Source organism: Poeciliopsis prolifica, unplaced genomic scaffold (assembly GCF_027474105.1).
Source record: "Poeciliopsis prolifica strain line A6 unplaced genomic scaffold, Auburn_PproV2 SCAFFOLD027, whole genome shotgun sequence".
In the NCBI taxonomy this organism is placed as follows: Eukaryota; Metazoa; Chordata; class Actinopteri; order Cyprinodontiformes; family Poeciliidae; genus Poeciliopsis; species Poeciliopsis prolifica.
The window spans coordinates 3283801-3355889 of record NW_026562402.1 but is presented as its reverse complement, the minus strand read 5'-3'; the positions used below and the strand labels follow the sequence as shown (position 1 = coordinate 3355889).

At 39.2% G+C, this 72089-nt stretch overlaps 3 protein-coding genes across 4 annotated transcripts; 1 reads left to right on the top strand and 2 right to left on the bottom strand.

The window, feature by feature from the left end:
- Positions 1–26910: 26910 nt before the first annotated feature.
- Positions 26911–31729, bottom strand: LOC129371605 (nuclear factor 7, ovary-like). The gene is made up of 2 exons (XM_055048290.1): positions 31077–31729; positions 26911–28771 (listed from the first exon to the last, which is right to left on the bottom strand). The coding sequence occupies exons 1-2, from the start codon at positions 31332–31334 to the stop codon at positions 27551–27553; spliced, it is 1479 nt and encodes a 492-aa protein (XP_054904265.1). The 5' UTR covers positions 31335–31729; the 3' UTR covers positions 26911–27550.
- Positions 31730–36618: 4889 nt separating this feature from the next.
- On the bottom strand, positions 36619–38374 carry LOC129371768 (nuclear factor 7, brain-like). Its single transcript, XM_055048553.1, has 2 exons — positions 38093–38374; positions 36619–37981 (listed from the first exon to the last, which is right to left on the bottom strand). Exons 1-2 carry the CDS (start codon positions 38342–38344, stop codon positions 36926–36928), a joined length of 1308 nt encoding a protein of 435 aa, XP_054904528.1. The 5' UTR covers positions 38345–38374; the 3' UTR covers positions 36619–36925.
- A 3923-nt stretch (positions 38375–42297) lies between these two features.
- On the top strand, positions 42298–71801 carry slco4a1 (solute carrier organic anion transporter family, member 4A1). Of its 2 annotated transcripts, none has more exons than XM_055048588.1 (12): positions 42298–42438; positions 54471–55631; positions 56535–56625; positions 57535–57656; positions 57801–57912; positions 60269–60423; positions 62609–62879; positions 64230–64392; positions 65224–65399; positions 66072–66136; positions 66215–66363; positions 67335–71801. In XM_055048588.1, exons 2-12 carry the CDS (start codon positions 54785–54787, stop codon positions 67503–67505), a joined length of 2322 nt encoding a protein of 773 aa, XP_054904563.1. In that variant the 5' UTR covers positions 42298–42438; positions 54471–54784; the 3' UTR covers positions 67506–71801. The 2 variants fall into 2 exon arrangements, with proteins under 2 accessions (XP_054904563.1, XP_054904562.1); XM_055048587.1 differs by lacking the exon at positions 42298–42438 and adding an exon at positions 51688–51799.
- Positions 71802–72089: the final 288 nt, after the last annotated feature.

Below are 72089 nucleotides of genomic sequence, written 5' to 3'. Positions count from 1 at the left end.
TCCTGCTGCTCTTCCTTTGGCACAAGGCTCCTCAGTAAAAATATATTGATTTTCGGCTCTCCCTTGTCCTTTCTTGGCCTTCTATCCACAAATGCTCACCTCTCTGAGCAGCTCTTCAGCAAAGATAAAAAAGCAAGCACCAACACTTCATCTGGAGTATTATAAATAAAGGGCCGCCATATATTCAATCAGCTGATAAACTGACATCCAGTGGGAGCCACAATACGAGTCAGTGGGAAAGCAGCTGGGAGATGTCCTGAGAATGCTACGTATACAGATACACACGTATACAGATACACACATGCATAAGTTGTCCTTGCATGTCTATGGGAGGAAATCTGTTGAGCGGTGAAAGTCCCCTCATTGTCTCCTGATCCTCTTCAGTTAGATCTTCAGAGAGAATCAGCAAGACTTTCACTTAAAAGTCAAAAAATGTGGCAGTTAAAATCTCTGCAGACCCTACACATCCTGGACACAAACTGTTTAGACTTTTACCTTCACATTAGCACAGAGCAATATTTGCAAAAACCAGATGCAGTTTCTTGCCCTTTCCACCTTACAGCACAAATATGTACGTATAAGTGCATATGGTGTACATATACATGTATATATGTATTGTAGCCCAGTATTTAAATATTGGGTACATATTAAAATGCATTTTTACATCTCAAAACTACATATTTACCTTTGATGTTTGTAAGCTCTTAGCGCTTTTTAAAAAATATTACATGTATTGTTTTCAACTGAAGATGATTCTGGTTTAGTGACACTTTATATAAATGGCTAGTGAAACAAAATCCAAAGCAGGATGGAAAAACTGAAAAACAACAGATTTTTCATTTATTTATTTTAATTTTTTTAGTTAAGCTGAACCAAAAGTGCTGCAATTGAAATAACTTAAATCAAAAGTTCAAACCACAACCACTAACCACAAACCACTAGTACTATATTAGTACTATTACTCTGTAGTAGATGTGAGACTTAATGTTGAGTTTTTTTCTTCAGAAGAAAAAACATGTAATGTTTCAAAAAGAAAGACATCATCTGTCAATAAAACCAATTTAAATCTGCTAGTTAAGCATTCTCCACTGCTACTGTCTTGATTTTGCTACTGTCAATCTCACCTGACCGGATTATTATCTCCTATAGTTCTGTCTTATCTGAATGGAGATAAGATATCTTCCTTTTTCACTCAATCGCCTGGGACTTGTGTATGTCTGATTTATGTCTGAGCAAAATCTGAATGCAATGTCTGAAAATAAGCTAACAGGATGAGATGAGATGAGATGAGATGAGATGAGATGAGATGAGATGAGATGGGATGAGATGAGATGAGATGAGATGAGATGAAGGAATCCACTAAACTAAGGTGGGTTTGATTTGTTTTCTCTCCTCTGGATGCTCAGTTTAGATCTGAAAACAAAACAAAAAAATCAACATATTAGGTTGTATTTCCAAGCTGGAAAGGTGACTTTGTACCGACCCAGATCTCTATTTTCTAGCTATATCTATAAAGTGTATGAACAGTAGTACGGCTGTTAAGGTGAAACCCTACCATAATGTCCAACCTGTACAAACAAACACATTGCAACATCTCGTTTATTTTGCTCTCTAACCAGATTTGTGTTTGGTTTTCTTCCACTTTCTGCCAGGAGCAAAACAAAATGAGCAATAAAATAAAAGCTGCTTCACTTTTATGGTCCGACATAAATCTGGAATCAAGGCTTTTTGGTTTGTGCCAGGGGAGGAGAAAATGAAGTTTGATTAGACGTGTAATTTCCTGTGGTGTCTCCAACGAACTTATTCTAACACCAATGGCACACTTAATTATTCTTGTTAATGTGTTTTTACTTACTATTTCCATTCATTAACCCCAATTAGCCTCCGGAACGTAGAATAGAACCACTGCTGGCACTTCCTTCCTGTGACGTGTCCCCCACGTTTGTGTGTGCGAGCGTGTGTGTCAGCGCCTCTAATTGGAATGATAATTTGAGTTGGGAATAATTAATCACTCATTACTGTGTACAATCAGAATAAATGTGTTGTTAACATAGATGTGACACTGGGAATGCCTAAGTACACAAAGACAGCATGTGATTGCTCATACACACATGAAGACAAAGGATGCTTACACACATGGCAAAGGAGAGGCTCTGTCAATGTCTCAGGTGGTTGGGAGGACCATTTAGATGAATCTATGTGTCTGCATGTTTGTGTGTTTAATTCCCCCCAAAGTCAGTGAAATAAACCACATTCAATTAATTGTGCATTTAGTAAACAGAGATAATCTTGGTAATCCTGACTGACCTAAAACATTAACATTTTTGCATGATCTAATGTCAGACTGCAAGAAAGTAGTTACTTTTTGTATGGAGTGTATGTAAATATTTGATTTCAATTGTATTTTGTCCATGACACCATGAAACAATTCAAAGACGTAAAACGTAAAACGTAAAATTGTGGAGTATTAGCACACTAAGAAAAAAATTACGAGAATAACGACAAAATATTACAAGAATTAAGGTAAAAGTAATATAAAGTTGTAATAACCTCATTCCTGCATTATTTTAACTTCATTCTCATAATTTTAGCTTTTCTGCATTTTCACAGCATTTTACTCTGTCGTAGACATGAGAAGTAATTTAGAATTTTTTTCTTCAATTATGTTCAACAGAATTTCAAGAGAAATTCAAACAGAAAGAAAACAAAGAGCAGTTCAATGAAATCACATCAATGCACCTGCAAGACAAGACGCTTTGCATTGAGTAGTTATGACTAGTAAGTATCTTGTCACTTAGAGTGATATTCACTGTGAGAGTAATTGAGAATTTCACATGGACTGGTCAAGCAGACATAGAGGGAAACTTTCGAGAGTGAATTCTGACCAGGACACTAAAAGCTCGAAACTGTTGCACACTATAGCAACTTTTACTGCTGAATTATTGAATAAGTAGCAACAACAAACATATTTATTGTTTTTCATCTGTTTTTTGGGTTCTTCAAACATCATATTGGTGCAAAGTGCTGTTCAACTTTCAAATGTTTCAGGAACGATTGTTAGAAACGGACCGTGACGTTAGCTTTAGGGACTAACAGACTGGCTCTTGTTGGTGAACTGAGATGAATTGTTTGTGTGCTGGAGCAGAACTTGAACTCACATCACTAACATAAAGAGATATGTTCTTTATATTCAAATCTTGTAAAAATAAATACTAAATTAAGAATAACAAAATAATTAGACTAAAAGATGCTAGTTTCCTGGATGGAATGATCTCTATTTATGAATGAAAGTCAGTAATGATAAAGACAGTGTTCTGTCCTGTTGAGGCAAAGTGCATCAAAAACCCTTTAGGTGTGTGTGAATCCCATTGCCATCTGTCTCAGTGTCTGCTTTCAGTGAAAGGAAACTATCAGACTGACTACTAACATAAAGAACTTCCTGAAGCATTACAACAGTACCAGGAACGGTTCATAAAATTCTCTGTTGATGGTGATTCCTGAAAGAGAGCCTCTGCATCTGGGGGGAGAATTTATGGTTTGGGATGCAAATGTCAACAAAATCCTAAAATGCCTTTAATGAGAGAACAGAGCTTTTATATCCTTGATAATATCACAGTTTAGAAAGCAATATAAGGAATACTACATCGCCAACACTTTTTTGGTTGTAATGAACTGACACAGCAGAGCAGGCTGCCACCATAAGTATACTACACAGCAAGATGTCAAAAAGTGTCAAAAAGTGGTATCATTATGTGCTTAACTAAGCATTTTAATGATATTTAAATATGTTTGTCAGGCTTTGAAGCACACATTGACTCCCTTTGGGCAGCCACTGGCTATGTTGAAATTGCACAAACGTGAAAGCCACCAGATGAATTTTATGGATTGTAGGACTGAATGCTGAAAGCTTTTGCTTTTTAAAGAGCTTAACGATACATCCACAAGTTTAAGCCCTTTGTTTAAGCCCTGTTCTACTGACACTGAACAAATTCTCTGCAAAAAAAAATGGAAAAGATCACGTGAAGCTCATTTCAGTCTAATGTGAGTCATGGCTTATTGGGTTTGTTTATGACTCTTTCACAGATGTAGAACTGAGCTTGTGCTTCTAAACAAGAATAGTGTGTTCTTAGATTAGCATTCTGGGGCCCAAAAGACAACTGAGTGAAATGTTCCTAGAAGATGTGTTCTGAGGAGGTCCAATTGCTTTGTGCCATGGAGTGGCGTCGCTGAGCTGCCTACTTTTGGGATGCAAAAACCGAGGTTGCATAATTTTCCTGAGATCCACCAAGTGTTGACACACTAGCATGTGCTTATGGGTTAAATCCATTTTTTCTCCCTCTTAATTCTCCTCCAATTTTTCTGTCTCTGTTGTTGCTCCCTCATGATACAACCTCCCCTCGGCTCATGATTTTTCAAAATGCTGCTTATCTGTTGAATCTCCGTCCACATCATATTTTTCTGCCTGTTTCCTTGGAGGCCAGATTCAGTTTTTATGCAACAAGTGAAATATTTCTGCTCAGTCGAACTCTGACCAAAAAGGCAAACTCTGGTCTGCCTAAAGCCCGAGTTTTGACTTGTTCTTTGATTGTTACGTCAGAAAAAGAAAGAAAGCTAACATGGCGGTCTTCCTGCAAACAGGCAACAGCTGTTGGGCAAAATAAAGTCACATGGCAATCGTTTTCAAGCAGCTAGGAAACAAGCCTCCTTGTAGTTAATCTATACAGCCGTTCATTCACAAGTTCATCAAAGATAAATTCCTGCATCATGTGACACGTTTCAGCATTATTTTAAAATGTCTTAAGCATAAACAAAGTCTGCTTTTTATATCGTCAAATTTTTTACATTTGGCATCCCATACCTGTTATCTAGCAGTTGCTGCAGCTTCACGCTAGATGACAAGCAAATACTTTCACGTTGCTATGTATCATGTGAAAACAAACACTTGGCAGCATAGGCGCTATCCCTTATAAGGGCATACAAGGGCATGAGACTGATATGCAATCTCTGCAGCATAAGTGGCTCATTTCAGCAGATGAAGTCGTGCGCAAAAAAAAGACCACACATGGATTTAAATCAAATGTGTATTTGCATGTTCTGCTGCAGGTTGTTTTGACAAACTGGCAGAAAGCTGTACAAGTAAAGGGCAGAAGTCCCACGTTTCATCAGAACATGACAACCGATTCATGGGTGATTACGCACAATGTTCGTTTAGTTAATTGGGTCAAAAACACTATTTCAATCTGATCTTTCTGGGTTGCAGTGAAGAAATTGTTGGATTTCAGTGTCTGCTGAAATCGTGGGTCTCTGCAGTTTCCTGCTCCGTCCTGCTGCATGCTTGGAAGAGGTGGAGGCTTGGAGCCACTGAAGGTCACACAGGGGATATATGGGTAGATGTCAGGGAGCAGACAGTCAGTGAGTTCAGCCCCGTATGTATGTGAATGTATGTGAGAAACTGAAAGCAAAGTCATACGGTGAAGGGGTAGAGTATCTGTCTATAAAGCAACATTGTGTGATAGTACTTCATACCCATTTCTTTCTCTCTCTCTTTGGCTTTCTACCCGTTTTTTCTCTTTAGCATCGCTCTCCAGGATAGATAGAGGGCATTCATTATCTGGAGGCCCGCTGGGACCTCCCTCCTCTTTAGGATGCATCCAGGAGTTTAAACCAGGCCAATCAGAGCAGTGGGGGAGGAGAGCGAAGAGGAGAGGATTCGTGTGGAGTTTGGTCTGCATGTTTGGTTTGGATTGCCCATTGAGAACATCTACTGTAACTAAGGCCATCTACTGAAAACGTGAGAGATCGGTAGACTGCATTCAGTTTCGTTTCTGTTTCTGTTTAACATTCATGTGTCGGTAGCTGCATTTCCGTTACAAACTTTGTCAATATTCTCACAATGTCAAAAAACCTTCCACAATTTTGCAATTGCTGTGTTTCCATTAAATAATCATTAAAATGCATGGCCTTTCTCCCACTTCCTGTTGTCTTCTTCATCTTTTCTGCCAGTAGTAACATCTAGATTTTGTTTATGTGCCTTGTGTGAAGTGAAATACACAAATTTAAATGCAATCAAAAAACCAACTAATCCTACTGCTGAATGGTAAATACTGAGTATTCCCTCAACCACAGGTCCATCTAACTACTATGTGTTAAACTGTAAAACCTAATATTTGCTCCTAGACTCATCAGCCACTTTATTAGGTATACCTGTTCAACTGCTCATTAGCACAAATGTCAAATCAGCCAATCACATTGCAGCAGCTCGATGTATTTAGGCATGTAGACATGGCCGACCTGCTGCAGTTCAAACCGAGCGTTTTGTCCCATCAGTTGCATTTTCACAATTTGAATCAATGCTGTTCAACACTCAGCTTAAAAGACATAGACAGACACATCTCGCCGTTTTTTTATTTAACAAAGTTTGTATCACTGCCATCAAAATACAGGCTTCCTAGAACTTAAAGCAGAACCTGAATGCTTCCATTTTGAACCCAACCAAAGTCCTGGAGCTGCTGCTGTTCTAGACCTGAACGTTTTTGTCTGTAGCGTCTGCGTGGCATCGACCTCCCTGCCTGCTGGGCTTATTTGCATACAATCTTTACCGTCTTGCACTGTGACCCTCCTCTACAGAACAAAACGACGACTTAATGGACAAAACTGCAACAACTGACAAATTTTCTCCTTTAGATGATCAATCAATGAAAAAGTGGACTATGACAGTAACGCCCTAATATGCAATAATGATGAATGAGCTCTTCGAGGAAAAGAGATATAAGTGGCTTGTCTTTTTTCTCTGCATGGAGGAGCAGGCAGGGTGGAGAGTAAATGCAATGGTGCACGTAAACTTTGCAGACTGACAGGTAATTAGGCAGAGTTGTGTAAAGAGCCGTGCAAAAATATTCACATTCCTTCCAGTTTGTCGGTTTCTTGCACATTATAACCACAAAATTGTATTTTATTAACACCGTATGGTATAAACATTATTTACGGTTTGTGTCAACTAATAAGTGCTCACATGGTATGCTTGACATTTTTAGCTCAAACATCAAATTCTTTCAGTGTTTATTTTTAATGCCTTTCAATTTTTTTGAGCAAATATTTTCTTTTGTTTACTTTTTTGAGTTCATTCCAGAAAATAAACAGTGAACGGGTTGTAGCAGTAAGCTCCTCCAATTTTTTCTTTAAGTTCCTCAAGATTAATGTTCATATGTTAACAGTGTCTCACAGTGTCGTTCACATTGTGTTTTCACCCTGACACACTTTCATATTGTCCTCTTTTGCAAGCGACATATAGTTCGTAAACAAACTTTGAAGGTCCTGCCTCCTGCATTTCTGCATTTTGAACATCAAGAGCAGCTCATTGAATACAGATTTCACAATTTGAAATCTGTATTCATTGCTAATTTTGGAACCCTTCGGCAAATTCATGCTGCGGGTTGTAAAGGTGCCAGCTGCATCGCTGAGCAGGAAACAGTGGCTCAGGTACAATTTCAGCAAAATGAGTACATGCAGGAGTAGAGCTAGAAACACTGAAGCGCTCATTTGCACCATTTCAAAATTGGCTAATTTTGCAAATTTGCAATGGAAGCACTTTTTTCACATACACAACTAACATGATCAGCAACCGGATGTCACCGTTGGCACAGGCCAAGAAGACAACAGAACCTGAATCATAGCGCAATATGTTTTCAAATAACGCACAATGTGAGCAAACTTGATCATGCGTGATTTGTATTGCACTTTCTATTGATTGGAGATATCTCCTTGGCAAAATTGCATTTCTTTTTGACATTTGCAGAACATTGACAAAGTTTTGTGCACATTTGCAATGGAAACACAGCTAGCGTTAGCGTGCACTTTTGAATGGCAGTGATTGTTCTGGGAAACAGAGAGGTGAGGAGGAGAAGTGAAATTTATCGCTTCATCATGCAGCTCGGTGTACACTTCACATGCAATCACTCAATCACACACTGTGTTCGCATATAGCTTAGGAGACACTCCAGCTGGGCTTGACCCTCCTTCACAGTCGAACTGCTCTGTTGTAGACGAAACAACATCCAGCACTCGATCAGACACACACAACATCCGCTGCTCTGCTTCTTCAAACGAGAAAAACCTCAGTTCGGATGCGCCTTTTTACACACCGGAGGTTTATCGGAATCTTTGTCCATCAACAGCTCTGACACCGACAAACACAAAGTCAAGAGCAGGGAGGAGAGATAGTGAGACGGGGAGATTAATAAAGAAGTGATATACTGTATCTGAACACTGAAAAGACAGACTGAAGGGACTGGAACGGATGTGAGGGACGATAGCGGGAAATAAACGACGACGTGCGGAGAGATGGAAAGTGGGGGAAATAAAGAAGTGGACGACGGAGGAGGAGAGAGAGTGAGGGGAGCAGGAAAAAAAAGCAGCCTGGCTGATGTTTGCTGACAAGGGCAGAAGCAAGGCCTCCTCAGAGAGCAGCCTGATGCAGAAACAAATGAGGGGACAGGAGGGAGCCGGCAGCTCTGTCACACACTCTGATGTGTGTGAGTGTGTGATTGTGTGGGTCTTTTCATAAATGTGAAAACCCCCAGAGTGGTTGTCACAGCATCTGACACGCAAACCAAAGGAAAACAGCAATCCCTTCCCGAGGATGCCACAATAACGTTAATGCTCATAGGTGCATTTAGCAAGGGCACATCAGAGGATGGAAGGGAAAGAGAGAGAAAAAGAGTACAAGCAGGATTTTTCTGCTGCTGGTGAAGAGGACGTCAGCGAGGCACACTTGCCTCTGAGCCAGAGTTGTGACAACCCTCCCTAAACGTAACGCACACGTTCACACACTCTCTGAGACTGGCAGGGCGGTATAAACTACCAGCGTTAGTCTGCTGCGCGGGGCTTCAGAGGAGGCTGTTAGCAGAGTAATGGGCAAGCGGCCGCTCATGCTGCTTGTTACGAGACAGGCTGAGATACGAGGAGACAACCAAACGAAGACGCCTTCAGAGAGGCTGGGCAAGAGACAGAACTACGTCTTTGTCAAAGATGCAGTCTATGCAGTGTGACCTAAGCTATAAGAATCAATCTTTACTGCAGGCTAATAATGATGCCTCAAATGTCAGTGTAAAAAGTAACACAGGATCTGAAAGGGATTGCTGCGTATATGTGTTATGTGTTTCTCAGTGTTAAAACTGAGATGCAAAGCAAGAACAAATATTAAGCTACTTAAATAGGAATCTCCATGTTTGGGTGATAGTCCAAAACCATCCCATAATCTTTTTCTTGGCTCTTCTTTCTCTTTTTTCCAAGTGTCAGGAGTGAAAGAGAATTTGGCAGAGGAAAACGAGGTCCACATGCTGGACCACTGAGTTCAGGGGACGTGTTGTAACTGCTGGATGTACCGTCTGCTGGACTGTGCAGTCCTGGTGGTATAAATTCTCTCATCTGCACCTCCCCTCAAGAGTTGTCTGATGGGTAGTCTGGCCATTATATTCCTAACCAATTCAACTTTCATCTTCCCTTGGTGCTCTGTCTGGGATCTGTCCCACTGATCTCAATTTCTCAGGATTCATTTTATCCTGGATAGTCAGCAGACAGAAAGAGTTGAGAATGATCTCAGGGAGTTTATGTGTTGTTTTAGGACAATACTTTGCATATGTTTGTAGCTTGGCAATGGCAGTGAAGGAAGCAAACAAACCCATTCAGGTTCATGTTGGTCATGCTTTCAAATACTGAGCAATTCAAATCTGAGCTCGAGGAATGTTTAAGACATTTAATTGTTGGTAGGCTGTTGTTCGGCTTGGCACTTCTCTCTCCGCAGTTAGCAATGGGGGTTGGCTTATTGCGACCCTCAGAATTACAGATGTTACAAACCAAATCTTAACGATTTCGTTGAATCGGATCCAGTTGTTTCTCTATAGTGTGCACAGTCTGTAAGGATCTGGTTTCTATCAAGCTGCTCCAGAGATTAAAAATTGTTATTGTCAAATCCACTGAAGTACACTATCCATCAGAACGCAATCCACGCAATCTGTTTTTAAAAACATGGAAACATGCTAATATAAGATAAGAGCCATGAAAGCTTTCTCCATAATTTCCCCTAAGTCCACCTTTAGATAAATATAGGAAGTGTTCTATCTCTTTAAGAGTGGGTCCTAAAAGCTGCTCCAACTTACACACTAATCTATAGAAGGAAGAAGACAAAGCACCTTGAAATTAGCAGTGGGACAAAAGACTGGAATCAAAGGTACTTAAAGTATATGAGGATACACTTGTGTGCGTGTATGTGTGTGTGTTTAAGCACTTGTGTGTGGTACTATAGAGACCTATAGGCCTGTTATGGGGCTGTTCAGGCAAATATGAATACTACTCCTGCTGGAGAAGATTAATATTGAAGTCATAAGTGGAAGCTGTCAGCTGCCTTTTTCCTCATTGTCAGCTGCTTCAGCTCTCGGTTCTTCCTTCTCGAGTGATTTCATGCCGCCCGACTTGCTCCTCTTCTTGCTCCCTTTCAAGTTCGAGTACATTATTTCTCTACCCCGGTAACCTTTTCTTTCTCCACAGAATAGCTAAATCACAATCATCATCTCCCTTTATTTCTGCCCTTCCTCATCGCAATAAACTCCTAATTAGTCTATAAAATCTTATGGATGTATTCTTCCCATTTCTGTTTGTTCATGTAATTTGCTGCTCTATATGCCTCTATGCAGTCGTGCCACTGTGGTTTCTTGTGCTTCCACTGAAGAAGTCATCCGTCTTCTCTGCTGCATAGCTCCAGTCAGGGCAGCCATCACTGTGACAATTAGGCCGGTAAATAAAGATAATGTGAGCCATGTGGGGTTCCTAACTGCTGCACTGCAATTAACAGAACTGATTGGTGGGCACAGCCTCAACAGGGATGAAGGGAAATTAGTGCGAAAAAAGAGAGAGTGCTGGTGTGGTGGGACCACCAACTTCAGCTTCGTAAGTATGGAATCTTCAAGATCTGTCATTTTGTTTGTCGCTCTGATTTTTAGCCAAACTGCATAAACAAGGAGAGGAATTGATTGTTCTGTAGGTTTGAACGATCCTGTTTAAATGCAGGTTCACACACAGACCATGCAACTTTCACAGTCTTTACAAGTTGGAGTGGACACTAACAGGTTCAGCAGGTTTTTGAATGACAACTGAGGCGAGATCAGGTCTGTTCACCTCACACACTTTCAGATTTGTTTTTTACAACATTAGTTCTGAGTAGCCATGCTGACTGACTCCTACAAATGGGAGAAATACCAGGCCGAGAACTAAAGGGGCATGAGAATTGGATGGAACTGTATGAGAAGGCAACAGCCACGCTACAGACCTCACAATCCAGGAGCTCTGTGCATTTCCTTGCTGCTGATTGACTCCCAAGAGTGGCTTTAGGAAAGACGTCTGTGGTAGTGCCAGGACGGTTCCCACTGTGCAAATTAATGCATACTAAGGTGTATTAGGTGTTTGAACTGTTAACAATAGGCAGTTAGAAGCTTACAATGGCTCTCTCCTGGATAAAACCACCCATGGATCTTTTGCTGCCATGTGTTTGTGTGATATTCACCACAGAAATTCTCCTGGATCTGCTACGTTGTCCTTTGTCTTCTCTCAGGTGCTTGTTGCTTAGAACAGATATGTGCACATATTAAGCCTGGTTGTGCTGGAGGGTCTTCCTCGTAAAAAAAAAAGAAAAAAGTATTCCATCTCCACTATCAGCACAGATTTGCATGGGACAAAGAATTGTTGGAAAAAGTAACAACCTGATGCACTTTCCTAGATAGATAACTTATTTCTGCATAACATTACATGATCAGCTTAATTTAATTGTGCTTTCCCAACACTTGTCCCACAGCAGTTGGACAATCAGCCTGACATCCCAACACACGGACACAGAGTTGACAAACTGAGAAAAAAAAAATCGTACTTACATTTTTGGTAAGAATTAACACTCTAAATATTCAGTTTTTGAAAAACCGTGTCAAGGATGTCTGATTGAGTGACTGAGTGTGAGGACAGAACTTGCTGCGTTGTGCAAATTAAAAGACAAATGAACATGTCTAGTAAGTTAACACAGTCCTCATCAGATCAATGGAAACAAACATGTTTGTTCAACTGCTCTTCCACATATACTGGACATCAGTTTCCTTGTATATTGAACTGTTTGGTCAAACAAGCTATTCTTCAATAATTCTTTCATGAATTAAATGACGTAAAATCCTGAAAAACTAGAGACAAACCGGAGTGGCCAGCATTGATTTGGTCCAGTTGGAAAGACTCTACAACCTTTTGTCTTCTCTGTCCAAGTCCGAGCTAAACAAGTAGCAGCAGCACAGACGTCCCCAACACTAATGTCACAGTCCACAGTCCACGATTCAAAAGTATTTTTTGAAAGAAGTTACACAAATGATCATTTGAGAGCACTTTGCACCAATCTGATGGTTGAATAGCCTAAATAACAAAACACTAACAGTAAATATCTTCACTGTTGAGCTTATATGACTATTTATTCAATCATTTAGCAGCAAAAATGGGTTTTAAATTGAAAATTTTTCATATTTTGTCGATGTACGGTTTTGATTAAAATGTGATTAACTTGATAAAAAAAAATTATCGAGTTTTACCCATAGTATTGGGAGAACAGCTTCAAAGTTCATTCAACCTTTCAAAACAACCAGAAGTCTAATTTCTGCTAATAAATCTGATAATTGTTATTTTATATGTTGAAATAAATAAAACAAAACCATCTAACATGTCGCGGTGTAAAAACCACAGACAAAGACAAATGTTTGGTCTCCATGCAAGACTTTCATCACCCTGAAAACAACCATAAAACACAACGGTTGCTGTGTTAGTTTATGAGGATGCTTTTCTGAAGCAAGGACAGAGAAACTCAGTGCGGTTGAAACAAAGTGGATAATGCTAAATTCAGTGAAATCCTGGAAGAAAATCTGCAAAAATCCAGAGATTGTGGGAAAAGTTCACCTTCCAGCAGCTGGATAAACCCAAACATAGAACCAGAGCTTTAAATGAATGATTTGAATCAGAGCTTATCCATGTGTTACAACCCCCCGACTAAAGCCAATTGAAATCCTGTGGCAAAACTTGAAAAATGCACACACTTCATCTAATTTATCAGAGCTTGAACTATTTCTCAGAGGGCTGCAGTTTTCGCATGAGAAATACCACAAAGACGTGCGGCCGATATTGTCAGAGGATTTATTTACTTTTCCACAAATTTGCTGTGGTACAACATTGTTCTAAGACAAGCTATAGAGAACAATTGCTGATAATAACTTTACAAAACCTCGCTTTCGAAAAATCCTAACTATTCATCTAGTGTTAGGGGCAACCACCAACGGCTTTGGAGTAACAAAAGGAAACGGGATTTGGCCTTAACGCTTGTCTTCCCCTTATATCATGGAATCACCTGGGGAAACCGTTAACATTTAGCATCCATAGGAGTCTGTGGGATTAAAGTTGGCTGTGGGAGATCGCGTTTTATCTTTTTAAAGGAAAATGAAGCAAAACATAATTAGAAATTTCCTCCTTTCAAAGCACAAAGAACAATATCTCTTAATTTTATTAGAAATGCATCCTCTTGCTGCTACTCATCTTCTTTGTTATAACATGGCAGGCAGCCAGCAGAAGGTTGAAAGGAGGCACACAGGCTGACACCAACTTTCCGCCTCTTACTCATCCCTTCCTCTCAGAGCTACAGCTGAGAGACACAGTTTCTCTCTGTCTGTCAGGTCTGTTGCAGCAGATGGACCGGGACACCGGCGAAGTGAAGACAAGAGAAATCGATAGAGAATTAAATTGAAGAATCTGTGCCCATTACTTTCCCTGTTTCCCTGCGTTCTCTCTGCATGTCAGCGACACTGGTGCAGCAGCAGCAGCAACCGCACATACATGTGCAATCCTCAGACGAGGGAGAACTGCAAACACTTTTTTTTCACTTTCCAATCTCGGAGCTAAATCAGTGAAATTCTCAAACATAAAGCTGCATGATCTCTTCTGGAAAAACAACAAAGCCAACTCTTTTTGAGTCAACCTTTCTTTGAAGCGTGAAAGGAACAAGAGGCCTATTCTAACATTGCAAGGGTCGATTTATTGTTGGAAACCTCCTTGACAATAACTCAATTTACCGCACTGTTATTGTCAAGGTAAAGTACATATTCACTGCAGCATTGTCTCTCCACTATGGCTCCTTGGCTTCATTACTCTGGCCTGTCCGTCGAGGCTGCTCCACCCCCAGTATGCGGGCTCATTATTCATTTCACACCAAGCAACAGAGCAGAACAATTCAGGATCTATTTCAATCTGAAATAATCACCATTGTGAAACCTAATAAATTACGCAGCTTTCAGTAGCTCAGCACCTACCTAATGATGACTGCACATTATGGTAAAGTCATTGCAGAACAGGTACACGCACGTCCTGTTCAGAGATGCTTGAAAAAGCACATACGTCAGGTGGATTTACAGGCGGAGGCGAGGCACAGCAGAATGTCTTTTATCCCCACCAGCCGCATCGCTCATGGAATGGTAATGTTTTATTGCCACTGGAGGGCTGAAAGAATTGAAACACCACTGTTAGACTGCTTGGAAGGCACTGATCACCAATTTATTTTTATCAGCACATGTACATATTTCCTCGGCTGTTGTTGCATGAAGATTTGCTGAGCTGGATTTTTTTTATTTTTTATTTTTTTCATTTCTTGGTTTGGTCTGGACTGATTCTGTTGTGGTTTCCAGCGTAACCAGGCACGGGCTGCTGTTTGTAAAAGTTACCCGGTCAAAAATGAACAAGTGATTTTCGGTGTCAGTTTCATTGACATGAGAGAGAGAGAAAAAAATGGGGGTTTTATTTTTCAAAGTCATGTCTTTACCATCTTATAAGGGGTTAAATTTTCAAAGTGAATATTTCATTAACACTCCTAATTTTTAGCTCTAGATTAAGATTTAGTGAGGAAACTAAATATTTGGTTTGAAGCTAAATCTTTAACTCCAACAAAAATATTTAGAGAACAAGCTACATATTTAGCTAAGAACCACTATTTAGTTAGCAATCCAAATATTTTATTAGCAAGCTAAATGTTTAGCAATATATGTAGGAAAAATAATAATTATTTTAGACTAAATGTACAACTGCAAACAAACTATATTTTTAGAAACTAAATACTTAGATAAATCTCGACTTAAAACTTTAAACACCTGTTTATAGTTGTATTTGTGATCTACTACAAATTTAAGGCTGATGCTTGACTTAATGTAATGTTTTGATTGTTGATTCTGTGTTTCATGACTTTGTCTTTTTGTGCTTTTTATGATGTAAAAGCACTTTGAAATGCCATGTTGTTGAAATGTTCTTTATGCATAAAATTTGGTTGATTAATTGATAAATATTTAGTTTGGAACTAAATATCAAGGTTTAAACCAAGTATTTAGTTTCTATTTACATTTTGCTCCTTAACCTGTTCAGTTTAGAACAATTTGTGAAAAGGAATATATATTACACAAGTTCTTTGTTCATTGGAGATAGAGACGTGTTAGAGACGGGTTACTGTTTAGGTGAAGCTGAAGGTCAAAAGTGCATACAAGCGCTAAAATCACAGTGCCATATAGTGGCCAAGCATGGCAACTACAGCGTACTCGAGGTGTCCTGGCGTTGTCATATAAACGTGGAACTTTTTCCTCAATCAACATCTGAAAATACCAGCAGTTTCCAGGAAGCGGTTGCATGTGAACAGTCCGAATATTTAGCTGGAAGTTAAATGATGAGGCCGGGTTCTGGCATCAGGATGAGTTGGTTAACAAGCCAGCATTTATGAGACTTCTGCACATAGAAATGCTACCCATGGAGCATGTGAAAGGTTTAGTGAGACTTTATCATCATTGACTAAACCAGTGACACATACAGCTGCGCTAAGCCACTGACTTGCTTAATTTCCATTCCTTATTCTACTCTGACATGGTCATCTAATAAAATAAAACTTTATAGTTTGATAATGTGCTTTATACCTAAATAAAATCCAGCCAAGTATCTTATTAAAATGGATTTTGAAGCTCGGCATCAGAAGAAGGACAGGTCCCAGGCCTGCAGCTGGAGGTTGGTCCCATGATGTCATGAGAGCTAATATATTTTAATGAACTCAGACCTCAGGATTAGACTATAATTTTCTTATTTGGGTCACAGGTTGGAAAGTCAAATAACCCCAGCTGTAAAATATTATGTCCTCAACCTGTAGACCCCTCCACCGTTATGACAGGGAGAGTGTGGGGTGAATTTTACAGACTTTGGGGTGGATAGTTGGGGGTAGCGGGAGGATTACACAATGTAAAGAAGGTGGCGGAGATAGAGACAGTGATGAGTGTGGTCTATTTAAAGGCCTTCTGGGGGCAACATTATCTGTAACTACCCAACTATCAGTACAGCAATTATCTGCATTTTACTCCATGGGAAGACGAGAGATACAAAACCAGAGTCAGGATGCTGAATAAGAACGCTGCAGGGGGCCACTGTTCTAACTTTTTCTTTCTTCTTGACATTGCTATTGGTTAAGCTCTTATGTCAACTGACTGTGCAATGCATAAAACTTGGAAAAATGGCTTACTTTTGTCTCCTGAATGAAGATACCAAAGGAGCTAATGCTGCTATTGTCTTTTTAACTTTTCTTTATCATAGAAAGTTGGCATGGATCAGTACTTCTGTTTCCTGTTCATGTGTATATGCTCTGTCTTCTCAAACCTTCCCTGCAGATAAACACTTGTGTCCATGTAGCTACATGCGTGCTCATTGTGATCGACTGCTGAAAAGTCAGCGACACAAATGCAACGTGGGAGCAACGACAGACTGATTCTGCAGCAGAACCCAAGTAGGTGTCCGTTTGAGGTCAACGACAGGCGGCCGGACTTTCTTCTCCAGGATGATTTGGTTGACAGTAGAATTCATGGGTCCATTTCTCATAGCATCACACTACCACCATCATGTTTTACTGCTGGTTTGATCTTTTTCAGAAAAGGGGTGTTAGTTTCACTCCAGATGTAACGGGTCACACACCTTCCAAAGAGTTCAACTTTGTCAGTCCACAGAATGTTTTTCCAAAAGTCTTGGGAATCATCAAGAGTCTCTGAAAGAACCGAGAGAAGCCTTAACATTATTTTTGCTCAGCAGATCTTTCAGGTCATTTTCACTCGGTCTCTTTTTTATACCGGAGGTCTGACCTCTGACCTTAACGCAGTTAAGTGAGTTAAATAACCCTGTGGTTTTATGGATCTTGTGAGGTATTTTGTGACCTCCTCAATTAGTTCTGACTGAGTCCCACAGATTTAGAAACATTTCTGTAACCCTTTCCAGGCTGATGCTGACTTTCTTTCTCATTTGTTCCTGAATTTCTTTCATCTTTTGAGGATCTTTTGGTGTTCTTCACTTTGTTGTTCAGATCCTATTTAAATGATGTCTTAGTTGGGAAAAGATGTGGCAGTAATCAAGAATGGCTGACTAGAGAAAGTGAACTCAGGTGTGATGTAACAGGGCAGACATTTGATTTTCCACACAGGGCCATTCAGTTTGGACATTTTCCTCCCTTAATAATAAACATATTCACTAAAAAACTGCATTTTGTGTTTACATCTTTGATTGATATTGAAACTGGATTGATGTTCTGAAACACATAAGTGTGACAAACATGCAAAAAGAAAATCCATATTTGAAAAGTTTTCATCTTTTGTAAAAATGCCTCATTAGCAAAATATGAAGAGAAAAAGCAACAGTTTGACCTTTGACCCAGCCCACTGCTGGGAAACACAAGGTTACCCTCTGGAGGTTATGGCCTGGACACATGTTGGCCCAGGGTTAAAAGGGTTTATTCAAGTATTTGCAGTTTAAAACATAAAATGATGGTCTTGCAGGGTATTTATGTTGCATGAGTTGGTGAATTCTGCTCTTATCGACTCAACAGGTTGTTGCCTGTTGAGGAGAAACCAGTGTGACAGAGGTTGTCTGCATCTTCGGAAACAACCCCATTCAACAGATAACAAACACATTGACTAAAAGGAGAAGGATGACTGGTTCAAACATTCATTATTCCCTTTGTAGTTAGCACCCGGGCTGCAGTAATGACAGCAATTCAATTTCACACTAAAAACCCACAGAGAAAGTCTATGACAAAGCTACTTCAGATTAAAATTTCCCCGTTGACAGCTGAGCACTGTATTTCATCACAATGGCGGGACCAGCCTACAGTAAATTGAAACCCTGACTTCATCAGACGTGACTGAAGAAATATTATGGGAAGCACGGGGAGCTGAGGCAGACGGTGCTGAGGCCCTTTGAGATGCTGCAGTCTGGAGGAGGGGCGCTTTCTGGAATACAGTTTGACTGCAAAATGAGCTGAGATGATGGAGAGCGGTGGTGGCCATCAAGCACAAAGTCGACTTATTTGACTGTAGATTAGTATTTTTGGAAGAGTATTTTGATCGTTTTGATGTCATACTTGTCATTTTAATACCTTATGATAAGATTTTTGCACTGTACCACTCAAACCTGAAGAGATATTTGTTTATTTATGTATTTTCACATTTTCAATTCTAACCCAGTTCTAATACAATTAATCTATGTATCTCTTTCTATTTGACCCACTTGGACATCAGTATTACAGACAGCTATATTGATCTGACTACTGCCTAAGAAAGTTTTACACACACAGACCAGGGTTCTGCAATAACTCAAGAACTTTGGCTAAAGAGCCAAGTAATGTTTTTAAATATAAGCATATGAACAAATGCTTTTTTTAGCAGATGTATGCATTGTTTTGTCCTAATGCAAATTAAAAAATTTATTACAAAAATTATCAACAACATTGGTTTGAGATGGTGCAGGTTTATTGTACAATATTACATGGTAATGCGGGTTGTTTCACAAAAAAAGAGTCACAATCACCAGGGGTGTAATAGTACACGTAATTGACCAAAGATAATCTGTGCAGCTCTGTGAGTTCGGGATGCAGGTGTACCAAACTATAATGTGTCGTTTTATAACTGAACAAATGCAGAATGTTAATTTGTTGATTTAAGTATGCAATGCAACATTCTGCAGTGCAACTTTGAAAAGTGACACCACAACAAAAACATTGAGGACTCAGAGTCATCACCAAGCTCTGCTATTTGGGGACATTGAGGTTTCTCATGCAGCTACTGTGGAGACAGAAAGCCGGACCGCAAGAGAACACGTTCATGTATGTCAGAATACACGTCTTCCAGTGAAGGTCTGAACTACACAACTGAAACACTTTCAAGTTGAACATAAACATCTCTGGTTTACCTAGTCCAAATCAGACCAAACTTTGTGCATCTTTTGAAATGCAGGTGATACAACAACTTAAGAAGAATGGACACAACATTAAAATTACCAAGTATTAAATGTCTATATTTCTGCAAGACAAAGAGAAATCCTATGACCACTGAAATCTGACACCACTCCATTTCTGTTTACATGTCTTGAAAAAAGAAGTTACACTTCAGAGGTTTTTGTGTCACTCAGTCAGTATTTCAGGTTGCAGCGCCCCCACAGGGGTGGAGGAGAACAAGTTTTCGAAAGGTTTTAGTTCTTTTCACAGTGCAATGTGAAAGCAAACCCCCCCAGATAAAAGTGGAGCAAATGTTGCAATTTTGGTTTCCAGTCAAACCACTTCTATTGAACTACCAGGAGTGAAGACACCCAAAGTGGACTGGCAAGTCCCAGCTGATTGGACGGATTCATACTGCCATCAAGCTAATCCAACTTCACACACTGACATGGACATTGTCCTACTAAATTTCATCTTTTAAACATGTAGATGGTTTTACTAAAATAGCAGACAATAAATGTCCCTTTAGGGGTTTTTTCTATCTTTTTTTTATTCTAATAAAAAAATTTCAAAGCAACTGGGTGTATTTAGGAACCTAGTTCCTTCATACAAGCAAGAATGCAAAATAATAATAATAATAATAAGTGCCTCATGATGACACAGAAAGAGGATCACTCACACACCTGGAACCTTGTACGCCATCCCGTTAATGGCATCAGTGGTAGTTTAACTCTGACACCAACATAAATGAATATGAAGGGATGAAATAGGATTAGCTTCCTTACTATTGATTAGCCAGCCGTGTAATAATTAAAGCGGGCTCAGCCGCAGGGCTGCTGCAGCTTTTGCCTGTGTGTGTGCGCGTGTGTGTGTGTGATGAATGCCAAGGTCCCCAAACTCGAGATTGTTCCACTCAGCACAATTGCGGCCACCTCTCCTGCTGCCAGTAGCTCTGTAAAGAGGAACCACCGCATGGTCACGCAAGACAGGGTTTACTCTGTGTGTGCGGCTTGCACAGTGTGTTTCACATGCCAGGGTGTGGATGTGATTTTTGCTTCCTTGAACGTATAGTCTCCTTACAACCTTGCATGCTTTGCATATTCAAACAGTGAGCATGCACGCTGTCTGTGCACCACTCAGCGGTTAGGCCACTATCTCCCTGCAGCGTAATCTCTTGATTTGTAGGATTGACCCCTCTTAATTCAGTGGAAGAGAATTGCTGTGACAGCAACACTGAATGGATTTTCAATGCACTCCACCTGCTGTAATAAGTTTAAGGACAACATCCTACTTTCTGCCACACACACACACACACACACACACACACACACACACACACACACACACACAGATAGGCAGAGTGAGAGGATAGGGACAGATCACACGTGCAGATATCTTACAAACTGAATGAAGTCGTTGGCCTGAATCAACTGATTGAATTCTTCCACTCGGTCCTGTCGCCATGCCCATTCTCTGTAAATGTGTCTCTTTCATCTGGTGCTGCTGATCAATGTCCCATCTATGAGCTCTGTCTCGGTGGGCTCATCCCAGGACATCTTCATTAGAAGTCTGATACCCGATCTCGTTTGCGGTGCGCTGACATTAAAGCCTGTTAAACCTGTAATCCATCAGTCTGATTCCTGCCTGCCAAAAAGCTCACATCAGACATTTGGCAAGTTTGCTGTGGCTCTCAAGTATAAAGATAAAGCCTGTAATCTGCCACTGGACTTATTTTCCCCCAGTGCAATTGCTGTCAGAGTCCCAGGAAGCAGCCAGGAGGCGCTGTGGTACCTGAGTGAGGGGACATCTGAGGTCACGTTTCTGCAGAGGTCAAGAAGCTCGGATTGATTCCAAATCAATGTTAGCAGATTATTTGTGGCAGACTGCAATGCAGGGGACCCAAAATCTCCATGTACACACGCAAACGCAAAACGTGTGTTTTCTTAAATCTCCACTTGGATTGGTGTTTTTATAAATAATCGTTTTTTGTGACATTAAAATGAGTTTTTGAAAGAGGTCAAAACACATAAAAATGTATATTACATGTGGACTAGCCCTAAGTGTATCTTAAAATGAAGCATAAGCCAGTCTCCACACCTCAGCTCCATAAAAAATGTTTGTTCAGGAAAAACTGTCTTACGCCATCTTGAAAACAGGTTAACCGCAAAGTCTCAGGTCGAGTCTTGCTTTCTATTACTGATCTCAATCAGTGAAGGTGTTTGGTTTTTTTTAATGGATGTTTGGTTCATATTTTTTCTCTTAACATGGGAATAAATCCACCTTAATAATAAGACAGATGAGCTCTTTGTCAATGAGTAATCTGAGAGATTCCACAAGGAATCAGTAATATTTTTCCCCCACTATAAATGGACTATAAATCAACAAATCATCATTAGACTTTACGTCAGTCTTTTAAATATTTCTCCAAGTTTTTTTCCAGGCATTTCACAGCTAAAATTCTATTAAACGTTGAGTGATTTGACTGTTTCAAGAACCATTTATTTCAAATATGCTATTTACATTTCTTAAAATCTGAGTATGTTGTCAGTCAGATACAGTTGGGGAAAACTGCTCCAAATTTCTGCTTCGTTTCCAGTTCATCTGCTGTTCCTCCTGCGGCTCCAACAGGCCGAGTCCATTGTCTCCACTCGCCGTTCTGTTCCTGTTGTCTGTCACCAAGATCAATGTTAAAACAATAATATTCAGTCCCAGTTAACAGTTAACTGTGTATAGCAGTGATACAAACAGCTCACACAAATACATACTGCGCCCTCTGTTTTTCTCTGAGTAATAGCTTTTTGATTACTACAACAGGGAGAAATCGTTTGCAATTTCCATGGGAGCAACTAATATCTCATCCTCCAGAGTTGACAGACTGAGGAGAAGATTCTACGAGAGCTGAGTGGGTCCTCTAGTGTTCGACGTAAAAAAGTGCAAGCCTGTGTGAATTGTCATCACCAGCTCAGCACATCAGCTTGAAAGATGCCCGACCATCAGAACCAATCAAGTCTGGAACTTGTCATCCTGTAAAAATGACTTCCCTCCTGCTCCCCCCACCCTCCTCTATTCTACTTACCCACTAAAAATATAGCATCTCACTTTAATACTGTCAATATTATCACACGCGTCTTCTCCTCCAACAGCCGGCCAATAAAGCAGATGGATGCCTGGGACGGATTCAGATTGTGATATCTGTCAGGACCAAACAGGATTATTTGTGGGGTATTACATCACTCGGCTGTAAGCAATCCTTCATTTTACATGGCACATTATCCACACCATGTAATGCACATGAGTGCCTGCTGCTCATAAAGGAATACTGTAAAGATTTCCCCAGCCTCCTCCTCACAGAGACAGAGCAATAACCTGAGTGGACTTCCAACTGTTACAATAAAACTGCAGCAGTAAAGACAAAGTGTTTGATTCAGTGTGATGACTGATTCCTACAATGTGTGTGTATGTGTGTGTGTGGGTGTGTTTCTTTGAATGCAGCCAGAATATGTTCCAACAAGGTCTCTGTTTAAAAATACTTCATTACGTTTAGTAGTAAAGAAAACTGTATATCTGCTTTACTTGGTTTCGGCCTCTTGAGTGTACTACAGTCAGTCTGGTGCATTGCAATGGTAAAAATACACACATTCAGCAGAAGAGTGGTTACATTCTTTAAATGTGGCATCCTAACTTCATTGCTATGACTTTGTTAGCTTTGTTAAGAGAAAGCATACTTTCAAATAACATTTATGTCTTTGTATTTTTGATGACCTCGGCTGAGGGTAGCACTACATATACAGTAAAACACAAATCAGTGGTGTATTTGCTTGTCTTCTGTATGTATGTTAAATCTGCTGTTGGCAAATTAAAGTTTTTCCATAACCCATAAGCTCCATTTCCTGCCACATCTTTACAAGTGAATTATATTGCATATCTGAAAAACTCTGAAACGAATACTGTTCTAAACAAAATAATAAATGAGTGACTTATTGTGTCCACCAGGGGGTGCCCCAGAACTCAAAACACCCCAACTTCTCATCTCAGGCTCCAAATGTCACATTTTGACCATCATACTGTTAATTGTATGATAACAGAGTATAAACATGTAACCTTAAAGAGACAGAAAATCAGGCATTGATTTGGAGAATAAATAGATCTTGAGCTCATTCTAAAGTTATGGGACAAACTTTTTGTGTGATAAAATTTGGTACGCTGAGACAAATATACAAAGTTCTAGTCTAAGTGGATTGCAGGGGAGGCTCTTTTTCACTCTGTGCTTGTGCAACATAAACTCTTGCAGTTTCTGGAGGTACAGCTCGTCCTTCCGCTGCCAACTCTGTTCAGGCTTGGCCAAGATTTTCTGAGTGATTGTTGCCAATGTCTAAACGAACAACGAAGACCAGAAGCACCAAGAGGAGAAGATTAAAACACCAAGGACATTGTTTTGGACAAACTTAGGAACTAGGAAATTTTCCACTTTACTATCCTTCATGTTGCTACCCCAACAGGGGATGATGATGCTCTCTCCCCAAGAGACTCATAGAAGGTCTGCAACATTGCTGCAAACTCTGAAAGACCAAAGCTTCCTTTATAATTAAAGTCTGATCTTTCTTTTTCACTGCTGTGTCTCCACTCCACTTCTTTCCCTCCATGATTGACGCTGTAAACGTTGTTTGAAAATCCTTTATTCATATAGTACTTTTCTAGTCATACTGAACTCTCAAAGTTCTTTACAGTCACATTCACCCAATCACATTCATTAATGGACATAGCTTCATACAACTGCTGGTTGTTTTGAGGTGTAAGCTCTCTGTAGGTTAAGTTCCTATTCCAAGTGCATTGCCCTGTGCTACTCCATAAGTAATCCTGGAATATGAAAATGCATCGTTCACATGAGTAGAAACATAAGATTTAAACCAGACTAGCAGTTCTGAATGTCTCCTAATACTGTGTTCATCAGTCGCTGAAAGTTAGCTGGTGCATTACGCATTCCAAATGCCATCACTGTATATTGTATATATACTGTATATTGTATATATACTGTATATTGCAATGATGGCATTTCCTACAGGAACCACATGAGGAGCAGCAGCCTCACCTGTCTCCAACTTTCCATTTTAAACTTGTCCTATAGATCAATGGGGGACTTTTTGACTTACTGAGCTCTGCATGTTTGTATGTGGCTGCATGTGTTGACATTTGACCTTTCCCTTTCCTCCTTCAGCCCCCGAGCCCTGCATCTCCGTCTTCTCCGGTGCTCGGTCAGTTTCTACAAAACTGGGTGGATTTCGACAGATATCTGTACAGCACAAAAAAGCACACTCTCATTAATTCTGCAGAGAAAGACTCGATTACTGAGCTCAGGACCTCTTACTGCTGAGAACAGCCTTTCCCCTCAGCATGCATTGATTTCTCGAACCCTTTCAGCCCTCACTCCCTTTCTGTCCAGGCCAGCTCAGCACACACACACACACACACACTGCTCTGCACTGAATCATCTGAATATCATAATACGGTTTATGATGAATGCTAACTAGACAGCAGCCCTAGCTTTGATTAATGAAGATATCATGCAGGTTCACAACGGTGGACCATGCGCCACGCAGCCCAAACCATAGATAACTGTTCAGTGGTATTAATCAGGGTTAACCAGGCAGCGGTTTCTTGCTGAACAAATGAAGTAGCTTACTTAGAGGTACAATGAGACCACGACACACACACACAGAGCAGGACCTATGCCTGATCATCTCCAGCACAAAGTGGAATTTTAAAAAGGGTCTAAATGGACCTTAGTTCGTGTCTGATGAAAGAAAAAGCTGATCTTTCCTCCTGAGGTGGTTTCTAATACATTGATTTCATGAATGTTTGTATGCGTGTGTGGTCAAGCCTCTTTAGCTAGAAAAACAGGAATCCCCATTCAAATCTTTCTTATACAGTAAAACATGGCGATAAGTTATAAAAATCTTTGAAAAATGTTAGCAACATCCCTGAAAGCAGTGATTTTCAACAAATAGCAAAGGTTTCCTGTATCGCTAAGCTAAGCTGTTGCCACTGTCGCTAAGCTAACGGCCTAAAATTTGCCTGACATGACTTTTGTAGAAACGTCTCGTTTTCTATTGAGCATAAGCTCAACAATATTGTTTTGTAAATATGGTTATATATCATATGTATTTAGAGGTGACCACAGTCTAACGTAGACTGTTTCTGACTAAAGAGGCCTTCATTCTGGAAGACCATCAACCAGAACATGGATGGATGGATGGATGGATGGATGGATGGATGGATGGATGGATGGATGGATGGATGGATGGATGGATGGATGGATGGATGGATGGATGGATGGATGGATGGATGGATGGATGGATGGATGGATGGATGGATGGATGGATGGATGGATGGATGGGTGGATGGATGGATCTTCCTACCAGGCTTCTCTAATTCGAAGCTAATACAGCATGAATCACTTACTTACACTGTATCACTACACAAAACATTCATATAGTGTTGGTTGTTTATGGTTTTGGCTGAGCGCTGTGTCATATTTCTTGGTCTTTGAGATTTTCTAGACAGACTGTTAATTTTTACTTTATGATTTGACCTCGTCATGGTCGTAGCATCCAGCTCCTGTGATGTGATCTTTTTCTTCACTGCTGCATCTTTACTGTTTTTTAGTATCATGCAGTCAGTGGTTGTAGTTTACCTGTACTCCAGCCGGTACTCCACCATATCGACTACACCCTGCTGGTGCAAAGGGGGCCAGCCCAACAAACTGACATAAAGGATTTTGATAATGCTGACGTGAATGATTATTGCAATGTTGGCAGTGAAGAAAGGAAAGCAACAGTGATTATACACTGAAGTTAGACGAGATTTAAAAATCTCAGGCTAATATTTTTTCTGAATATGCAATGCAAAGATATTCTTTTTCCTATTATTTGGAAGGTAAAGTCATGTGGTAGTTCTTAGTTTCATTGTTTTTAGTCAGAGGTCACTGTAAACATATATTGTATTCTGCTGCCCCCTGGTGGTAAACTTGTAACCACCAGCTTTCATGTAGAACATTGTTTTAAATATTTTCAGTTACCTTTTATACTTTTTTATGTGACTGTGTTGTCTTTATTAAATTTTTAATCATGTTTGAAACACCAAATGAGAATCAAGAAAAATTGCAGTCACAGTCACAGGGTTTTTTTATGGGATTAATAAATATGTCTTGATAATTTTAGTTATTTTGAATTTTACAAACAAAAAGTATAAGCAGGAGGCATTTTTCCATCAAAACAAGCATAAAACCAAATACTAACACAGTTAAATCATACCAAAGACAAGAAACATTAGTGAAACCACAATTTGATAAAGCAAAAAAAAAAATATTTTTTTTTTCAGTGTATTGAATTTTAGAAAAATAGGTCATAAATTTATGAAATTAGTAATAAGTCAAATTACCAGGATCTCAACATATCCAAGTAAAGAATAACATAAATAATTATTAGTTTTGCAATCAAATATTATGGTTATGTATTTATATTAAATATTTGACATGAGTTTCAGAAAAGAAGAACAAAGCACACCAAACGTGATAATATGTGAGTAAATTTATTAATTTGTGTACAGAGAATAAGACACAGAACATGTTCAGAGAAAGTTCAAACATATTCTTCTAAGTCATTATGTTTTGTCTCAACGTCAATTAATGATGGCGTTTTAGACATCAAGATAAATACATCCAGTCAAACTCAATGTCCAAGTCAGACAAAATCTCAAGTTTTAAAAAATTTTCATCAAATCTTTTATTTCTATTCTGCTTCAAACTGTATTTGTTTGAGCATTTTGGTAGAGTTACATCATGACGTCCGGTGTTAACAATAAAGCGCTGCATGGAAGATGAAATAATAAAACAAATAAAAAACATTTCAATTGACTCTTAGATTGTGAAGACAATCATCTTATGTTTTTCTCTCTCCAAATCGCAGTAAAAATCAAATACATCTTACATATTTTATTTTGTATTATTATTTACAAAAGCCTGTATATACATTACACATCTGTTGAGACAAGTGTACATGGCTGTGGGAAAATATTTTTCACAAGCAGATCCCAAACACCCCTAATGTTTCACGACAGTTTGTATAATTCTAGGTCATATTTTGTCCAGTTTTGTACTTTTCAGTTGTTTTGTGAGCTCAACTTCCTGTGATTTCTGCTGAACTGCAGTACTGCTCAGTACCAGCAGACAGTGACAGGACTATGATCCGGCTGCCTGTGTTGGATGTTAATCTGTGCGGACACTGGTGCGGTCAGAAAGACAGCGCTCACAGTGTGGATGTGTGTCATGGTGTCTGCGTCATAGAAGGAGAGCTCTTTAGAAGAGCAGTTAAAGTAAACCCCAATCTTTCTGGGTCTGTTTCCAAACTCGAGCTCCGTGGTGACATTCGGGCCACATGTGGCATATTTTACTCCGTCATATTTCAGGAGATTATGTATAACCCCCAGTTCCCAATAGTTTCTGCTGCCAACCTCAATTTCCCAGTAATGCTGCCCGGCTCCGAACTCAATGACACTGGATGCAGTTTGTAAGTCTACAGTGGCTTGAGCACCAGACGGGTTTTGGATGAAGTCATTAGTTGTACCAAATGAAGAACTGCCTCCAAAAACCGGTGCAGAATATATTTTCTGGCTCTGCAAACATGTTTGTGATTTGGAGAATGCGAAGGGTTGTGGTGCTTTGGGTTTACAGAACAAACTCCTCTCGTCATCAGACACGACCAGATCCTCACTGTCGCTTTTCAGCGTCAGCAGCTCTGCCCGGGGCTGGATCACCTGAAGCATCTCCTTCCACATGAAGAACTGCAGGTGGCTCTCATACGGCCCCAGAGAGAGAGAAGAATCCACCAGTTGGAGTTCATTCACTCTGGGCCTGAACACATACTCTAGCGCCCCCTCGCTCTTCCCCTCTGTCCAGCTCTTTAAGAAGCTCTCCGGTTCTGTGATTTTCAGAACAGTGGAGACTTTTTCCTTCAGCTCTCTGCTCTCAGACAAAGCCACGGCTATAGCTTGGAAAGTCTCTCTCATTTTCTCAACGTTTTCTTCCTCCTTGTGCTTCAGCTCGCTCTTTATCTCCTTTTCTCTCCTCCTCAGAAACTGATGCATCTCCTCAAACTGTTTGCTGATCTGAGCCAGCAGCTGCTGAGATTTCTCTCTGGTTTTAAACATTTCGTCCTTTTGTGCATCAGCAAGACTTTCTATAGCATGAATATCATCGGCAGTGCATTGCTCAAACATCTCCAGCTGTTTTCTGAGGGACGCAGCAGCTTGTTTGACTGGTTTAAACTGGTGACCTTCATGCTCCTCACTATCTCTGCATATGATGCAAACTAGCTGCTGGTCTGTGATGCAGAATAACTTCAACTTCTCCTCATGTTCAGGACAGAGTGCAGCCAGCTGGAAGACACACATTGTGACATTTGAGTGTTTGATTGGTTGTACTGCATTTTCAAAAAAGAAGCAAAAGTGGAGGGACAACATATTATTACTGTCATTATGAGCTTCTGCAGGATTAGAGTTACACCCATCACAAGGTCAGACCCTTCAGGATATAACTAACTTGCAATGGCTTCAGATGAAAATCTAGCTACTACTCCTGCTGAACAAAAACTAAATAAACAAAATGTTGTTTAGTACAATGGAGTATTAGGGCTATACTAAGAAAATAATATAAAAAAAAAGTCATAGTATGTTGAGAATGAAGTCATAGTATTGGGTGTTTTTGTGAAGGCAATTAACAGAATAAAGTAAATTAAAAAAGGATAAAATCATAATAATATGATAACAAAGTCAGAATATTTTGAGAATAAAGTTGTAATATTATTACTTTATTTTCATAATATTGTTCTCATGATTCTATTTTATAAATTTTCCCAGCATGTCTTTAATTCTCTGTCGTAAGTCATTGGAGAGCATAAAACTTTCCCTGTGTTTGGTTTGTGAAAATATTCAGATTGATTCACGTTTTCTTACATAAGCGTGGCTCCTGCAGGTATTGTTCTGTTAGTATGATAATTAGGTCTCCTCCATCTGTTTATTTAAATGTTTACATCCCTCAAAATGCTGACCTGGCAAGCATATTTCAATCAGTGGTATTATTTATTTAGTTATTGATAAAATCTACTAGAATTATTACCTGAAAATCTTTCTAGGTTTTAGTTTTCTCACCCAAAGCGGTACAACCGTTTTGAATTGTCCACCCGAGTTTTAGTTACAGTTCTTTGGATTTACCATCTGGGATTTCTGTTTCTTTTTGGGAGGTTTTTTCATTCTGAGTGACTTTATAGCCATGTTGAAACAACATTTAAACACACTAAATGATGTGTGCCTTGATTACACTAAAACATTATGAATTAATCCGTTAGCACCATACCAAGTTATGACATCATCTGGGCTTTCCCCTCATGTTTATTGTGCATAAATGCCTGAACTTATGACAAAAGGGAACAATAAGCACACAAAACATATTTCTCTCATTTAACTTGCATTTAGAGAACAGAAATAATGTTTATGATCTCAATTAATGTCAAATATAATGCAAGAAAATCTTAGATGCATTTTTTTAATGCAATGTATATAAACTTCTTACTTCACTTACATGTCAGTTAGACCAACTTCTAAACCAACATGAGATTGACAATTAAACCAGAACAAACTTGGTTTAATTGTCAATTAATAATATCAATTTCATTTTAATAATATGAAATTTAAAGTTCACTAAACTTAAGGTTTACATAATTGTTGTTATTATTTTACATACTGCTTGTCTTATTAGTAACAAGTTATTTTTTCTGGCTACTTGGCCAGGATTTCACATTTAATATTCATTATTTGCTTTATGACTCAAATTATTTCATTAAGGGCTTCTTAAACTTAATATTGAACATTAACATTTTAAACTTTATGATGGGTTTATAAATTTATAAACATTATAAATTAATAACTTATATAAACACTAATCATCCTTCTGAACTGTTAGACTGTTTATTTCAGAATGTATTTCTTTCAGTGATGTTTGTAGGAAGCGATGAGCATTTCCAATTGGAAGGAGATACCTGCAGCCAAAGGCTAAGTGTCAAAGTATATGAATGTGAGTTGATCAATTCCTGCATTATTGCTACAGAAGGAAGTAAATTGGAACTCTGAACTTTGCACTCTGCTTTACGGCAGCCTATAGATGTAACAAGCCTGTGACTCAAGAGAACAGAAGAAGCAGCAATTTAACTAAGGACCACCTTAAGAAAATAAAAAGAGAGGGTGAGGCAGAGCTTGCTTCAGAAAGGGTAGCAAATTGTAACTGAAGCAAGTTCCTATCCTTTGTCCTTGCGCAAGTAAATCTGAAACTCATTGTCTCTGTCTCTTCTTTTACTGTTTGAAAATGCTTAGGTAGATGAATCTGACACTTTAAAAGTTATATCTGAATGTACAGAAAATAAAACAAACATTTAATTTAGATACACCCTGTCCCTTTTTATTCCCTGTGCATCTTTAAAATAAATTATTCTCATACAAACACCTTTTTTTAAGGAATGATTATTCATATAAATTTATCCTTTTTTTTGCAACCTGTCCATGTTGTCATCCAGCTGTTGAAAATTTAAGTCATGAAATGCACAGTGGTGCAGGCTATTTAAATTAAATACATCAGAGTTCAGCAGTTTACCTTTAGCAGACGATTCCACACGTAAACATAATGCCCTACCTCTGCTGTCAGACGTTTCCCTTCGTCCGGCTTCGCCTTGGCTTTCTCAGCCAGGCTCTTCAGAACGAGGCTCGTTGGGAGGCTTGCTGCCTCCAGTGCTACAGCTGTCCCACACAGTGGACAGGGCTGCTGTGTGGACAGCACTTCTGAAATGCACAGCCTGCAGAAAGAGTGTCCACAAGGAAGGTTGACTGGATCAGTGAAGATGGTCAGACAGACAGAACAAGTCAGTTCCTCAGAGTACGAAACAGACGCCATGGCTGCTGCTTTCCTCTGAACCTGTTTTGCCAGGCAGAGGATTCGTCTGTTGGTTCATGTTCCTGAAGCGCCACACCCAGTGTGGTGATAAGGCAAGAGTTTTGGAGTCATGCCATGTGACATGGCCTGCAGCGTTGAGATGAAAAGCATGCCAAGCATAACATGGATCACTCAGGATCTGTAGAGATGCATGGTTTGCTATTTATGAAACATTTGTGATTTTGTTGCTCCTGAAATCTTTTGTTCAGGACATCCGAAATCTTTTTTGAATGTACTGGAATAATCCAGTGCATTTTTATTTAATCTATAATCGTGTACGTTATATACATACGTGGTATATATTCCTCAGTTAATAAAAGAAAACCCACAATGGTCACAGAAATATGTCAAATCTGACAAAGGTAATAAATAATTCTATAAAAATGTGCAAATTAAAGTCAGACATTGCTTTTCACGCATGCTTCAACAAAATTCTAAAAAAAATAAATAAACTAATGACATGGGGGAAAAAATGATTATACTACTGCTTTAAATAAAATTCTTTTTCATAGCATGATTGACTATTTCATAAATGAATGATTCAAATAGTTATTTAACTTATACAGTATATATGGGTACATCAGATGCAAAATATTAAATGACTTAAGACTGTTTCTAAGAGTGTAAAAGATTTCATGATAAAGACATAACATTTCTCCCTTCTTATTTATTCGTATCACCCAAGTCTCACATTTACATTATTGAAACAAGAATTACAGTATACATTTCATAAAATTTTAATTTAGACACATTCATTCTTAAAGTTAAAGGCAAGTGTAAAATGAAAACCCAAATCATTTTTAAGTCAATGTTTTGTAAGCATTTTAACATCGACTAGGCATGAAAAGCTTTTCTTCAGTTCAACAAAAATCAAGTTCTAAGATGGAACTTTTTTTTTTTATAAAACAGCAAAGATGAAAATAAGTTTTATATATATATATATATATATATTATATATATATATATATATATATATATATATATATATATATATATATAAAAAATTCCCTTCTCACCCACCACGGGTGGTTCTTATCCTCTGAGCTCGGGTCCTCTACCAGAGGCCTGGGAGCTTGAGGGTTCTGCGCAGTATCTTGGCTGTGCCAAGGACTGCACATTTCTGGACTGAGATGTCTGATGTTGTTCCTGGGATCTGTTGTAGCCACTGCTCCAGTTTGGGGGTTACTGCCCCGAGGGCCCCGATGACCACAGGCACCACTGTGGTCTTCACCTTCCAGGCCCTCTCCAGTTCTTCCCTGAGGCCCTGGTATTTCTCCAGTTTCTCGTGCTCCTTTTTCCTGATGTTGCAATCACTTGGTATTGCTACATCTACCACAACGGCTTTCCTCTGATGTTTATCCACTACGACAATGTCTGGTTGGTTCGCCATTACCATTTTGTCTGTCTGGATCTGGAAGTCCCACAGGATCTTAGCTCTGGCGTTCTCCACCACCTTTGGGGGTGTTTCCCACTTTGATCTCGGGGTTTCCAGTCCATATTCTGCACAGATGTTTCTGTACACTATGCCTGCCACTTGGTTATGTCGCTCCATGTACGCTTTCCCTGCCAGTATCTTGCACCCTGCTGTGATGTGCTGGACTGTCTCAGGGGCCTCCTTGCACAACCTACACCTTGGGTCTTGTCTGGTGTGGTAGATCTGGGCCTCTATTGCTCTGGTGTTTAGGGCCTGTTCCTGGCGGCCAGGATGAGGGCCTCTGTGCTGTCCTTGAGTCCAGCTTTTTCCAGCCATTGGTAGGATTTACTGATATCAGCCACTTGGGTTATTTGCTGGTGGTACATCCCATGTAGGGGCTTGTCCTCCCATGATGGTATCTCTGGCACCTCAACCTCCGTTCCCTGTTGTCTGAGACATTCACTGAGCACATTGTCTGTTGAGGCTTTGTCCCTGATGTATTTATGGATCTTAGTTGTTTCGTCCTGGACAGTGGTTCTCACACTCACTAGTCCTCTGCCTCCGTCCTTGCGGCTCGTGTACAGTCTCAGGGTGCTGGATTTGGGATGGAACCCTCCATGCATGGTTAGTAGCTTTCTAGTCTTAATATCTGTGGCTTTCATCTCCTCCTTTGGCCAGCTGATTATTCCAGCAGGGTATCTGATTACTGGCAGGGCATAGCTGTTTATCGCACGGATTTTGTTCTTGCCATTGAGCTGGCTTCTCAGGACTTGCCTTATTCGTTGGAGGTATTTAGCTGTGGCTCCTTTCCTTGTGGCCTCATCGAGGTTGCCATTTGCTTGTGGTATACCTAGGTACTTGTAACTGTCCTCTATGTCTGCTATTGTTCCTTGTGGGAGTGAGACTCCTTCTGTGTGGATCACCTTCCCCCTCTTTGTGATCAGCCGACCACATTTCTCTAGTCCGAATGACATTCCAATGTCAGTGCTGTAGATCCTGGTGGTGTGGATCAGTGAGTCGATGTCTCGCTCACTCTTGGCATACAGCTTGATGTCATCCATGTAGAGGAGGTGACTGATGTTGGCCCCATTTTTGAGTCGGTATCCATAGCCAGTCTTGTTGATAATTTGGCTGAGGGGGTTCAGGCCTATGCAGAACAGTAGCGGGGACAGGGCATCTCCTTGGTATATGCCACATTTGATGGACACTTGTGCAAGTGGTTTGCAGTTGGCTTCAAGGGTGGTTTTCCACAGCCTCATCGAGTTTGCAATGAAGGCTCTCAGAATCCTGTTGATGTTATACATCTCTAGGCATTCAATGATCCAAGTATGCGGCATTGAGTCATAGGCTTTCTTGTAATCGATCCAAGCCATGCACAGGTTGGTGTGTCGGGTTTTGCAGTCTCGGGCAACTGCGGTCTACGAGGAGTTGGTGTTTGGCTCCTCTGGTATTTACACCGATACCCTTCTGTGCCGTGCTCATGTGTTTATCCATGTGTTTGCTTATCTTGGCCGCTATGATGCCTGACATGAGCTTCCAGGTTGTGGAGAGGCAGGTTATTGGTCGGTAGTTGGGTGGGACTGGACCCTTTGATGGATCCTTCTGGATTAGGATTGTCCGCCCTTCAGTTAACCATTCAGGGTGAGTCCCACTTTGTAGCAGCTGGTTCATTTGGGCTGCCAGTCGCTCATGGAGAGCAGTGAGTTTCTTTAGCCAGTAGGCATGGATCATGTCAGGCCCTGGTGCTGTCCAGTTTTTCATACCTGAGACTCTTTCTTGAACATCTGTCACAGTGATGGTTACCGGGGCTTGCTCAGGGAGGTTGCTGTGGTCCTCTCGTAGAGAGATCAGCCACTGTGCATTGCTGTTGTGGGACGCCTCCCTTTCCCATATGCCTTTCCAGTATTGTTCAGTCTCCAGCCTTGGTGGGTCTGCTCTGTTGTTATTACCCTGCCATTGAGAGTACACCTTAGCTGGTTGAGTGGAGAAGAGCCGGTTAATCCTTCTGGATTCATTCTCCTTGTGTATCTCTTTAGGCGGCTGGACAAGGCTTGGAGCCTCTGTTTGGCAGTCTCGAGTGCTTCAGGTATGGGCATCTGGCTGTACTTTCTGGGTACTGGTCTTTTCATTGTACCCTTGTGGAGCTCTGACAGTTGGCTCACTTCCCTCCTTGTTACCTTGATTTTAGCCTCTAACCGTCTTTTCCATGGTGGGTATTGGGTCTCATGGTTGCTCTTATAGCCAAGTATCTCAAGGATCACTGATGCTGAGTTGTAGATCAGCTCATTGGTTTCTGTTATGGTGTTGGTAGGGATCGTTCTCAATGCTGCATTCACATTCTCAATGAGACTTTCTGATGGTACTTCACTCAGCCGTTGTAATTGGCGCCGGGGAGGCCTGGTTGTCATTCGGGTCATGATTCTCTCTCTCAGGTCAGCAGCTGTCTCGTTCAGCTCTGTTTCGCTCATTGGGGCCGTGTATCCCCTCACTGGGTGGGGACTTGTAGTTAAGTCCCCACAGTCCTGACATCCGGGTTCCTCCCTTTTGCCGTAGCATTTGTGTTGTATCTCGTCAATCTCAAGTTGTGATAGCAGTTGCCGTTTGCGGATGTTGGAACACTGAGCTACTAGTTGTTTAGCGCTTAGTGTTGACTGGGGATGTCGAAGTAACCATTCCTTCCCCAGTCTTTGCATGTAACCTCTCTCACTAGGGTTACTTGAGTAGTAGCATTCCAACAGATCCACATTTTCATCTCTCGCCCATTTCCGTCCTGTTCCAGTAGCCCATTTGTCATCAAGGTGCTCTGGTTCCCCAACACCTGACGCAGACCTTGTTTGGCCGGGCGACGTCTGAGCCGGCATGTTATGCAACTTAGTATCTCTCATGGTATGAGGTAGGCAGTAGCTTGAAGGGTCTTGCCTAAGGACCCAGACTGGATTCGAACCCTGCCCTCTCGGGTGATATACTGATGCCTTATGTATTGAGCTATCCATATATATATATATATATATATATATATATATATATATATATATATATATATATATATATATGACATCTACCACACCAGACAAGACCCAAGGTGTAGGTTGTGCAAGGAGGCCCCTGAGACAGTCCAGCACATCACAGCAGGGTGCAAGATACTGGCAGGGAAAGTGTACATGGAGCGACATAACCAAGTGGCAGGCATAGTGTACAGAAACATCTGTGCAGAATATGGACTGGAAACCCCGAGATCAAAGTGGGAAACACCCCCAAAGGTGGTGGAGAACGCCAGAGCTAAGATCCTGTGGGACTTCCAGATCCAGACAGACAAAATGGTAATGGCAAACCAACCAGACATTGTCGTAGTGGATAAACATCAGAGGAAAGCCGTTGTGGTAGATGTAGCAATACCAAGTGATTGCAACATCAGGAAAAAGGAGCACGAGAAACTAGAGAAATACCAGGGCCTCAGGGAGGAACTGGAGAGGGCCTGGAAGGTGAAGACCACAGTGGTGCCTGTGGTCATCGGGGCCCTCGGGGCAGTAACCCCCAAACTGGAGCAGTGGCTACAACAGATCCCAGGAACAACATCAGACATCTCAGTCCAGAAATGTGCAGTCCTTGGCACAGCCAAGATACTGCGCAGAACCCTCAAGCTCCCAGGCCTCTGGTAGAGGACCCGAGCTCAGAGGATAAGAACCACCCGAGGTGGTGAGAAGGGAATTTTTTTTATATATATATATATATATATATATATATATATATATATATATATATATATATATATATATATATATATATATATATATATATATATATATATATTGTAAATCACAACATCCACAAATTATGTTTCTGCTTGGAGCAGTGTTTGAGAACGTTTCAGTATTTAACTTACCACAGAAATACTTCAGTTCAAACAGACAAAGATAACTTTGGTAAATGAGGAAAAACTAAACAGATGAAAACTGTGTTTTCAAAAGATGAATTCATGTGGTCAGGCACAGATATGACCAGCCCGTTCCTATATCAAAATCTGACTGCTCCCTTAACCTAAGAACCAGTTGCTTCTTCCTTTTTGCAAAGACCATAATCAAATATGAGTTTTAGCAGAGATTAATCAAGGTTTAACTAACAAACAACAAAACAACATTTAAACATGCTGCATGGTGTCTGCATCAAAGAAGTGGAGCTCCTCAGAGTTGCCATTCAAATAAAAGCCTATTTTTTTAGGTTTGCTTGTAAACTTTACTTCTTTCTTAGCTTTTTTATGAGTGGTGGTGTATTTGTTATCTTTGTATGTCAAGGAATGATTCTGTATCTGAACTGTCCAACAGTTCTTATCTTCCACATCTATCTCCCAATAATGTGGTCCTGGTGCGATCTGGTTTACACTAGTTGTACAGGTAGTTTGATGTTTGTAGTATTCCTGCCACTGTGATAGCAAAGCAATATAATTAGAATGACAACTACATGGTGGAAGATGAAAATTAATTCTTGTACTGCAGTTATTAAAAAGACCAGACCATTTTGACCAATCAGGAGGCTTTAGCTTCTTAAATAAAAGCCTTTCTGCTTGAGGCTGGATCATCTGTAGCATCTCCTTCCACACAAACAACTGCAGGTGGGTCTCATAGTGACCCAGTGAGAGAGAAGAGGTCACCACTTGGAAATTCAAGCCTAGTGGGTTGGATTTGGGTTTTGGTGTCAATTTGCTCTCTTGCCAGCTCTTTAGGAAGCTTTCAGGATCTGTAATCTCCAGAACAGATTTCATCTGTTCCCCAACCTCTCTGCCTTCAGTTAAAGCTTTTTCAACAACATTTAAGCTCTTCCTCATCTTCTGAAGCTCAACATTCTCCTTGTTTTTCAGTTCATTAAGAATTTCATCTTCTCTGCTTTTCAAAAACTGATGCATCTCCTGAAACTGGCTGCTGATCTGGATCCTCAGCTGCTGAGATTTCTCTTTGGATTTTCTTATTTCTTCGTTCTGTGACTCAACCAGACATTCAATGGCACTGATGTCAGAGGATTCCTTTTTCACCAGAGTCTCTACCTCCTTTCTGACTGATGCAGCAGCTTCTTTGATTGGCTTAAACTTGTGTCCTTCATGTCTTTCACAGTCTCTGCATATAATACAAGTTAGCTGCTGATCAGTGACGCAGAACAACTTCAGCTTCTCATCGTGTTCAGGGCAAAACCCCACAGCAACCTTTGGAGTCAATAAAGCCATAAAAAATGTCAACAATTGACTTCTATCCTCTGGTAAATAATCATGTTCTATTTTATGCAATTGTAAAATGTATTAAAGACAAAACCTTACCTCAGGATCTTTTCCAGATCCCTTCTCCTTTGCTTTTTCTGCAAGACTTTTTAAGATGTGATTAGTTGTGAAATCCATCCTGTCGGTAGGAACAGTCACCCGACACTGTGGGCACTGATTCAGCGATTTCAGAGAAAGTGTGATGCATTCCCTGCAGAAAGAGTGTCCACAGAAGACAATTACTGGATCAGTGAAAATACCTAAACAGACTGAACATGTCAGATCTTCTGAGAAGGAGGAGGAAGACGCCATGCTTCTGTCTCATCTGTGCTTCGCTCTGTGTTTCTGTGCTTTCAGAAAATAACTTCCTGTTTCCTGGAAGAGTCCCACCCAAACTTTATGGTGCATTTTAACTGACCTCCCTAAGTTTCGTTTCTGCTCAGTCCTCTCAGCTGCTGTAGATTATCCTAATGGTGAAACACCAAAGAGGAGGCTGGCTGGAGAGCACGCCTAAAGAAACAATTGTAATATTCAGTTGAGAATGAAAGAAAGAAACACTGGTATCATTAAAATTGAGCAATTTTATGAAATATTATGACAAGACTACAAATCATAATAATAAAAGCATTCTGAACTCTGTGTGCAGGTTGGGTTTCAATTACAGAAAATTCCACATCCTCCACTGAAATGTGATTTAGAAGGAATTACAATTATTTCTTCATTAACAAGTCACTCAATTATTTGAAACCTCAAGTCTTTGGTAGGTTACATACAAATTTCAGCAGTTCTGGACCTGAAAGCTCTCTTATCTTCATCATTTGGATATCAAGCCTAGAACTGATTCCTCCCAAGATCTGAATGCTGAACGTCTGCGTTTCTTTGTAGAAACAAGTCATTCAGAGAGGTAGTGATTGCTTTTGGATTCTCCTGACTGTGTTACATTACCTGGACATGGAGCCTTCTTAAATCTTCATAGAGAGTATGGAACCAACAAAAATAACGACCTGATCTGGTGAAACCAAATGAAGTGTCTTGGTCTGAACTATAAGCTTCTTGTCTGCAGCAGGAACTGGGTGAGTGTGACTGATCTGATTGAGATCTGGTCCTGGAGAGTGATTCATCTTTTAATTGGGCAAACATTTTACTCTTGTTTTGCTTCTCTTAACATTTTACATTTGAAATGTGTTGGTGCTATGATTACTATAGGTACGATGCTTTTTAATGAGGCTGATTTTCTTTTGGTGTCCTATGTGAAGTTTTTGATCTGTGGGTTGACAATCTGTGGGTGGATTTTTGCCAAGTCAGTGGCAGAAATCATCAGCAGCAGCATCAGGGCAAAGAACCTGAAAAGAAAAACAATTGTTGAGGGAATATAGCTCCCTCTAGTGACCAACATCCTGGAACTGCTCTAGGAAGTCTATCCGTCTTTTTTCTTACACCCTTGTCCCTGGTGGGGTCGGGAGGGTTGCTGTTAATATATTGTCCACTTGGTGTCGCAATAAAGGGAATTAAGAACCATGGCTCCGTAGCGCCCTCTGATGGAGAGCTGCCAGAACTGTGAGGACAGAAGTAGGAGCCAGACTGACCTTTAACCCCATCTAAACAAGACCAAGTGTATTGAAATAAGCTTGCATGGGATATTAACGTGTAATTTATAAATAACTTGTGTTTGATAAACAAGTAATGTTCTATTTATGTATAAAATCATTTGTAATCTGTTACAAACATCTTCAGGAAATGTTTTATGAAAGGGAGGCTGGATACAACTTAAGGGGGATACTGAATTTGACAATATGCAGCATCAGAACAACTTTGAAAAGATTTTTGTAACTGGGGTCAAACAAGCGAACGAACTGAATATGGAAATAAAACAATCTCCAAGCATCAACCAGTTTGAAAATAAATACAAATCTCTGTTACTCATGTTGTATAGGGAACGCCATCTGAATGTCAGGTTATTATTTATAATTGTCATTACTAGTATGATTTTCTGTACATTTTCTTGTCTCATGTGAGTTAATGTGTAATTATCTTGTCAATGTAATATTGTTTATTGCTGGCTCTTTAACACAATATATCGAACAGGCACATGGATATTTAACATGGTTTTGATCACACATTTTGATAATAATTTTTTCTCCAACATGATTAAAAAACACACAGACAATGAACAGGGTCAGTTCAAGCCTTTTTGGGGCCCTGAGCATATTTTCATTTGAGCCCCACCATCCCAACACGTCAAATATGCTATCTAAGAAATGTATTTACCATTATTAGCGTTGTTGGTAATAAGTTTCTGTCAAACTGGTGATGTTATGACTATTGATTTTAAGCTCACAGGAGTAGCAAACAAAACAAATTTAAATGTGCCATTTCATTTTAAATATTTGAAAGTAACATCAGCTGATAAACAATAAGTTTAGTAAACAGATTAACAAGTTTGATATTTTATATTTCCCAGAGTGTCAGCAGTCAAAACCAGAAAGGGTTTAATCTATTAAATGTGTAACGAGAAAGGAGCTTCAACTTTAAAAAATGAGTTGATCTCTGATCTTATATTCTGAACAAGCTTCATGACTGACTGAAGGAGTTTTCCATGGGAAAGCCATTGTTGCAGATTGCCTCGATTCCACTGAGTGGTTTGGGATGGGTCTGTTGGATTCTTACTCCATAAGGTGAGTTAACCCCAGAGTCCTAGCATAGCATCACAGTAGTGTGATGGTAAAAGTAATGCACTAGTCTTGTTCTTGTCACAGGCAGTGATGAACTGTGTGGGTCCACCTAACGATACCATTGTCCCATGACCTACAGGTGAAGGAGGTCAAGGAATGTCACAGCATGATGATCTGTTGTATGGAAACAGACAAAATGGTATAAAACCCACACCAACCTGTGCAATACTGCTCAGTGGAGTATCTATATTTTAACCTTGCATCCTCATAGGCCTTTTAAAAAAGGAAGAAAAGGTGTTCAGTGAGACGCTGGTGTTGTGGAAACGGTCTTAACATGGCAGGAATCCTCTCTTATCTCGACTCTGACTAACTCAGCTCTGAAACTAATCTCAGTTTTTAAGAAAAAGAACATAAACAATGAGGACTGTCTGTGAAATATGAATTGCTTTTAACCTCCTAAAAAATTACTCTTTGAACCTATGCTGTAGAATTATGTCCTTTTTATGAAACAAGCTGGTGAATAATTTAGCTTTAAGAGATATGTTATGTGGAGCATTTTAACTTTCAGCAGTAAAGATATTGCAAGCTTGTTAACTATAAAACCAGGCAGGATGTTATCTATTGGTTCTAAAGCACTGTGTGGCATCGGAAGACTGCAGAGGAACTGCAGAGGAACTCCAACTGAACAATCAAAAATCATTTTTAATATCATATTTTCTCTCATCATCTCCGACTCCTTGAAGGTAAGTTGAGAATTCATAATGATTCTCTCAACATGAGCTTGGTGTTAACTGCACAAAGAGCTCTTTATTTATGTGGAGACATAAATAAATGATCTCAACCATTATTGTCACGTTCCCTTTGGGTTGATGAATGAAGTATTTTTGAAGTGAATTGAAAGCAATAATGTAGGGAACATTCTTTATTCTCAATACTTTTGCAAGATGCTTATTTAAATATTCTGACTCGGATAGTGTTCTTCAACATTATCAACAAAATGTTCCACTGTTGTACACTTCAGTCACCTGTTTAGTTTGATTTTTGGGGGGGGTTTGTTTGTTTTTTTGCTTTCCCAACCACTCGGTCGGCCTGTGAGGGTCATTGTAGATGGAAAAAATGAAACCATTTCAGCTAAGAAACTCAAACATTTTCTAGAGACATTTTGAAAAGTCTTACATTTCCTAGAAGAAAGGTTGTCTCAGATATCAAAATGTTCAACTTTGGAAATGCCGATTACAATGTTATTTAAAAAAAATGTTTCACTTTATAAACTATGACATGTTTTAGATTAATGTTTGAGATGAATCTCGGTGTTTCTGGGTCTGTTTCGAGCAATTTTTCGACAAACACATTTATCTTGTTTTATCTGTGTTTGTTTTTCTAAAGAATTTCTTAAATTAACCAAGACAAACGTTCATTTTTCTTTCTTTCTTTTTTATTTATTTGGGAAATTCCCTCTTCCTGTATTTCCCACCTACAGCGGCCCTAACACACAGTCGTATAGTCTGCTCGTCAAGCGACAACAGCGCTGCTTCAGCTCATCTCTCCTCTTTGCGCTCACTGATTGGTCCAGAGCTGATAGCGCCACAGAGCTGAACATCAGCCTCTTTTACAAAGCGCTTACGCTGCTCCTCTCAGAGCGACGGGCGCTGAGCGGCGGCGTTGATGCAAACGGAGCACATCTGTTGCCTCCCTTCTGGACAGACCGTTCAGCTGATGAAGGTCGATAACAAGGTATGCTGCTGCTGCTGCTGCTGCTGCTGCTGTATTTCCGCGCTGTGAAGGATGCGCTGTTTGGTGCATCAGCCGCCTGAGCTGCACTGATCCCAATGCGTTCAGTCTGAAATGTGCTTGGAAAAAATATTGGTGATAATATGAGCGTAAGTCTTATGTATGTGAGTAAATAAGTATTGCAGATCATCCGTCAGCGTGATGTGAAATAAATGTAAAGCAGAACTCAGCGCTGGTCGGACAATAACCAGACTGTTATTGTCTGGTTATTTGCCTTTATTGAGGCTGGAATCCGTTTTAAAATGTCACTTTGTCTCCAATCGAGGTCGACTGTTTGAAAACGTCTTCAAACCGCTGCAGGATCATCCACTGTGTCTGTGGAGGGTTCCCCTCAAAACGAGAACGTCTGCCGTGAAATCACGTGTTTTCTGTTTAATCGGACATTTTCATTGATTTCTCTAATTGTACGAGACCGTGCACCTACCACAGACACGCCGCGTCATGCGTGCGACATTTGAAACCTGGAAGAGAAAGAGGCTATTTGCAGCGTCCTACGTGTCGTTTGGTTCCGCCGTCTGCGCTTTGTTTCATTTGCGGTTTGCAGAACCTGAGCGCTGCTGTAGCCTGGCGGCCGAACCCGACTGACTGACTGACTGAGCTTGCATCAGGCCATGCAGCAGAGTAGCAGAGGGATTCCCCCTGATGTGGCGATGCAGAGACTGTCTTTCTGCTCTAATGGTTCAGGAGCCGGAAGCAGACGTGAAAAAAGGAACTTTAAGTCGTCTAGTAAAACAGACATAAGCTGCGGATTCGACGAGCTGCACAGTTATTTAGAGATGGAGATCTACTTTTGCCAACTTCCCTGTCTGAGAATCATTAAAAAAGTGTTTTGAAATTTGGACTGGATGTGTTTTAATTTTGTTCTTTAAGAACCAGAATTCGTCTTAGATCTTACAGTAAACAGCTTGTTATTGTGACTTGTTTAAAAATGACTGTTTGTTTATCGAGGTGAAACAGAGGTGTCATGAGAGAATTTGAGGCCCTGAGCAGAATTTAGTTGGGGCCCAACTCCATGCAGAGCCTATTCTTGATGCTTCCTGCAAGGTTTCCCGGCTCACAGCAGCAGCAGAATTATTAGAGCCGCTTCAGATTTCGAAATTTTAATGTAACTTAATGCCTGTAAATGTAACTTTTTGTCTAATTTAAAAGGATAGCACAATTTTTACAGCATTTTTATTCTTATTTGTATTTAGACTTGCAAGGTTATGATAGCATGTAAAGAAGTGAAAATGGAAGGAAAGGAGCAAAAGCTGAAAGTTGATTCAATATTCAGAATGTACATTATTAGAATGTTGAAGTAAAAAATCCAGTTTAAAGAAACAATCCTCTGGCAGCCTTCCGGAGCATAATGCTGACGCATGCTCACTCATCACTCCCTTTTCTTAAATTAACTCTGTGACCGGAATCATTTCTATGAATAAGCGCTGGAGTGACAGCAGTAAAAGGAAGCAGCTGAAAGTCAATACATGACCAGTCCACATTTTACTTGGGAGGCTAAAAGACCTGAGGACATGCAGAAAACATTTTTTAAGTTATCGTTATATTTATTTAGGGGAAACATAAATCTGGTCAATGGTTCCATCTATCATGGCATGTTGTCTACAGCCTGAAACAGCAAAGCATACCCAGACAATCATTCTACTACTGCCATTTTTGAATTGCTTGTATGATTTCCTTCCTCTAAACTGTTGCAGATGAGAAGAAATAGGATGCAGAACTTCACACTTTTGTCCTATCATTCCACCTAACATATCGAAGAAATGCTTTGGGAACATCAACATGTTTGAGTCAGGCCTTGGTGTTCCTTTTGGTCTGCAGTGGGTTTTTTCTTTGAACTCTGCCACAGACCGTTGTTGCTCATACAGTGGAATCAAGAACCATTTGTAACTTTTCCAGACTGATAGATGCCATTGATTTCGATTCTGATCAGCTCTTGAATTTCTCTAGACTGCAGCATAACGTGTTGCTTTTGATACCTTTTAGTCTTTTCCAAATAATCAGGTGCATGGTGGCGGAGTCGATAACACTGTGCCACTTCGAGCAGGAAGGTCCTGGGTTCAAATATTGGCCTGGGATTTGCATGCTCTCTCTGGGTTCTGTGGTTTACTCCTACAGAGCAAAATCATGACTCATAAATGACAATTGGTCTCTCGACATGACCCTTATGTGTGTGCGTTGTTTCCTCTGTGTGTCCGTTTGAGAGAGTGGCCAGGATGTACTATGTCTCTTGGCCAATGTCCGATTGAGATAGTTGGCAGCCCCCCACCACTCCGCCACCCTGCAAGGACAAGTAGGTACAGAGGATGGATGAATGTTGTCAGGAAGGTTCTGTTTTTGATTTCAGAGGTCTGGCAGTAATCAGACGTGAGTACGGTTAGTGAAATTGAAGCATAGAAATCACTGTGAACTCATGAATTAACAAAAGATCTACTTATCGTTTTACATAGAACCAAGTTGATTTAGATTGTTTTCTCCATCACTTTAGAACTGTTTATTTTATTTCTTGTCCTCAGATGGTTTTTTAGAGCCCTCTGCTTTTTTTTTTTCCTCCGTTTTTCCAACACAGTTTAAAAATTGCCCTGCAATCTTCCCACATGCAACACAGATCTTGAATTGCACGGTAGTGTTCTTTGCAATCTTTGAGGATGTGGTCAAGGTTTAGTTGAGGTAGTTGCAACCCAAAACAATCAAAGTGGAGAAAGAGACAACAAGATGGAACCAGTCAGCAGACGGACAGAAAAGTGTCCCCTGGTTCATTCCGACTGAAAACAGGAATGTGGAAACAGGTCATGTTTCCACTTATTTCCAAGAACCTTGGACTGACAGGTTCTTAGAACAGTCTGTCAATGTTTTTCATATGCTTCATTTGCGTACTCTTATCTGATTCGGATCTACTATCTTCTGAGAGAAAAAGAAAAACATTCTTTATGAGATGGCAGTAAAAGTTTCATTTTGCAGGTTTATTATTAAACTCATCATCTAACTGTCACTCCAGTCATGCACAAGATCCACTCATTTGATCCAACCACTGTGGCAGACAGCTGTAATCTTTCTGGAATATACTGCAACATTCAGCTGTTTGCTTAGAAACACAAAACAGACCTCTGATCAGATTATGGAAAGTTGGTTGCAGGCATACAAACCTGTTGAACAGGATATCAAATATTTGTTCAGCTGATCTTCACATTGGTTAGCTGGATGTTTTCTGCTCTCACAACTGGGAATTAAAAGTCACATTTGTTACCACCTTAAATACCGACATAGCTGTTTCTGTATAGACGTTCAGTGTGTCAATCAATGCACTGAATTTGCACAGATTTGTTGCTTTGCAGAAAACAGAGAAGTAATACTGAGCCGTTATGATGACCCCTCGAAATGAAAGCATGAGCTTGATGACAACCTGCCTCCATGTTAGAAACTCTTACTTTGATGTTAGACACTTGTTCATCAAAGCCTAGAAGAAGGCTTCCCCTACTTTTAATTTTATTGTGTGGGAGCATTTTTAGCACCTGGTGGAAAAAAATAAAGGCTGACAGAGTGAAAGTCAAGATACAAAGGATTTGTATTAAACTGTTTACAGGTTGATCTTGGAAACACAGCTGTAGTTAAAGTTAACTTCTGCTCTTGAACTTCCAGTTAGCTAAAGAAATATTTTAAAAATCTGGACTGTGTGCTATCTCTTATTCTGTTTCTTTAAAACAGATTTTTTATTTTTAGATTAATGAAACCTTTTCTTAGTTTATTGTGTGAACACAATAAATGTGTTCACAAATGTGTTCAATAAATGTGTTCACACAATAACATTTAATTTATGACCTTCAGAGTATGAAACAAGTTTACAGCTGCTACACAGCTCTCATACACACATAACGTTATCCTGTCACTGTGATCAGTCAGTGTGACTGAGCATGACCTGTGTTTCCACAGATCTTGTGTGGGCTTATACTCGGTTAGGTTTAGGTCAGAGGTAGGCAACTCCAGGCCTCGAGAGCCATTCTCCTGCAACTTTTAGATGTGTTTCTTCTTCAACACATCTGAGTCAAATAATGGGGTCATTAGCAGAACTCTGGAAAACTTGACTGCATTTAGGAGGTGATTCAGCTATTTGAATCAGCTGTGTTGGACCAGGGAGACATCTAAAAGTTGCAGGAGACCGGCTCTCGAGGCCTGGAGTTGCCTATCCCTGGTTTAGGTTGAACTAAGCAGTTCTCCATCACTGAAAAAATACCAAGTGTTCTTGGTCTGGTTACTCATGCAAATATCTCAGTACATGTTAAAGAAGACAAAACTAACTTACAAGTAACTTTTCAACAAGTTCTAGAGCTTGTGTTATGTCAATAGTTTTTTTTTTTTTTTAATTTATTAGTAACATTGATGAAAAAGTATTAGTTCCATTGACAGATATGCTCACTTTAACAAAACATGTTTCCTATGTCATAAGGCAAACAATCTGCCAATCTGGAATATTATGGAATTATTGGCTTAAAACAAGGTCCTTGTTGAAAAGTTACTTGTAAGTTAGTTTTGTCTTATTTGAAGTTTAGCATCCTAAATTAGTTTACTTATTTGAAGTTGATATTTGGAATATTAAATATCTTAGTAATTTGCAGATATAAATAAATTGGATAATGTGCCTGCAAGATTAAAACTTTCATTTCTTATGCTTTGGGCCGTATACTCTTTTTACTTCCTGAGATTATGAAGAACATTTGTTCTTGAAAGGTCATAACTGGATGACATTTTTGTGGAAATTGTTAAACTAATGGAAGATCCTGTATGTGTCTTACCATCAATGATGTCAGAGTGATTAATATCTGTGTGTGGACTGATAGAGGTTTGACTCAGTGCTTCCTGCTGTAATCAGACCTTTGTATTGCACAATTATTGCACAATCCTAGTCATTTTAACCAGAATCAGATGATACAATAAGGAGGTGTGTTTTTCTTACATTTATTTTAAGGATACTGCTGTGAGATCACATGGAGTTCTGCTTCTGGACTGATGAGCAGAAGTGATGCGGTTTAATGTGATGAGACTCTCCGACCCAGTTCACAGAAACACGTGTTTCTACGGATGCTCTGTGTAGTGAACCTGGACACGAACAAAACAACTTTCAAGCCTCATCATTTGAGTTTTCAACATTACTGAAGATTCATTTGTTTAAAAAAAAAGATAGTCTGTTTGTGGTAGGTTTTGTGAAACAACAGAAATCTAGTTCCCGGAAGGTGGACAGTAACCAGATTTGTTTCTATATGCAATGACCTTTAAGGTTATGTGGCGACCTTAAAGGTTTAATGTACAGGACGACTAGTAGTGCAACAGTAGAAGTAGTTTACAGGGCTGCAGTCATGATTATACATTGTTTTTGGATGAAATCTCAGCGCATTGGTGTTTAAAGTTAGAAGAGGGAAAATCTCATCTGTTCAAACGAAAGTAAAAATATGTCTTTTTCAATAAAGATGAAGTGTTATGTAATTTTCAGACAAATAGTATCACTTTATAACACAATTAAGCAACTGTTACCTTCAGTTGTAAAAAAAATACTGTAATTATCAAATATGACTTAAACAAAATTTGACTTTGTAATTTAATGCCTTGAAAATAGGACTGTCTTTTTAAAAGCTCCTCTGAAACTTCTTATTCAGGAAATTAGCACAACATCGCTCCTTTATTAACCCTTTAACAGCGTTTTTACCAGCGTTGCACTAAGTAGCTTGTATGAGGAGTGCAGTGCAGTTCCTGGTGCTAATTGCTGTTGGCTAGTCTGAAGGAGCTAAGTGGCGTTCATTTGAACAAGTCATCATACGAACTGCTTTTCAATCTGATGCCCCTACATTGTAAGCAGCATAATCAGCCAGGCCATTTTCTTTTGTAATAATTGTAGCTTTTTAAAAATAAATAAATAAAAAAAAAGCTAGTTTTTGTTTCCTGCATCAAGTTTACAATTGCAGATAAATTAACAGTTTTAAAGACCCATCTTTGACAGATTACCTTTTTTAAAACTGTTTATGTTAAATATTTTTCTGCTTAGTACTGTCTTATTGTTGGAAAATAATCACGTCTGTTGGATTTTTGAAGATATTTCCTTACTTTAGATTGACAGTTGTTATAATACAAAACCTTATTGTATATGAAAAAAAAGTACTTCCTCATTCTCACTCAGTCTTTACTTTTCTCAATTTCAACTAATTATTTATTTCACTTTACATTTTCTCCTAAACAAAATGAGCTTTTGAAGTAACAGCCCTCTCTTCTATTGGAGTACTGCCCTCTGGTGGAGGGCAGTACTGTGCTGGAATCTCTAGAATATGTCGGTCAGGACGTCGATTCTTGAACTACAGGCAGATTCATTTTTGTCTATCCTTGATGTAGACAGCACTGCAGTAAAAAAATGTAGCGAATGTCAGAGGGAACAGTTGGAACGTTTTCATTTAGAGACAAGTGCTAAACGAGCCGGGCTGTCTGTTGCCTGTGGGGACGATTGGCATTTACTGTCTGACCTGCAGCCAAGCGGAAGGACATTACTGGGTCAGTGCCTTCTGAAATCCCACTGCTGCTGCGAACACCACCAACTGACTGGAGCATGACTGTCTACTTTATAATGGGAGGACTGTAGTTTTTGTTGTTTTTTTCCAAACAAAAAAACTACAATATGAGTCAAACTCTGAACTTCATATGTTTTTATACAGCAACCACAAACATTCATGTTATTTCACACACAGATTAGTGCATGCAAGGTCCGGTGAGCAGTTTTCAGCTTTAATGAACAAACTTGATGGAGGCAAACATTTTGACGTCATACCTGCCTTCGTCATAAATGAGCATTTATGATGAATTTAAGGAAAATTATACATAGGCTTTAAGGCATGGTGTGAAAACAAAGCATGTTTGTGGAAAAGCACCTCTTGCCTACTGCTAATAACAGTTGATGATGTGTGATGCTGCGGGTCTCTTTGTTTTCCAAAGCCACTGAGAACCATTTCAGTGTCTAACTTTATGAGACCTTGACAATGTGAGCAGATTTTCAAAAAAAGAAGTTGGCCTCAGTCACAAAACTGAAAATAGATGTTCAGTTTGCAGACAGAAATCCTGCTGAAGAGAAGGAAGTATCAGAGAGGACATCAGACTCTGGAGAGATTGCTTAAGGAGGAATGTCACAGATTACTCTTTGTATGAACTATCTGTTAGAAAATCATGTAATAAAACATATCTGTTTTAAGTGGTGGATAGGCAGTGAATAAGAAGACAGGTAAATAAAGTTGTTATATTCTTTGTCCTATCAAATTATTTTTACCTTGGCCTGAGAATGAGTTCAGGGTCAACAGGGACAAATATATAATCCATTTTGCCTCATTTGAGAATGGATGCTTTTCTAATTTTAGAATAAAAGAGCTGGTTCCTGGAATGAAGTAATCAAACACAGCAACTTGTTCCCAGAGTCAGACCTGCACTCCAGTTTTACCAGATTGATATTCCAGGACAATAAATATTCTGTTTTGTGACATCTCACTGCAGCAGTGTCATTTAAAGTGATCTCTGAGTCAGATTGACAGCAAAAGCCTTACTTTGTCTTAATATATTTATGCATGGGAGTCTTTCTGGGCTCATTCTTCAAAAGCCTTTGTGTACCACAGAGGAAAAACTCCCAATTCCAAAGTAAATAACTTTCCTGTGAGTAGATAAAGGAGCTGGTGGGAAGGGCAAAACCCTGTGCTTATTAATATTACAACTCCCCACTCTGATCTCAGCAAGATGGAGATTTGGACCCCAAAAAAAGCCTGTGAGAACATTTCCATTGCTGGCCTCAGAACAACAAACAGTGAGACAGGAAGGTGCTGCCTCATATTAGAGCATTGTTTTGGGCAATGGCCTGGTTCCCCTTTCAGGACACGCCCATTTCTAATCATCCCATCATCAGCTGATATCAATCCACTCCCTGATGCCGTCCCATCCAATCACAGCTTGAGTTTTAGGTAAATTCAGTTTTTGAATTTACTTTCGTGGATCTTCCTCATATAGGCTGCCACAGAATGGCGAACAAACTCAATTTTATCTGTTAATGTGTCAGTATGATTTTAATTGGATTGTAGAGATTGCTGACTGTCCTAAATCTTCTAAACCACCTGCTGATTACAGGAGATCTGCTCAACACACAGTAGAAGTGCAGGCAACTCGTCTCATTCATTTGGCTCTGCTGTTGTTGGGAAGATCTCTGCCAGTCATTTATAGAATGATTTTCCATTTTTTGTACTTAAAATCCTACATTTATATATACCTGAAACATTTATATATACTAATCCCAAAGGTGCATAATTTACTCTGATGGTGGCATTTCCAAAGGATGTTCTTGTCAGTTGGCTCCAGTGACTTTTCTGATTTGTCTTATTGGCAGGGGCAGTACCAATAATATTGATTATTAGCACTGCCAATAAATGATTGGTCAATCATTGGCCAATGATTGATCAATGATTGGCAAATTCTGCCACCCTACCAAGTGATTGGTTGTTCCAATGGGGCAGAGTACAAGCCTGTTTCTCTTCAAAACATGTGGTGGCAGCACTGAAATTTTAAAATACTCTTATAGGCCTTCAAGAAAATATTCTGTCCGTAGTCAAATATTTTCAATATATAGATATACAGGCAGACATTAGAAGTTGGTTATAATGCACAGCCTAAAATGGTTTTTCATTCTGAACTTTAGTTTTATTAATTTGCCCCCATGTTATTCACTTATGACCCTACTATGTTCCTCTAAACAAGACAACACAGATTTCAATGTGAATGTCTTTATTCATTGCTTCTCAGGGGTTCTGGGGTCATTAGTACAGAGACTAATGACAGGCAGTCTCTGTACTAATGACTGCTCATCATGGCTTTGAGCTAGCTCATTAGTTTCCTCATTTTGCGAGGGAAGAAAACAATAACCCTGTTTGCTGCTAACAACATGACATAGAGTTCATTTAATACTTCCTACTTGTTTTTCTCTAACTCATGACAGTCACTGGTGTCATATTGCTCTAGTTACAAGTTCCAGCACAGGTGAGCAGTTGTTTTTTCTTTCCTCCAGAGGATTATGTAGACCAGGAGAACTCCTCCCATCCTGTGGGACTGTTCAGTGGGACGGACACTGAGGCCAATCTGGTGCTGTGCTGCCTCAGCGTTAGACTTATAAGAGGCTTTGAGAGACAGGCTTAGCACTGGGCATGGATGCCTTTTTCAACTTTCCCTCTCTCCACTTCTCTCCTGCAAATGTTCTCTACTTATTAAACATCACAAGATCTATTTATCACAGAAAAAACTAAAGGTAGGAGACAGGATAAATATTTATGGAAATTTTATTTGCATTTCAAATTGTGAATCTTGGTACTTGTGATTAATATGATGGAAACAGCCACACTGCTCCAACTTGTGTGTTTCTATTTGCATCACAGTATTTGTTTGTGGCTAAAGTGAAAGAAACTACCATTATTGTTAATTCTTTTTTTCTAAAGCTATAAATGAACTTATCAAAACACTGCTTGAGAACATATTGTGGAATATATGTTGTTCACTCTGTAAAACTTTAAATGTGTAGGTGTATCATTGTACCAAATGTAGTGTAAGAAACACTTTTACATTTATCTTATTATTGATTCATTATGAAAATATTGCAGTTAATTATTTCAGCTTCACAGTTTGTCAATGAAATTTAGGTGATGATGAAATTTGTTTCAATGTTTGCCCACAATGAGCTTTTCAGCGGTCCAAGCAGTGCATGTATCAGGCAAATGTTCTACCTGGGGAATTTTCTCTGAGTTATTCTTTAATGTTCCAGTCAGTCATGTTGCTAATTTGCAACATGACTGACTAAAACACATGGGAGCATTGTGTTTTCGTAAAAACATTTTTTTTTATTTTACTGTAGATTTGAATGTAGTCATCAGTCTACGTTTCACCTTTACTTAATTGATTGAGATGTATTGCTTGCTTCATGCTTTCCTTCTGCAAGTTTGAAGTAAAAATTGTGTTATTATTTCTTTTAAGAATTTTATTTTAATTCTTTAGTCATTTAACTCTAGTATTGTTTAGTCTGTTATTCCATCTCACTACAATTACCTAACCTGTTTATTGTTATCTGTTAAGAAACACTGGCGCCTGATTTTAGTTACTTTTCCAAGGAGAGGTCAAAAGACTTCCTTTTGACCTCTCCTTGGAAAAGATTCAGTAGGTTGTCAGTAACTAAACTCAGGTGCCAGTGTTTCTTAATAGATAACAATAAACATGTAAGGTAATTGTAGTGAGATGGAATAAACACTAAGGCTTAACAAATTCCTCCATTAAAATGTCACAAGCTAAGGCTACGTGCTGAGTGAACGTACAGTCTGATAATGTTCTTGTTATGCAAAACTGTTCCATTAGTAAACCTGATTTTTGGAAATGCACCTATTTTTGAACAAAGATGTTTATCATCTGAACAATTAACTTAACCTAAGAATGGATGTTGCATTCTCTCTATACCCTATTAAGAGTGACTGTACATTAACCTGTTCGACTGGCTCTGGGCCAGTGAGTGACCACATTGTATAGAGAGTCCTATATATTGTGATTTTGCTCTTTGCCATTTGTCAGAGTCTCAAGCCTGATCTGTTACTACAGATTAGATATTGTTTTTTTTCACACAAGGATATTAAAAGTCTGATCAGAATAAGTGGTTATCTCAAAATACACTAATCCTGGAAGGCTTTGAATTCTGGTTTTGTCCAAATCTAACATTTCTGACACATATATTTTGAAACATAACAATGGATCTTTTATGGCAGACATAAAAATAAAGCATATTTTACATTGTTTCCTGTGGTTGAACCAGATGTCCACAAAAAAAGGATTTTTTTTTTTTTGAGAAAAACTATGATTTTAAAAGTGTTCCATGTTCCATTCAATTTCTTCTATGCAATGCAAAAAATTATCAAAGAAAAGCCTGATAGGAATGTTTCAGGATGAAACATGAAGAATTTTTGGCTTTAATTAGTTCTTCACTTAATTTTTGCATGATTTCTTTGTAAATGTTATTGCAACCTACTGGTATGTTGTTAGTAATAGTTTTTGATAAAAGAAGGGGAAGCTGGTAAAATCACTGAACATAGTATTTTCCATTTTAAAAATCCAAAGTTTAATCATGTTTTTTGCAGTTCCCATCTCAAAATTCAGTCCTACACGCCTGTGAATGGGTGGACAATCTAAAAGTATTTTATTACATGTTTTGAATACATAATTTATATTGAATATGCCAAGTAACTTCTCTCTTCTAAGAACATAGCTTAATATTTTTGTTTGTATCTTTTTGACTGTTGTTCCACAAGGACCAAAAGTCAAAACCTAAAAAGTGGAGTTAAATTTGTGTTGTGCATTTGTGTTGTGCATTCAATCAGTCTGAACCAAAAGGTTCAGACTGATTGAATTTAACCCTGATAATAAAATTGTTCAGAACTGATATTGAAATCATATTGCCCTGTAAACAACAAGAATATACTCTCAACTTGATGTATCCAGTTGTCCATTTTTGGTATAAACTGGACAATCATTTCATTGCTCCTCCCTACTTGGTCAGTGAGACTGACAAAGTCCTGAATCTGATTCCAGCACTCAGCAGTTAAAATGTTTCATCAGTCATTCAGTCTATATATTATACTGGCAATACATACATACTCGCTATAGATAATTAGCGAGTATAAGTCAGTCTTTGGTCAGATCTTATAATCATTATAAATGTTTTGCTATATGATCTTCAGTGGGCTTAAATATCTGCAACAGCCTCTTTGCACTTATTTGTCCTTGAAGGACAAATAAGTGTCCATCAAGGACAAGGAAGATGAGATTGAGTTAGTCCTTGAATTTTTGAAGAAGTTACATGCCTAAGAGCTAAACATGGTGTATGTTTATTTGTTTGTTTGATCATTTGTCAACTTTGCCTAACTTTCGCTGTTTTCTCTTTACAGGATGCCATTAATTTGTCCGTTCACCTGGCTCTCTCTCCGTCTTCTACCGCCTAACGTGGATAAACCTTTGAAGAGTTTTTGTGAGTCTTTAGCCCTGTAAAACATTGGCGTTGATCACTGTGGATGCATGAGCTGTGCAGCAAAGGCATTACAGAGCAGGAGAAGAAAAAAACGAGATGAGCCCAACTGAAGATTGGCAGGAGCTATATCCCCTCAACTTTTTGTCTCAGGGCCGCTAAACATAAAATACATCTCTTTCCCATTTCAAGTTGGGAAAAATTCACAGGACTTCCAAAGTACCCCTCAGAGGGGTGATGCCAGTGTTGCTTAATGCCGACGCCTCTTTTAGCTCCAGGCAGGAGCTCCTGGACCTTCAGGACTGTCCCCTCAATGGGGGCTGCTCTTTGGACACCCCTAGTCCTGTGGACTCCCAGACAGGCAGCCCTCTAGGGTCTGGTCCTAGAAGCCCCGGTGGGTCAGGAGCTGATGACCTTGCTGGAGTCCTTATTTTCACAAGGGCTTCGATGCTGCCGGGGCAGTTATATGGAGAGAGCAGTCAGCCTGATACAGAGGTTCCTTTGGGGTTGACTCTGAAACCCAATGACTCTGATCAACTCTGCGGCTGGGGGGCTCTGAAGCCTAACATCATCCAAGTGTTCAACACCCCTCGTTGGGTGCTGTTCTTTCTTTGTGTGGCCTCTTTTCTCCAGGGAATGATAGTCAACGGCTTGATCAACACAGTGGTGACCTCCATCGAGCGACGCTTTGACCTGCCCAGCTACCAGGCCGGTCTCATTGCCAGCTCCTATGACATTGCTGCCTGTGTCTGCCTGGCCTTTGTCAGTTACTTCGGTGGTACTGGACACAAGCCCCGCTGGCTGGGATGGGGCATACTCATAATGGCGCTGGGTTCCTTGGTGTTCTCCTTGCCTCATTTCATTGCTCCTCCCTACTTGGTCAGTTTGCAGGAGCAAATAGGAATGTGTTCTGCCAACAGTACCAGCCAGTGCCAGAACAAGGAGGGAGGAGGACTGTCGAGTTATCGTTTTGTGTTCATGCTGGGACAGTTTCTGCACGGTATCGGCGCCACCCCTCTGTACACGTTAGGGGTCACATACCTGGATGAGAATGTCAGCTCCAACTACGGACCTGTTTACATGGGTGAGTGTTGTGTACGACGCTGTGCTGTGTTTGTGTGCAACAAATACACAGCCTACGTTGATTAAAACTGATCATAAAAAACAAATACAGATTTGTGTAAATTGACAAACCAAAATAAATATGCTTTCATGATACAAAAAAAGCTATGTCATAAAAAGGAAAGTTTTTTCTGTCCATGTGTAAAAAAAAGTATTTTTTATTCTATTACTTAAATGATACAAATTCTAATTTCTGAAAAATGTGCATGTTTTTTTTTTTTATTTGTCTGTAGAGATAACCTTTTCTACTTCACAGCATATTATTGATAATGATTTTGTGGACATTAACAACTGAGTACACATACGTTAAAAATAATGTAATGGAATTTTAATCCTTTTTGATTAAAGCAGCATTTAATCAAAAAGCTATAAAATCTTTGATTTGAGAGTTGTGGAAAATAGAATTCAGAATCGCTTATATATGTGCTTTCATAGCATCATTTTCTGCAGCATTTGTACCTAAAATGATGTGCATCCATTTTTGTGCATTAATTCATTCATTCAAACAGCAGTGGTCTAACAGAAGGTGATCACTGAACTCCATGAATGAACTCATTAGTTTCAAAGAATTTACACACAAACAAATTTACACAATATTTGCTCTCGTTATCTTGTTTCCAATAATTGCCACATTGTCTTTGGAATATAGAGAACCTTTTCCCATCAAACACGAGCACACACAATGCAGAACGCCTTTTTAATCAAAATTGTTTTCTTTAATTAAAAAATAACTCCTCCTTTGATTCAGAGCTCATAAAAAGAACAATGGGGGCCTTTTAACCTGCTGGACAGGAGGTGAGTAGGAAACAGGAAGTAGTTGTACTGGCACTCCCTGACTCTGTGTCTTTGGTGTTTGTCTCACCAGGGATCTTCTACACAGCAGCTATTGTGGGACCTGCTGCAGGCTACCTGCTGGGAGGTTACTTCCTCAACATCTACACAGAGATTTATCTGGCGTGAGTCTACTTTGAGTGACTAACAATATCACAGGATTAAAATGAGGAGGGGAAAAAAACAGAATTTTATTGAGTATTTAATACTGTACTGTGTTTTCAACTGATTGTATGTTATTACAACATGTAACATGACCTAACAAAGATTGGAAAAAAAAGATTTATCATACAATGTACTAGGAAGTATAACAAAGAGCATAACCTGCACATTTACACATTTTCAGTTCCATTTGGGCTTAATGCTCTCTAGTTACTTCTCTTTTAATTAGGTGTTAAAGAACGTAAGCATGCCTTAAGCTTCTGAAAATGATGATGTGTTACCAGGTTACTTTACACAAGTAAGTCTTGGCTGTGTAAAACCAGTGAAGGGAAACATCTAAAAATCAGTTTTCTATAAAAATAAATAAATAAATAAAAATAATTCCTCAACTTACCAGCAACTCTGCTTCAACTCTGTTGGCACAACAATGGAGCTGTCAAATTATTGTGAAAATGCACAGTGACTGATTTCAGCCACGGAAATCAAACTCTTAGGATGATCCACAGTTTACTTAAAGTTACTTTACAGTATCCATGGTTTTCTGGCTTCAAAATAGGATGGCATTTGCTCTTTAAATGAAATATAAATTCAATTTAAAATTATTTAAATAACACATATTTAATATACTTTTTGCAAAAAACAATAAAAAATATGCTAATCCACTTATCTGAACTTACACAAATAAAGCTGACCAGAAATCAAAATGCTCCTTTAGACATTTGAAAAACAATGAAAACAGAAAAAAACTGAAAAAACCCCAAAAAACTATAATCTTGTGCAAAACAATACTTATGTAAGAAAAACTTGAAGTTTGGCATGTAGTGGTTAACATGGTCAAAGTCAAATGATAAGTAACATTTTATTTGCTACAGAACAGAGATGACTCCAGAAAACCCTCACTGGGTTGGGGCTTGGTGGATTGGCTTCCTAGCAGGAGGAGCAGCTGCTTTACTGGTAGCTGTTCCCATCCTTGGATACCCACAACAACTGCCAGGTACGTCTCAAACCCACCACTTCATCACACCTACTTTGGCTTAATATCCTAAACGGAAACTCCACCTCTCACACACTATGACATGATTTGGGAAGACAAAAATATCAATTGTAGGCTAATATGACTCGTTCCGGTCCCATGCAGGCTCCCAAGAGCATGTGGCGGGGCGAGTGTCTGAGGCCCACCAGCTGAAAGATGGAAGCCACAATACAGCCTCTGACCCTCAGTTTGGAAAATCAGTCAGAGACATGCCAAGGTAGGGATCTAATTAAAACAGGTGTGAAAAATTGTGTTATTATTTCTTTTAAGAATTTTATTTTAATTCTTTAGTCATTTAACACTAGTATTGTTTAGTCTGTTAAACCATGTAGGTCAAGGAGTCTTTAAAGAATCAGTTAGATAGGTTTCCTTTTGACTTCTCCTTGGAAAAGTTTCAGTAGGTTGTCAGTAACTAAAATCAGGCGCCAGTGTTTCTTAACAGATAACAATAAACATGTTAGGTAATTGTAGTGAGATGGAATAAACACTAAGGCTTAACAAATTCCTCCATTAAAATGTCACAAGCTAAGGCTACGTGCTGAGCGAACATACAAAGTCTGATAATGTTCTTGTTATGCAAAATTGTTCCATTAGTAAACCTGATTTTTGGATATGCACCTATTTTTGAACAAAGATATTTATCATCTGAACAATTAACTTACCCTAAGAATGGATGTTGCATTCTCTCTATACCCTGTTAGTGACCACATTGTATAGAGAGTCCTATATATTGTGAGAGCTTGCAGCTCTCACAATATATATCACAACTCATTGTAGGTACAGCTGTTGTGCTGTGGTTCCTGTGTGTTCTCCGTTTGCAAACGACTGAAATAAAGATTTTGCTCTTTGCCATTTGCCAGAGTCTCAAGCCTGACCTGTTACTACAGATTATATATTGTTTTTTCCACACAGGGGTCTGATTTGGATACAGCAAATATTTTTGGAGTCATCTTCTACTCATGTGTGGGAACCTGCCAGCTTTTTAGCTTTTCAGGAAAGATGGCCACATGACACAATAAAGATACTCACCATAAATAATGACTGCTGTTGGTAGATGTTATCTGACTTCCTAGTGTGCTAATATGACTTCTGATCAATAAAAAATGGTACATATGTTGTCCCAAAGGGACTTGAAAGTCTGAAGCTGACCTAAATAAGAGTAATATTTTTTGCTAAGCATTGTTTTTGGTGTTTGGGATCATTGTCCTGTTATGCTACCTGGTTCATGAGATGAAATGTTTTGGCTGCCAGACAGACTTACATAACTTTTGACTCTACAATAAATTCTGCTATGCAGAGGAATTCATGGTCAATTCAATAACAAAAAGTGTGCAGATAGTATGAGTACAAAATAACCCCAAATCCTGAAATCCCAACCAGCCTTGACAAACGGCACAAAGTGTTTGTATTAGTAGGATGTTTGGTTTTGTCCGAACATGGGCACTTCCCAAACCTCATGATCTCCTGCCAGGTTCATTGTAGAGAGACAAACAAGCTCATTTGGTCTTTTTCTAATGTCATGAACTTTATTATGTCACATGCTCACTGGGGCCTATATAGTTTAAGATGGAGCCATTGTTTTTTTCTCAGCATTGCATTGCATGAACTAGAGAATTGTAGGTGACCCATCCATTCCTGTGCAGTCTGCAGGCTTTCAAATTCAAATTCAAATCTAAAAATACTTTATTGATCCCACAGGGAAATGAAATAGATAAAAAAAATAAAATAAGTAAACTTTCTTAAAGTAATATTTTCCAGTTGTGACTAATCTTTCTTTGGAAATGGTGTTTTTGCCTACGTATTATCTTGTGAGCCCATTGCTGCTTGGCGTTGTATGTTGTATGTGAGCCTGTGTCCTAATTTATTTCGATCATGCTGATGTTACTCTCCCTGTTGCCGGGTTATGTTTGTTTTTCTTCCCATGGCTTTTTTCCCCTCATTTATGACATGCTTAACATGGCAATTTTTAAATTTGTTCTGCATTTCTGTATGCTTGAGGTTCAAAATACTCCCAGCACCTTCTACTAACAAGACCTCTTTTGTTTAGTCCTGATGCATAAACCCCTGAAATAAAAGAGCTTGATAATGACAGGTTACTTTTCACTGTAAGTGGAATCTGATTGAATTATTACAGTTTGAAAGATGTACTTAACATTCAAATATTTTCTCAAGTAAATGAAAAATCTGTGAGAAAGTTTATCAGTCCTGCATATAAACTCCAAACATTTATGAGTACATTCTTTACAAAATGTTTCAAACGGCTGACACTTCTGCATAGCAGTAATTAGAGCAGAGCATTGCAGGTGAGAGACACCTCTGACTCTTTAGGTTACAACAGTGCTTACTATAAGCCCGTAGAATGACGTCATCTCTTACTGAGTCTCTTTCGGGATTTGCTAGGATTACCCAAAACATTACATAACATGATTATTTATCTTTAGGTCCAGTGCAGTGATTATCTGTCTACACACTGGGGAGATTACTGCGGACTGTTTTAATTAAAAAATAAAGCTTGGGCTTATTTACCCACGGTGAGAACACACACACTGACGATCTCCTCTAACTTGTTTCAGGTCTGTGCTGCTTCTCTTGAAGAACCCGACTTTCCTCTTCCTGTGTTTGGCGGGAGCCACTGAGGCCACGCTCATCGCAGGCATGTCCACCTTCGGTCCAAAGTTCTTGGAGTCCCAGTTCAGTCTCAGTGCATCTGAAGCTGCCACCTTGTTTGGTAGGTGACGGGGCAACAAGTGTTGCAGACAGGACTGAAGATCTATTGCACCTTTTTCTACAGGGTCATACAGAGGAAAGAAAAAAAAGCTGAACATTTAACATTTAGACAATTTAGAGCAACATTTTAAGAGACAACATGGTAATGTAATGTACAATACAACTATTTCGAAGTGGTGGCCTTTGGCCATGTATTACTGTTGGATTTAATGCGATAAAGCAAAACAGCAACATCCTGGTTGCATAAGTGAACCTTCTGAAACTACCATTTGATGTTGACCCACCATTCTGTCTTCCTGAGTACCAGAGCTGCACAATATCAGGAAAATGTGTAATTCTGATACTGTGATTGAAAACTGTGACGATAATGTACAATCAACAAACATTTTCCTGGCACATTTTCCTGCTGCCTTTACGCAGCCCCAGGACTCCCTGTGAGCTTCATCCAATATTACATCTAAGTCGTCCTTTGGAGCTGGTGATTGGTGGAGAGGACTCTCAATTTTTTCTAAGATGTGTAGTCGACGCTAAACATCTCAGATGTAGGCATCTTGTTTATTATCATGAGTCGCATCAACATCTTATGAAGGTTTTGCACAGCCTGGTTGATTGGCTTCACAGCAGTAAAGGGAAACATGCCTGATTTGCATTTACTATAATGAAGCATTTTAAAAGAGTGCTCAAAATTTGCAGGACGATTGCATGGAAACATAGTTAATAGTGTTTTTGGACTGTCGGAGGAATCCAGAGTAGAAAGCACAGAGAGAACATCCAATCTCCATACAGTTCGCACAAATGGAGCAAACTGTAAGGAAGGACCCAAGACATTGTTGCTGCAAGGCCACAATGCAACTGTAGCCGGAGTTCATCACAACAGCTCACATAAGAGATATCCTCACAGGAGAACGCTTGCAGATTTAATGAGTTTCCGGTTGTGGTTTTGGGGCTTAATAAACAGACATAAACCCCAAATCTGTCTGACATTTTGGCTAGACTCTCCCTATCCATTTGTCCCACTGTGTCTTTATTGATGTCAAGTTAATATGACCTCTGCATGATGTCAAGCTTCGTGTTGCGCTCCAGAAAATAGCAAACATCGAAACTGATAGAAACAGTGCAATAAGCGTGAAAACAGCCACGAATGAATGTCTTTGGAAAGTTGTACAGCTAAAAGCAATCCAAACAATAGAGACACACAAAAACACGCACAAATTGCTAACGTTTTTTTGTACAGTTGTAAGGATTAAACAATCTCCCCTTCAGTTCAACCAAAGAAGTGGCTATTATAAGGATGTAATCCTTATAAAATAACTTGCAATTAAGTATTGGCAAAGATCAATGTAATTTTCACAGGTGGCAGAGCATTGTTGTTAGCAGCTGCTGAAAGTAAATAAAAAAGCTACTTTTAATCTAACTCAGTTATTTTCCAAATCAAGTAATCAGTAATCGAACTAAGTTACCGTTTCAAGGAGTAATCAGTAGTCAGATTAAAGTTACTTTTTCAAAGTAACCATGCCATCACCAGTGATAAATGCCAGTTAATATGTGAAAAAGATGTGGAAAGAGTTTTAAGCTGCGTGCCACTATCTTAAAACTCTCTCACAGCCAGTGAGAAATAGGAATCAGATTCCATCCTGTATTTCTGTGCATTGTTCTTAGCAAAAAAGTGGACTTGAATGCATTCTTTCAGTTTAGTTTCTTTCTTTTACGACATCCTTTGTCTCTGTTCCCAGTCCTGGTTTCACTGTACACTCTCAGGAGCCCCTGTTCATTGTCTTCTTCTCTTTCTTTGTCTACATCTTCTCATCTTAGCTATCACTTTCCCCCTATCCAACTGTAACTAGGGCAAAAGCTAGCTACAGTTACTGTTATACTCACCAGATACATTTTCAGCGATAATCAAAACTCCATTTAGCTTAAAATAGAAAACATGAAAAGGGAATTATTTTCATTCACCTGGTTGAGGTTGTTTCATATCTTTGACAAAAACTTTAAAGGACCAGTCAAAATTTTCAGCGCTCACCACTGACCATTGATATTTTCTATAACTTTAAATTATGTTGATGCCACAGATCACTGTGTTTTTGTTTTTTTATTCAAAAGTGAATCTACTTCTAAGACAAAATATTTATTTGTTTATTTTTTTTACTTATTTCTGACAATGTTTTTTTTCTGTGCCCCTTAAGGATACATGGTGGTACCAGCAGGGGGCGGTGGCACTTTTTTAGGCGGCTACATCGTGAAGAGGCTGAACTTGCGTTGTCGAGGCATCATACGCTTCTGCATGATGTGTGCTCTGGTCAGTCTGCTCGCCATCTTCATCTTCCTCGTCCACTGCCCCAATGTGCCCATGGCTGGGGTCACGGCCCCTTATCATTTGGGGCTGATGGGGAGGGACCAACTGGACCACTACAAACATCTGTATGACAAACCCAAGAAACTGCGACTCAGAAACAGGTAAGCATTATTCTCTTGGTAAAAAGCAACAAGACTGAAATTTTAATTTGTTCCAGTTGTCCATATTTGGCTGAAGTCAGTTTTAGTATCCTTACACCTCTATTACCACTTTTTTATGTCATTAGAAGATGGTTTTCATAAGCTGCCATCCCTATTATTCTGAATAACTCTCCATCCTAAATTCATTTCATGTTTTGACATTAATAAATCCCTTAAATGTTAATGACATATAGTATGCTTTGATGCAATGAAGTGCTTTTTTAGAGTTAGGGTCACATTCTTTTCTGAAATTTTGAGAAGTCCTCAAGAAGAAAATATAAAATCTATCAAAATCCTGATTGGCAGACCAACTAATCAAAAACAGTTAACTTTGCATCTGACAACTAATAACATGTTAAAGCTTCATAAGTTGATCTGTTATAATTGCAGCCTTCCAGATACATAATATAAAAGTTTAATCTGACTTTATTGTGTTTCAGTTTGAGAGGAATAATGCATTAAGCTTCGAGAGCAGTGCCCACCATGTGTGAAAATAAGAAGTAACCCAAGGAGATATAGCTTCATTAACTTCAAAGGAAAGCAGCGTCATAGCCAGTAAACAGCAAACACCTCTGTGTTGTGGTGCAATCTACTTCATCTACCACAGAGTAGAAGATAAATTGAGGCAGCTTGTTTCTCTGGAATCCACATCTGAACTTTAAGAAGAAATTCTCACTCAGTGAATTGACAAAGTTCTATTCCGTTTACTGAGTTTTAACTATAGCAAGAAGAAAGTCCATAGCATTTCAATTTTACAAAATTTTTTAGACATTTTGTAACAACAACAACTTCACATTCTAAGGAATCATATTGGCACAGCTCATGGAATAGACTATTAATTAGATTTACGCTACTACTTTATTGCTTGTATTGTTTTAAATCTTTAATAAAATACCAGAATTTGCACGTACCTTGTGTTTTCTCTGTCTTTTTTATTTGAGTAGCCTTTTAACCAAATAAATTTTTGCCCTTACTTGAGTATTTTCATTGATAGTTTCTATTTACTTGTGTTTAAGCAAAAGTATGTTGAAGTACTGCTACTTTTACTTGAGCATACGTACTTTCAGTGTGTACATGAAATCTCAGTACTGATACACAACGTTAGTCTAATGTCAGAGTGTGTTCAGAAAATCCAGTACACGTGATTTTAAAATGCTATGCCACATTTATTCTCCTCCTATCCGCTAGATCACATAATAAAATGGCACTAGCCAAATTTAAACAGATTTGGTGAAATTCCTTCTTCTCTGCTCCCTCCTGTTTCTCACTATCTGTATCTTCCCGCCGTTCTTCCTTTGCTTCTCTCTGCAGCTCTTCTCTGGACATGAACCTCACTGTGAGTTGTAATGCAGCTTGTAACTGTGCCAGAGAAGTGTACAACCCGGTGTGTGGAGCGGACGGGGTGATGTATTACTCGCCGTGCCACGCCGGTTGCACCTCCATCAACCACACAGAACCGTCCACAGGCAGACAGGTGCAGTACACACTGCTTGTTTTATTTGATGCTTGAAAGAACTTGACCCCGACGACAACTGAGGCAGTTCAGAATCACCTGCAGATATTTGAATGTCTGTTGTGTTTAGACATTCATGTGTGGCAGAGTTGATCAGTAGGCTAGAAAGTTGTCACTTTCTCTTCAGCACTTATATCTGGAGAAACGTCAATGTTCATCTTTTAATTTATGTGTTTTGCTCTGCCTTTCTAACTTCAGAGAAATTGTACTCCACAGTGGCATATTTCTGAAAAAATTAACCTTAACCCATTTTCCTGCCATCTAGTGTCTTAATCACTAGATGGCTTTTAGTGTAAATCCTGGGGCATTTAGTAAATGCATCAAAGACATTAGAGGACACTGGGGGGCTCTATGTGTGGTTAAGTTGAATTGCTGAAATAAGAATCTGCTTATTTATTGAAAACATGTAGCAATCCTTGCAAGAGGAAGAGAGCTCTTTGAAACAAAATACAAAGCTCTCCCACAGAATCTATATTTAGGGAAATGCAAATGTTATTTTTTTTAGTTAAATGTGAAGTTAGATAAACAGATGTAACTTCACATTTTCATAGAACTTCTCAGTTTTCATATTTAGTTAGCAAAATGTTAGTTCACATTTACATGTTTCTAACAAAATTGCCCATTTTTGGAAAAGGAACAGAAAAAATAAGAAACCTGCCTTTTTAAATAAGAGACATGTAGCAAAACCTTATTGAAAAATAAACATTTTCTCAAAATCCAAACGGAAAAAAACAAAACAAAACAAAGAGGTCGATGAAAAACAGTATAACCAAGCTTGTGTCTATGTTTCAGGTGTACTCTGGGTGTGGCTGTGTGGTGGGGAACGTATCGTGGGGTGAGGAGGGCTTCGCTCTGACAGGGAAGTGCAGCAGCTCCTGCCACCACATGCCAGTCTTCCTCTCCTTGCTCTTCGTCATCATCTGTTTCACCTTTCTCTGTAGCATCCCAGCTCTCACTGCCACTCTCAGGTATGTGTCAGAACAACAGAAGGACGCTTTTGTTAAGCAGATGCTAAATTCAGTAGAAATGGTTTACTTGACATCGCACATCAGGGTGAAAATGAGAAAAAATCTAATATAATCTGCCATCGAGTGTTTTAATCACTAGATAGCAGGAAAGAGCTTTTAGTGTAAATCCTGGGGCATTTAGTAAATGCATCAAATACATTAGAGGACACTGGTGGGCTCTATGTGTGGTTACATTGAATTGCTGAAATCAATTCTCATTGTTGCAGGTACATGTTGAAAATCACGTCATTTTCTCACCTGGCCTTGCTTGTCAAACCTCCCCTGGGTAACTTGTAATAGTCCACTTTCTGAACACATGGTAAAACATTTACAGGAGCTTGACTCCTGTGAAACCCTTCTCGCTGCAGTAAACCCCGTTGTACACTGTGAAGGGTCTGTGCAAAAGCGAATGTCCGAAAATGATGTGACCATCATGTGAGCAGCAGTTTGGCCATGCTGAGCCCTTAAGAAAGTGTTAGAGGTAAACTTAAGGCAATAGTCTACAAGTGTTTATGCCTAAAAGTCACAGCCTTGGATGTGAGTTAACAAAAAGCAGACTTTTACTCAGGCAGCCATGAACTGAACTTTGAGTTGAAGTTTGTCTTTATATCTGTCCAACCCTTTTCTGTCCAGGTGTGTTCCTGATAGTCAGAGATCGTTTGCTCTTGGCATCCAGTGGATAGTGGTGCGCACACTTGGTAGGTCCAATTCTTTCTCTGAGTATGCCTTACGTCTCGAAGTTGCAACCAAAAAAAACTGTAATCGTTTCCATACAGGCAGTATTCCAGGACCAATTGCATTTGGCTCAGTGATTGATATTTCCTGCTTATTGTGGGAAGATCAATGTGGCGCTCAAGGCTCCTGCCACATCTATCACAACTCAGCCATGAGTCAATACACACTTGTCGCAGGAATCATCTTCAAGGTAATATTCCTACTCAGACACCATTTCACTTTGAAGATGTTAACAATGAAAGAAAGTGGCACAGAACAAATGATAGTTCCTCACTATGGTTCTGGAGCGATGCCTCCCATCAGATAATCGATTTACATTTCCAGCACCATCTCTCTCTGTGCTGATTATCAGCCATCATAGTTCAGGTGAACTTCTACATGAGAGGACAGCAGCTGCAGAGTCTCTCTGTCAAATTGTGTTCCCACTTGAGGAGATGAGGACAGCTCAGTTTTCACATGAGTGAAAGTCTTTTTTCAAAAGAACCTTGCTTGTATTGATTACAGTGGAATATAGACTTATAATTAAAAAAAAATAATTTCAAGGAAGATAATGATAGACATTACAGTGGACCTGTGCCTTTTCATGCTTCAGTATTCACAGATCCAGCTGTTAGATTTTTTAGTGGAAAGTAACTAGAAATTATTCGTGGAAAATCCACACATTTCTTTACATAAACATTTGTAAGAAAATGCAGCTTGGGAATCTGAAATTCCTACTCAATAAACCATTGGCTAGCATTCGCAAACCAGCCAGTCCAGAAGCACGGTTCATTTTCCTTGGCACTCATTGGATGTAAACCCAAGAGCAGAGCTAACAAAGACTGTGGATATTGGCTTCTGAGGTAGCACAAGATGGTTTCTTCTGTGTGTATTCATGCAAATTAAGGAATGTTTGGTGCGTCAACTATTAAAATAGGCAATTATCAGTGTTCTTATAAGGTTTGTCAAGTATTTGCTGACTTATAGGTGGTTGTGGTCTGCAATTCCCGCTGATAAAGAAGATCCACTTCAATTGGTCATGATTTGGGAGAAAAAGAAAGTCGTGCTCTTAGATAGCATCGAGGAGATATACCTCCCAGATGCTCCAGATGCAATTTTTTTGTAGTGTGTGTGATATTGTTTTGCTGAAAGGCAGTAATTAACACTGGTTTTCTGTTTCAGCTTTTGGGTACCATCTTTTTCCTCATTGCCAGCGTTCTCTACCAGCCGCCTCCAGAGTCTCCTCAAACCAGCTGCGAGAGCACAGAGCAGGGAACAGAGCACACAAGTGACCTGCCAATCAAAGATCTGCCAGAAGATGGCGTCATTATCAACCTGCATGCCAGGTTATGACATCTTAGACCCTCCATTCCAAATACAGAGTTTCTGTTTGTGTATTTCAAAAAAATACCCAGGATGCCTTCATGCACAAATGCACATAACATACACCCAGACAGGGTGTGTAGCACTTCTAACATGCTGCTCTTGAAGAATGAAATCGTGCTTGGACTGCATGTGTTTATGACATGTATGTATGATTGACTCAGAAAAAGCCTCACAAAGTTATTTCTCTGAGCTTTTCATCTCTAAAAATAACTCAGATCTGATGAGTTAAATGACTTCAAGTCCGGCTGCGATGGTGTGTGTATCATCTTAACACCATCTGTCAAAGATCGATTAGACTCTTCACAGAAACATTTTATGCTTTTGGAAGAGTAGAAAAGGAATCTCCTATGTGTTGTTTTACAGCGACTGACTGGAAGATATGATCGGTTTTCTAAGAACAGTTAAAGCCATGTTCAAGATGCTGCAAGAAACATTAAGGCCAGTGAATATGTAGTCAAACATTCTTCTTATCATAAGAAGTAAAGCAGAGCATCCTTACGCCAGAGAAAGTATTGAACCGCTATTGTGCTTTCAACACTTTAATGCAACATTCATATTCTTACCATTTTATTGGTTAGCTTACACGATACATCCCTTTTTGAAGGCTGCTAGATATTTTTCCTAAAACAAACAAAAAACATTAGAGTGTTTTTAGAAAGTTTGCACATTTGGATATTAACATCTGATTCCAGTCTTCCTGACAGATTCTGCCTCACTCTGATTGAGTTGGGTGGTAACATAAGATTCATTCTTACGCCAGAGAAAATTATTGATCTGTTATGTTTAACTCTGAACTTTTAATGGACTCTTACAGCTCAGGGGCCTTGTCTCCAACTTTCTCTTGAGTGTACACTCTGTTGAGGGAGCAACACAAAGGAGATGACATCACTCCGTCTCTGTCCATCTCCTGTTGAGCTTAGAGCATCATTGACTCGCCTTTCTTGTGGCACATTAATGGCAAAATGCTCATGGAAAATCTTGAGCTCATACATAGATGTAAACCTTCACACACGGGCTTGTGACATGACACAAGAAAGATAATAATGTTCAACTTTTCTGGCAGTCGCCGCTACTGTGTCCTGTGTGTTGGGTTTTGCCACGAGTGGCGGAAAAGTTTGTCTTTCACTGTTGTTCGTCATCCCTCGTGTGTCGAGCCATTACATTGTCTCTTGTCCCCTTTTATAGTCGTAGTCTGAAGTAGTTTAGCTTCAAGAATTTTCACAAATGATTATGACAATTCTGCCCTCTGCTATGAAATCTGTGTCCCAAAGGAACCCCAGAGCAAACATCTACCATTAGCTTGCTTCATTCTTGGGATGATAATTGCAGGGGAAATTTGTTGGATAGGATCCATCAGCAGCTATTTGGATGTGTTGTTGGTGCAAATCAAATATCTGACCTTTCAATGCTCTTAGGATGCCTTCAGGGAGAACAGAAAATTTCAAGGATGTGTTAATTCAACTAGACTGTGGATAGTCTCTCTTAGTGAGAGCTCCCACAGTCTCTAAAAGGGATTAAAACAGTTTGCTCCTCATTGTGCATGGTAGAGTCAGAGTGTTTTCTAAAGGTATAAAACATTTGAATCAAAGGAGCCGAGTCGCAGAGCATAAAAACAGCTGTGGGAGTTCTGCCATGGTGGTCTCAGTCAGACTCCAACCTCATCACAATGGCAGTGTTATCACATTATCTCCCAGCACTTCGCTTAATGCTCACAGCACCGTTCTACAAAGTCTCTGCTATTGTGAAGTGATACAGTTGTATCAGTGGCATGAATGACTTCACTTAAGGACATTTTCCAAATTTGCCTTGATCAAGCCACATTCTAATGGGTTGTGTTGTTCTTGGAGAGCACGGCCGGGTCTTCTGGAAATCTCCAAACAGGCTGCCATGTGCCTTTTTATTCAGTGTGACTTCAGTCAAACGTTTGTACCGGTCAGTCACTCACAAGAAATTCGGCTTGTGTAGTTGTGAGCGTTTTTCTTTTTCAGTCTTTGCACTTGCACCTTTGGAAATATTGCTTGCATTATTATGAAGAGAAGAGAATTTGGATGTGATGTCTTGCTTATTTGTCCTGACAGGCTGTAGGGTTTCAGAATCTATCCCTCCATGTCAAGCTTTGAGTTTCTTTTCTTTGGATAATTTGTGAAATCTGGTCAAAAGGTCTGTCTTTCAATAGCAAATAAATGATGATGTGCACATCGACTATCATCACAGATGAATAGCACAAGCAAATGCATTTTCACCTTGAGAAGCACATGAATACTTTTGAAAGCAACAGTACAAGAGATTTTGGACTCAAAGGTAGTGATACTTTGGCTTCTGCTGATGCAGAATCATGACGCCTGTCATTCATCAATGACATAAAAGTGAACATGACTGTTCAGACTGCAGATGCTTTGAAAACAATCGGGTTCTAATCCGATTTAGTTCCACATGGGGAGAGGCACAAGTAGATCTTTTTCAAAAAGTCGGATGAAAGTCGCACTGGGCAAAACAAGCGGATTCGATCACATTTACCAGTTGTGTGAACTTAACCTATGTTGCTCTATTTAGCAGCTGACAATGGTCGTTAGTGCAATCTTATTTTAAAGAGATTGTACAACTGTGTGTAGAGAAATACCAACAGCAAAACGGTGGATTTAAACAAGAAATTCAACCAAATACTAGTCAAACTTCACCAGAGGTTCATGAATTAGGATCAAACATCAAATTGATATTTTGTAACAATAGCTTATGTTATACATTATATGTGATTTAAACAACATGACTCAAAACACATATGGATAGCCTTGCCAAGGCTGGATGGAAATACCTAAATATCCCAAAGTTTTATTCTTCAGGCTATAAACATTTGGAATCGCCCGCCGCCTGAATATCTTTGCATAATACTTTGAATTTAAGCGCTCTGTATGTGTTTATGTTAGATATGGGATGTTAATGCCACGCCTCTGGATGAAAGGTGGGAACTTCCTGTGAATAATTTAATTTGACAATGTCCCACTAGATGGCACTCTTTATCCTATAATGTTTCTTTGATGGATCTGAATACAATGGCACATGAATGTCTGGGCTGAAGAGAATAAACCCAAAATCTAGCATGTATAGTAACATGCTGGCCGATGTTATGTCAAATAAAATGCACATGTATTTTTTTAAATGTTATCTACAATTGATTTACTTTCAGGAAAATGTATTTATTTAGACGTAGGAGCTAAAAGGTTATGAAGAAACATGTACGGAATTTTTTTAGAGATTTTTTATGGGCAACAAATGAAATAAAAATAAAATATTTTCTGAACCCAAATTAGTACAAATTTTGATTCCTATGACTTTCTAAATAACTGTGTTTAGCAAAACATAAGACAATATCTGATAAAAGAAAATCACAGTAAACCCCAGCTTGGACATTCAGCACAATTCTGTAAGTTATCTGCAGCAAACTGCACTTCAGTACCTGACCCTAAATGGAACGATGGGATTTTGCGTCAGTGTTTGGCTGTTTAGTTATTTAGTATGACACAGCCTTTCTCATTTAAAAACTCAAAGGGATTCCTCTTCAGTAGTAGTTTCAGTGAAACCAAAGTCAATCAAATATAATACCCGAACCCAGGCAGATAGACACATGAAAATCCAGTCTGAGTAATCCCAAGACATCCATCTTTTATTTCATAAGGGAAATTGTTTTGTGTGGGCCCTGATCTTGACTGAATGATGTTAGACCTGAAAGAGATGGGGCACATTGGTAACATACAATTAATTCTACAGTGCATTTTGCGTTTGGACCTAATTATTTCAGTACTGTAACTCTCCAATCGTGCCAAAGCAGCTTTGCAAATTGACTGTTGTGCTTTATTTTGTATCAACATATTTATGCAAATAATTTATTTATGATATCTTGCACTTAAATTTTTAAACCAGCTGTGTAATTTCAAAAGTCCTGGTAATCTTTGCTGTCATTCTCCTGTTTGTGACCCACTGTGCGGATCTGTGTCGTTATTGTGTTCTCTCCTCGTGTTATGAGTGACCTTGACACCCTTCAACGGATGGCGGACAATTATTTTCACCTATATCTGTAAATCACTTTACTTGTGCTTTTCTCTGTCTCCTAGCTCAGAAAATCAAATGTATAAAACCATTTTGTTCAACTGCATATTTATTTGTTTTTGTGGAGTATGTTGATTTTAATGGAAGCTGTGAAAATGTTTTTTTCTTATTGAACGACTCAAAAATGTGAAATGTTTTTATAATTACAACATTTGAACAGCACAACTTTGCGTCTGAGATATTTTTCTGTCTGTTTGATTATTTGTTCATATTATTTATTGTGTATTATTTATTACAGAAGGTATGTTTCTGTTGAAACATACCTTCTGAAGACTGGAGTGGCCTTTTGGTGACTAAATTAATCTTGCTCTTAGTAGTGCAAACAAAGAATATATTTTAAAACGTACTAACACACACAATGAAAAAACTTCTCAGCACTACCGCAACATGTGTCATTCAGGGTCTTGGTTATTTTTCACATGCTCTGCAGAGACCTCTGGTTGAGTT

Bases quoted from the DNA above. Each gene is read 5' to 3' on its own strand.
- LOC129371605 (XM_055048290.1), bottom strand. From the start codon at position 31,334: ATGGCGTCTGTTTCGTACTCTGAGGAACTGACTTGTTCTGTCTGTCTG. The intron at 28,772-31,076 runs GTAGGGCATTAT...TGTGTCTTCCAG, and splicing joins GGAAACGTCTGACAGCAGAG to CTGGCTGCACTCTGTCCTGA.
- LOC129371768 (XM_055048553.1), bottom strand. From the start codon at position 38,344: ATGGCGTCTTCCTCCTCCTTCTCAGAAGATCTGACATGTTCAGTCTGT. The intron at 37,982-38,092 runs GTAAGGTTTTGT...TTGACTCCAAAG, and splicing joins GATCTGGAAAAGATCCTGAG to GTTGCTGTGGGGTTTTGCCC.
- slco4a1 (XM_055048588.1), top strand. From the start codon at position 54,785: ATGCCAGTGTTGCTTAATGCCGACGCCTCTTTTAGCTCCAGGCAGGAG. The intron at 57,657-57,800 runs GTACGTCTCAAA...GGTCCCATGCAG, and splicing joins ATACCCACAACAACTGCCAG to GCTCCCAAGAGCATGTGGCG. The intron at 60,424-62,608 runs GTAGGTGACGGG...GTGCCCCTTAAG, and splicing joins TGAAGCTGCCACCTTGTTTG to GATACATGGTGGTACCAGCA.